The sequence below is a fragment of the Triticum urartu genome, chromosome 7 (assembly GCF_003073215.2).
Source record: "Triticum urartu cultivar G1812 chromosome 7, Tu2.1, whole genome shotgun sequence".
Taxonomy (NCBI): Eukaryota; Viridiplantae; Streptophyta; class Magnoliopsida; order Poales; family Poaceae; genus Triticum; species Triticum urartu.
Window position 1 is genome coordinate 713,138,906 of NC_053028.1, and position 72,089 is coordinate 713,210,994.

Here is a 72,089-nt window from a genome sequence, read left to right on the forward strand (position 1 = left end):
TAAGTGGTTAAATTACCTTTTTCTGATAGGTAAGTAAGGGGAAAGCTGTTGGAAATATGCCCTAGAGGCAATAATAAATTGATTATTATTATATTTCCTTGTTCATGATAATTGTTTATTATCCATGCTAGAATTGTATTGATAGGAAACTCAGATACATGTGTGGATACATAGACAACGCCATGTCCCTAGTAAGCCTCTAGTTGACTAGCTCGTTGATCAATAGATGGTTACGGTTTCCTGACCATGGACATTGGATGTCGTTGATAACGGGATCACATCATTAGGAGAATGATGTGATGGACAAGACCCAATCCTAAGCATAGCACTAGATCGTGTAATTCGTATGCTAAAGCTTTTCTAATGTCAAGTATCATTTCCTTAGACCATGAGATTGTGCAACTCCCGGATACCGTAGGAATTCTTTGGTTGTGCCAAACATCACAACGTAACTGGGTGGCTATAAAGGTACACTACAGGTATCTCCAAAAGTGTCTGTTGGGTTGGCACAAATCGAGACTGGGATTTGTCACTCCGTGTGACGGAGAGGTATCTCTGGGCCCACTCGGTAGGACATCATCATAATGTGCACAATGTGATCAAGGAGTTGATCACGGGATGATGTGTTATGGAATGAGTGAAGAGACTTGCCGGTAACGAGATTGAACAAGGTATCGGGATACCGACGATCGAATCTCAGGCAAGTATCATACCGATAGACAAGGGAATTGTATACGGGATTGATTAAGTCCATGACATCGTGGTTCATCCGATGAGATCAGCGTGGAACATGTGGGAGCCAACATGGGTATCCCGATCCCGCTGTTGGTTATTGACCGGAGAACGTCTCGGTCATGTCTGCATGTCTCCCGAACCCGTAGGGTCTACACACTTAAGGTTCGATGACGCTAGGGTTATAAAGGAAGTTTGTATGTGTTTACCGAATGTTGTTCGGAGTCCCGGATGAGATCCCGGACGTCACGAGGAGTTACGGAATGGTCCGGAGGTAAAGATTTATATATGGGAAGTCCTGTTTTGGTCACCGGACAAGTTTCGGGGTCACCGGTATTGTACCAGGACCACCGGAAGGGTCCCGGGGGTCCACCGGGTGGGGCCACCTACCCCGGGGGGCCACATGGGCTGTAGGGGTGTGCGCCTTGGCCTATATGGGCCAAGGGCACCAGCCCCAAGAGGCCCATGCGCCAAGAGATAAGGAAAGGAAGAGTCCTAAAAGGGGAAGGCACCTCCTAGGTGCCTTAGGGAGGAGGGACTCCTCCCTGGCCGCACCCTTCCTTGGAGGAAGGGGCAAGGCTGCGCCCCCCTCTCTCCCTTGCCCCTATATATATTTGGGGGGTGGGAGGGCAGCCATACCAATGTTCTGGTGCAGCCCTCCCCTTCTCCCAAGTACTTCTCCTCTACCGTGGTGCTTGGCGAAGCCCTGCAGGATTGCCACGCTCCTCCACCACCACCACGCCATTGTGCTGCTGCCGGATGGAGTCTTCCTCAACCTCTCCCTCTCTCCTTTCTGGATCAAGGCGTGGGAGACATCGTCGGGCTGTACGTGTGTTGAACGCGGAGGTGCCGTCCGTTCGGCACTAGGATCTCCGGTGATTTGGATCACGACGAGTACGACTCCATCAACCCCGTTCTCTTGAACGCTTCCGCTTAGCGATCTACAAGGGTATGTAGATGCACTCTCCTTCCTCTCGTTGCTGGTCTCTCCATAGATAGATCGTGGTGACACGTAGGAAAATTTTGAATTTATGCTACGTTCCCCAACAGTGGTATCAGAGCTAGGTCTATTGCGTAGTTTCTATGCACGAGTAGAACACAAAGTAGTTGTGGGCGTTGATTTTGTTCAATATGCTTACCGTTACTAGTCCAATCTTGATTCGGCGGCATCGTGGGATGAAGCGGCCCGGACCGACCTTACACGTACTCTTACATGAGACTGGTTCCACCGACTGACATGCACTAGTTGCATAAGTTGGCTAGCGGGTGCCTGTCTCTCCCACTTTAGTCGAATCGGATTCGATGAACAGGGTCCTTATGAAGGGTAAATAGCAATTGGCATATCACGTTGTGGTTTTGCGTAGGTAAGAAACGTTCTTGCTAGAAACCCATAGCAGCCACGTAAAACATGCAAACAACAATTAGAGGACGTCTAACTTGTTTTTGCAGGGTATGCTATGTGATGTGATATGGCCAAGAAGAATGTGATGAATGATATGTGATGTATGAGATTGATCATGTTCTTGTAATAGGAACCACGACTTGCATGTCGATGAGTATGCCAATCGGCAGGAGCCATAGGAGTTGTCTTAATTTATTTATGACCTGCGTGTCAACATAAACGTCATGTAATTACTTTACTTTATTGCTAACCGTTAGCTGTAGTAGTAGAAGTAATAGTTGGCGAGGCAACTTCATGGAGACACGATGATGGAGATCATGGTGTTATGCTGGTGACGATGATGATCATGGAGCCCCGAAGATGGAGATCAAGAGGAGCAAAGTGATGATGGCCATATCATGTCACTATTTGATTGCATGTGATGTTTATCATGTTTATGCATCTTGTTTACTTAGAACAACGGTAGTAAATAAGATTATCCCTCACTAAAATTTCAAGAAGGTGTTCCCCCTAACTGTGCACCGTTGCGACAGATCGTTGTTTCGAAGCACCACGTGATGATCGGGTGTTAGATTCTAACGTTCACATACAATGGGTGTAAGACAGATTTACACACGCGAAACACTTAGGTTGACTTGACGAGCCTAGCATGTGTACAGACATGGCCTCGGAACACAGAAGACCGAAAGGTCGAGCATGAGTCGTATGGTAGATACGATCAACATGAAGATGTTCACCGATGTTGACTAGTCCTTCTCACGTGATGATCGGACACGGCCTAGTTGACTCGGATCATGTAATCACTTAGATGACTAGAGGGATGTCTATCTGAGTGGGAGTTCATAAGGTGGACTTAATTATCCTGTACATAGTCAAAAGATCTTTGCAAATTATGTCGTAGCTCGCGCTTCAGTTCTACTGTTTAGATATGTTCCTAGAGAAAATTTAGTTGAAAGTTGTTAGTAGAAATTATGCGGACTAGGTCTGTAAACCGAGGATTGTCCTCATTGCTTCATAGAAGGCTTATTTCCTTAATGCACCGCTCAGTGTGCTGAACCTCGAACGTTGTCTGTGGATGTTGCGAACATCTGACATACACATTTTGATAACTACGTGATAGTTCAGTTAAACGGTTTAGAGTTGAGGCACCGAAGACGGTTTTTGAAACATCGCGAAACATATGAGATGTTTCGAGGGCTGAAATTGGAATTTCAGGCTCGTGCCCACGTCAAGAGGTATAAGACCTCCGACGATTTTCTTAGCCTGCAAACTAAGGGAGAAAAGCTCAATTGTTGAGCTTGTGCTCAGATTGTCTGAGTACATCAATCATTTGAATCGAGTGGGAGTTGATCTTCCAGATGAGACAGTGATGTTTCTCCAAAGTCATTGCCACCAAGCTGCTAGAGCTTCGTGATGAACTATAATATATCAGGGACATATATAATGATCCTTGAGATATTCGCGATGTTTGACACCACGAAAGTAGAAATCAAGAAGGAGCATCAATTGTTGATGGTTGGTGAAACCACTAGTTTCAAGAAGGGCAAGGGCAAGAAAGGGATACTTCATGGAATAACAAATCAGTTGCTGTTCTAGTGAAGAAACCCAAAGTTGAACCCAAACCCGAAACTAAGTGCTTCTGTAATAAGGGGAACAGCCACTGGAGCAGAATTACCCTAGATACTTGGTAGATGAGAAGGCTGGCAAGGTCGATAGAAGTATATTGGATATACATTGTGTTGATGTGTACTTTACTAGTACTCCTAGTAGCACCAGGGTATTAGATACCGTTCGGTTGCTAAGTGTTAGTAACTCGAAATAAAAGCTACGGAATAAACGGATACTAGCTAAAGGTGAGCTGACGATATGTGTTGGAAGTGTTTCCAATGTTGATAAGCATCGCACGCTCCCTCTACCATCGAGATTGGTGTTTGCGTTGAGCATAGACATGATTGGATTATGTCTATCGCAATACGATTATTCATTTAACGAAAATATGGGTTACTCTGTTTATTTGAATAATACCTTCAATAGTCTTGCACCTAAAATGAATGGTTCATTGAATCTCGATCATAGTGATACACATGTTCATGCCAAAAGATAGTAATGATAGTACCACCTACTTGTGGCACTGCCACGTAAGTCATATCGGTATAAAACGCATGAAGAAGCTCCATGTTGATGGATCTTTGGGCTCACTCGTTTTTGAAAAGTTTGAGACATGCGAACCATTTCTATTGGTGTATATGCATGAAGAAACTCCATGCAAATGGACCGTTTGAACTCACTTGATCTTGAATCACTTGAGACATGCAAATCATACCACATGGGCAAGATGACTGAAATCCTCGGTTTCAGTAAAATGGAACTAGAAAGCAACTTGTTGGAAGAAATACATTTTGATGTGTGCAGTCCAATGAGTGCTGAGGTGTGTAGTGGATATCGTTATGTTCTTACTTCACAGATGATTTGAGTAGATGTTGAGTACATTTACTTGATAAATCACGAGTCTGAATTATTGAAAGGTTCAAGTAATTTCAGGGTGAAGTTGAAAGATCGTCGTGACAAGAGGATAAAATATCTATGATATGATCATAGAGATGAATATCTGAATTACGAGTTTGGCACAGAATTAAGACATTGTGGAAATTGTTTCACAACTAATACAGCCTGGAACACCATAGTGTGATGGTGTGTCCGAACATCATAACTGCACCCTATTGGATATGATGCATACCATGATGTCTCTTATCGAATTACCACGATAGTTTATGGGTTAGGCATTAGAGACAACCACATTCACTTTAAATAGGGTACCACGTAATTCCGATGAGATGACACCATATGAACTATGGTTTAGAGAAACCTAAGCTGTCATTTCTTAAAAGTTTGGGGCTGCGACGCTTATGTGGAAAAGTTTCAGGCCGATAAGCTCAAACCCAAAGTGGATAATTACATCTTCATAGGACACCCAAAACAGTTGGGTATACCTCCTGTCTCTGATCCGAAAGCAATAAGGGATTGTTTCTGGAATCGGGTCCTTTCTCGAGGAAAAGTTTCTCTCAAAAGAATTGAGTGGGAGGATGGAGGAGACTTGATGAAGTTATTGAACCGGCTCTTCAACTAGTGTGTGACAGAGCACAGGGAGTTATTCCTGTGGCACCTACACCAATTGAAGTGGAAGCTTATGATAGTGATCATGAAACTTCAGATCAAGTCACTACCAAACCTCGTGGGATGACAAGGATGCGTACTACTTCAGAGTGGTACGTAATCCTGTCTTGGATGTCATGTTGCTAGACAACAATGAACCTACGAGCTATGGAGAAGCGATGGTGGGCCTGGATTCCGAGAAATGGCTCGAGGCCATAAAAATCCGAGAGAGGATCCATGTATGAAAAACAAAGTGTAGACTTTGGCAGAACGGCTTGATGGTCGTAAGGCTGTTGAGTACAGATGGATTTTAAAAGGAAGACAGACAATGATGGTAAGTATCACCATTAAGAAATCTCGACTTGTCATTAAGATGTTTTCCGACAAGTTCAAGGAGTTGACTACGATGAGACTTTCTCACTCGTAGCGATGCTAAGAGTCTGTTGGAATTATATTAGCAATTACTGCATCATTTATGAAATCTTGCAGATAGGATATCAAAACATTGTTTCCTCGACTATTTTTGAGGAAAGGTTGTATGTGATACAACCGGAAGGTTTTGTCAATCCTGAAATATGCTAATAAGTATGCAAAGCTCCAGCAATCCTTCTGAGGACTGGAGTAAGCATCTCGGAGTTGGAATGTATGCTTTGATGAGATGATCAAAGATTTTGGGTGTATACAAAGTTTATGAGAAACTTGTATTTCCAAAGAAGTGAGTGGGAGCACTATAGAATTTCTGATGAGTATATGTTGTTGACATATTGTTGATCAGAAATGACGTAGAATTTCTGGAAAGCATATAGGGTTATTTGGAAAGTGTTTTTCAATGGAAAGCCTGGATTAAGCTACTTTAACATTGAGCATCAAGATCTATAAGGATAGATCAAAACGCTTAATAGTACTTTCAAATGAGCACATACCTTGACATGATCTTGAAGGTGTTCAAGATGGATCAGTCAAAGAAGGAGTTCTTGCCTGAGTTGTAAGGTATGAAGTTAAGACTTAAAGCTCGACCACGGCAAAATAGAGAGAAGGGACGAAGGTCGTCCCCTATGCTTAAGACGTAGGCTCTACAGTATACTATGCTGTGTACCGCACCTGAAGTGTGCCTTGCCATGAGTCAGTCAAGGGGTACAAGAGTGATCCAAGAATGGATCACAGGACAGCGGTCAAAGTTATCCTTAGTAACTAGTGGACTAAGGAATTTTTCTCGATTATGGAGGTGGTAAAAGAGTTCGTCGTAAAGGGTTACGTCGATGCAAGCTTAACACCTATCCGGATAGCTCTGAGTAGAGATACCGGATACGTATAATGGAGCAACAATTTAGAATAGCTCCAAGTAGAACAGTTATTTCGAATGGCTCCAAATGTAGCGTAGTAGTTGCATCTACAAGATGACATAGAAATTTGCGAAGTACATACGGATCTGAATGTTGCAGACCCGTTTACTAAAACCTCTCTCACAAGCAACATGATCAAACCTAGAACTCATTGAGTGTTAATCACATAGTGATGTGAACTAGACTACTGACTCTAGTAAACTCTTGGGTGTTAGTCACATGGCGATGTGACCTGTGAGTGTTAATCACATGGCGATGTGAACTGGATTATTTACTCTAGTGCAAGTGGGAGACTGTTGGAAATATGCCCTAGAGGCAATAATAAATTGATTATTATTATATTTCCTTGTTCATGATAATCGTTTATTATCCATGCTAGAATTGTATTGATAGGAAACTCAGATACATGTGTGGATACATAGACAACACCATGTCCCTAGTAAGCCTCTAGTTGACTAGCTCGTTGATCAATAGATGGTTACGGTTTCCTGACCATGGACATTGGATGTCGTTGATAACGGGATCACATCATTAGGAGAATGATGTGATGGACAAGACCCAATCCTAAGCATAGCACTAGATCGTGTAATTCGTATGCTAAAGCTTTTCTAATGTCAAGTATCATTTCCTTAGACCATGAGATTGTGCAACTCCCGGATACCGTAGGAATGCTTTGGGTGTGCCAAACGTCACAACGTAACTAGGTGGCTATAAAGGTACACTACAGCTATCTCCGAAAGTGTCTGTTGGGTTGGCATGAATCGAGACTGGGATTTGTCACTCCGTGTGACGGAGAGGTATCTCTGGGCCCACTCGGTAGGACGTCATCATAATGTGCACAATGTGATCAAGGAGTTGATCACGGGATGATGTGTTATGGAACGAGTAAAGAGACTTGCCGGTAACGAGATTGAACAAGGTATCGGGATACCGACGATCGAATCTCGGGCAAGTATCATACTGATAGACAAGGGAATTGTATACGGGATTGATTAAGTCCTTGACATCGTGATTCATCCGATGAGATCATCGTGGAACATGTGGGAGCCAACATGGGTATCCAGATCCCGCTGTTGGTTATTGACCGGAGAACGTCTCGGTCATGTCTGCATGTCTCCCGAACCCGTAGGGTCTACACACTTAAGGTTCGATGACGCTAGGGTTATAAAGGAAGTTTGTATGTGGTTACCAAATGTTGTTCGGAGTCCCGGATGAGATCCCGGACGTCACGAGGAGTTCCGGAATGGTCCAGAGGTAAAGATTTATATATGGGAAGTCCTGTTTTGGTCACCGGACAAGTTTCGGGGTCACCGGTATTGTACCGGGACCACCGGAAGGGTCCCGGGGGTCCACCGGGTGGGGCCACCTGCCCCGGGGGGCCACATGGGCTGTAGGGGTGTGCGCCTTGGCCTATATGGGCCAAGGGCACCAGCCCCAAGAGGCCCATGCGCCAAGAGATAAGGAAAGGAAGAGTCCTAAAAGGGGAAGGCACCTCCTAGGTGCCTTGGGGAGGAGGGACTCCTCCCTGGCCGCACCCTTCCTTGGAGGAAGGGCCAAGGCTGCGCCCCCCTCTCTCCGTTGCCCCTATATATATTTGGGGGGTGGGAGGGCAGCCATACCAATGTTCTGGTGCAGCCCTCCCCTTCTCCCAAGTACTTCTCCTCTCCCGTGGTGCTTGGCGAAGCCTTGCAGGATTGCCACGCTCCTCCACCACCACCACGCGTTGTGCTACTGCTGGATGGAGTCTTCCTCAACCTCTCCCTCTCTCCTTGCTGGATCAAGGCGTGGGAGACATCGTCGGGCTGTACGTGTGTTGAACGCGGAGGTGCCGTCCGTTCGGCACTAGGATCTCCGGTGATTTGGATCACGACGAGTACGACTCCATCAACCCCGTTCTCTTGAACGCTTCCGCTTAGCGATCTACAAGGGTATGTAGATGCACTCTCCTTCCTCTCATTGCTGGTCTCTCCATAGATAGATCTTGTTGACACGTAGGAAAATTTTGAATTTATGCTACGTTCCCCAACAAAAGCTTTCTTTATGTTGTAGATCTACTTTTTTCTCCCTCCAACAACGTGCACATGCACTTTTTATGGCCTAGCTAGATCTACGTATGTTTGTGGTGCTGCATATGTTTGTGGTGTTGCATATATGTTTGTGTTTGCAGGTACCGGTATTTGAAATGTGAAAGTTGCCAATATTTTGTTGGAATGTTGATTCATTTCCGTTTCGGCGAGAATTTGGCACTACGCATTCTTTTTTATCCTATTTTTAGGCAAAGTCATGCCAAACTTTTTCTTGGTTCTAAAATATCATTTTGCTCTACCCTGCAGGCGACCATGGTCCGCATGATGACTGAAGGCATCGCGAATAGGTTTTTGAGCTCCGTGAAGGCCGAGATGCTTCAAAAGAACGAGACGGAGATAAGATGTCCGTGTCAAAGATGCAAGCTGAAGAGCCTTATTGCGGACCCGGATTCCGGGCAGGTGCGGGACCACCTGTTCTTGCGTGGTTTCATGGATGGCTGTCGGTGGCAATGTGATGAAGATGACTATGAAGTCGTCCATGGGGGTCAGGCAAGAAATGAGGAAGGGTAGTAAGACAACCACCGCGGTGAGGGCGGGCGAGAAGACAAAGAATCTCCAGGACATGATCACGACGGTGATGCTGTACATAGTCATCATGTAGAAGATGTCGGACATGATGATGAGGAAGATTAAGACGAAGGGCATGATCATCAAGATGAATATGCCGGAGCGGACGACGATGGACCATCGATGGGCTGGGTGCAGGACCCTCATATTCAAGAGCTGCTTCTCAAGTAGACGGATAACGCAAGAGCTGCCGCCCGAGAGAAAGCCAAGCTGGATCAACTGGAGATAGACGCGGTTACTCCATTGTATGAAGGATATAGGCCTCAGGATACCCACCTGAAAGTAACGCTCATGGCTCTGGAGATGAAGGTAAAACACAAAATGACCGACGAATGCTTCGACGAGAACATGACATTCTGGCACAAACGTCTTCCCAAGGGGACCAAGTGCCCGACCAGTTTCAAGGAGGAAAAGAAAATCATGTGTCCTCTGGATTTACCGCATGTGAAATACCATGTGTGCATGAACAATTGCATCATTTATCGGGACGAGCACGCGGAGTCTACCATATGTCCGGTGTGCGGCGTCACTCGATACAAGAAGAGGAAAAAAGCTCCTCGAAAAGTGGTGTGGTACTTTCCGATCACTCCTCGTCTGCAGTGGTATTTCGCGGACCCTAAGCTAGCAAAGCTCCTGCGTTGGCACGCAGATAGGGAGGAGAAGAAGCGAGAAGATGACGGAAATGATCCGGGGATAAATAAAAAAGATAAGATGCTGAGTCACCCTAAGGATGCGAGCCAGTGGCAAGCGTTGAACTTCGAACACTCAGAATTTAGGGACGATCCAAGGAACATCGTGCTGGGCGCGAGCACCAATGGAGTCAATCCGTTTGGCAGCCAGAGAAGCACACATAGCACCTGGCCTGTGTTTGTGTGGATGTATAACCTTCCCCCTTGGTTGTGCATGAAGAGGAAGTACATTCACATGAGTATGCTAATTGAAGGGCCGAAACAACCAGGGAACGACATCAATCTGTATCTGGGGCTGCTGAAAGAGGAGCTAGACACGCTGTGGAAAACGCCAGCCAATACATGGGACGCCGCAGAGAAAGAATATTTCCCTATGAGAGTCGCACTGCTCATGACGGTGCACGACTATCTCGGTTACGGATATCTCGCGGGGCAGGTGGTCCAAGGATTTTCTGGATGCGTCAGGTGCATGGATGACACAACATATCACCAGCTAGATAGAGATCCCGGATCTTCGAAAACCGTGTTCATGGGACATCGAAGGTGGCTTCGCGACGATGACCCATGGAGAAAACGCAAGGATCTGGTCGATGGTGAAACCGAACCCCGAAGACGCCCACGTACGACGAGCGGCGAGGAAATAGACGAGCTGTTGAAAAATTGGAAAGATTGCCCACTGTCGGGAAAGAAGCAAAAGGCGCCAGAGCTGGGAAAGAAGCGAAAGGCGCCAGAGCCGCTGCTGAAGGTATGGAAAATGAGATCTGTTTTCTGGGACTTGCCGTACTGGAAGATCCACAGTGTCTCACAGCCTTGATGTCATGCATATCACGAAGAACGTGTGCGAGAGTCTGCTTGGTACACTTCTCAACATGCCAGGGAGGACCAAAGATGGGCCGAAAGCAAGGGCAGACTTGAAATCAGTGGGTATCAGGGAGGAGCTTCACGCTAAATGATGATGATGATGATGATGATGATGATGATGATGAGGCGAAGCAGGACACGGAAAGTCGTCGCAAAGGCAAAAAGGCCAAGAAGACCGGAAATGACTACCCTCCCGCGTGCTTCACTCTAAGTCAGGAGGAGATCGAGCAATTTTTCACATGCCTCGTAGGAGTAAAACTTCCTTACGGTTACGCGGGGAAGATAAGAAGATACCTAGACTCAGTGAAGCAGAAGTTCAGCGGGATGAAGTCTCACGACTGTCACGTGCTGATGACGCACATACTTCCAGTTGCAAACCATGGGATTATGGACGCGCACATCCGTGAAACGCTATTTGGCCTATGCAACTTTTTCGACGTCATCTCTCGGAAGTCGGTTGGCGTGAGGCAACTCAGAAGGCTATAGGAAGAGATCGTGGTGATACTATGCGAGCTTGAGATGTACTTCCCGCCCGCATTCCTCGATGTTATGGTGCATCTGCTGGTCCATATCATGGAGGATATCATCCAACTCGGGCCGACGTTCCTGCACAGCATGATGCCGTTCGAAAGGATGAATGGTGTCATCAAAGGATTCGTTTGCAACATGTCACGTCTAGAGGGAAGCATAGCCAGGGGCTTTCTGACCGAAGAGTGCATCTCCTACTGTACGAATTATCTAGGCATCGAGAACCCCGTTGGTCTGCCCGTCAACAGGCACCTCGGCTGGCTCGCTGGATGGGGTCACCGTGATGGTCGCCGCAGAATTCATGTCGACTTCGAGGGTCAACTCGCCGACTTTGAAAGAGCAAATCTAGTCGCGCTACAACACATAGACGTGGTCGATCTTTGGGTGGTAGAGCACAAAACATTTATTGAGAAGACGTACAATGACCAAGGCCAACAGAGGACGGACGGAGATATAATCAAAGAGCACAACTCATGTTTCACGCGTTGCTTCAAGGAGAAGCTTTTGTCGTACCCTTTACATGAGGATTCTTCCGTGGAAGAAAAACTCATATTCGCCTTGTCACAGGGCGCCGAGCACAACCTGATGACCTATGAGGCGTACGAGATCAACGGCTACACATTCTACACCGAGGACAAGGACATGAAGAGCGATGGTTATCAGAACTCCGGGGTAACGATGGGATCCTACACCGGTAACGACAAGGACAGATACTACGGAAGGATCGAGGAGATCTGGGAGCTGAGCTACGCTGGAGAGAAGGTCCCGATGTTCCATGTAAGATGGGCCAAGAGCGTCATAAAAGAAGACCGGTATTTCACCACCATGGTTATACCCGAAGCCAAATCCAAGACCGCGGGCGCAAACGTCACCGCGAAAAATGAGCCATGAGTACTGGCTTCCTAAGTGGACCAATGCTTCTTCATTACTGACCCGTCAAAGCCCAGTCGTGTTGTCGTGAGGAGAGGCAAAAGGAAGATCATCGGAATGGATGGAGTCGCCAATGAGCAAGACTTCGACAAGTACGGCGACCTGAAGATGGAACATGACGACGACGATAAAGTGTCATACACCACAAGAAGAAGCATGACCACCCTACCTAAAGGACATCCGTTCAACATAAGAACTCCATTTGCGAAAAAGAAGGGCAAGAAGATTGTGAAAAGATAGCTAGCTAAGATCGATTGTATTTAAATCATAGTCTTCATTTCTCGATTGTATTTCGACATTTTGAAATTATATTTCTTCTGTTCTAGTCCTCATGAATATTGAATTTGTTAATATTTTTTGAACTCATGAATATTTTTAAATTTCATGAGCACTTTTTGAATTCTTGAATATTTTTTCAAATTTGATGATATTTTTTCATATTCATAAATGTTTTACCAATTCACAAATGAATGCAACTAAAAATCCAAAAAAAATATTGATGATATTTTTAAATAACAAATTTGATGATATTTTTAAATAAAAAATTTGATGATATTTTCAATTAAAAATAAAAAACAAATTTGATGATATTTTAAAAAAACAAATTTGATGATATTTGATGATATGTTCTGTTCTAGTCCTCATGAAAATAACAAATTTGATAAAAAACAAATAATTAGATGCAATAAAAAATAATTAAAAAAGTTACTAATGGCGCACCAGAGGAGGGTGTGCCATTGCTATCAGAAAAAAAGTTACTAATGGCGCACCAGAGGAGGGTGCACCATTGCTATCAGAAAAAAAAGTTACTAATGGCGCACCAGAGGAGGGTGCACCATTGCTATCAGTGTTTTTATGGCGCACCCTTAGATGGTGCGCCATTACTAACATTCCCCCTCTAGCTAGATACCCCTTCGCCCGATCCCCCTTCCCTCTCCCTCGCCAGATCCCCTTCCCTCCCTCTCCACACCCGCTCCAACGACCCCCGCGCCCGCTCCACACCCGCTCTAACGACCCTCGTGCCCGCTCCGACGATCGCCGCGCCCGCTCCGACGACCGCCACGCCCGCTCCGACGAGGTGCTCTGACCGAACAGGTGAACAACCCTCCTTCGCTCAGCTCGAACTCGAGCAGGGCCAGCGCTAGGGTTTCAGCGCCGCCGCCGGCCCTGCCTCGCCGCCAACCTCGTCCACCTCGCTCTCCGGCGCACCTCCCTCGAGCCAGCAGAAGCTCTCTACTTTCCCCCGTCGGCAGGAGCAACCATACCCACCTTCGCCACCCAGCAAAGGTGATAATCTTTTTGAGACAAGGAAAGGAACATGTTGAGATTAGATGCATGTTACACATGCCCTGCTTTGCATTTCGGCCAGCAACGTTGCTTCTATGCCTTCTTTACAACCACAATTCTGATGTATATGCCTTCCCAAGGTCATTAACTTGTCAATCACAGACATATCTTATCCCAAATATGAGTAGTGTTGTATTCAGCTCTGAATTTCAGACAGTAGAGCACACGCACATGACACATGTATCATGTATCAGTAGAGTAATTTGTACAGTCACACCAACTGTTTGTAAAATTGCAGTATTGAAGATGTGTATTTTCCATTTTGAAGCTGGAAATAAACTGCCAAAACTGAAAGAAATTGGAGTGTTGAAGATCTGCTAGTGCTGAATTTTAGGAGTAGACTAAAATAAATTTTAGAATGGCTGAATGTATGCAGCCTGCAGTAGTGGAGCTGTACCAAAATCACATCTGCCCTAATGTATGCAGTCATGTTTTTATGCCATTCTGACTTGTACACTGGGACTTCTCTCCTGTGATGTCTGTTTTGGTTCTGCAAAAACCCATTCAGTAGTGTGGGACTGTGGATCATCAGCAAGGAAACCATGCTTTAGTTCAGACTTCAGAGATATTTGCCTTTGCTTCAATAGGTAGTTTGCTCACAGTCAACATATAATAGCATAATTTGTTGTCCTTCATTGGAATACATCACACTAATACTGTATACGAATTAGGGTCCTTACGTTATGTTCTATTCCATGCAGCAAAGGCAATTTTCATCTAAGTTGAGCTGATTTTGATTTCCGTATGTTATGGGGAGACAACACATATTGCTATATGTTTATTCTTGAGGGTACAGACTTGCTTAACTATTGATGATTTTTTGTTGGGTAACCTATTAGATCTAGAATGGAAGCTCACATAAGTTGAGCTGATTTTTGTCCATATGAAAGCAGAGGACCATATGGTCTGTGGCCTTTTCATCCATATGAAAGTAGAGGCACATTGTGGTGCTAGTTTGCTGGGTTTTGTCTCCGACCATCGTGTCGTGATGATTTTGCAGGTACCCCGAGAGGCCCTTGAGTTTTCCGGAATGTCGATTAACTTCCGTTCCAACAAATTCGGGTACTCCATATGTCCTATTTTCAGCAAAGATCATGCTGAAATTTTCCGTGAATTTTAGCATGACTTTGCTAAAAATAGTTCATATGGGGTACTTGCGACTAATGCATGGGCCGGGGTATCTTAGTACTTAATTAAGTAGGATCAACTGCCTCTTGTGTTATACATATAGAAGTGTGATATCAACTCATAGTTATTACTCTATCTGTCACCATATGTGTATCCAACCTTGTGAACTTGTTTCATTTTGTAGTCTATGTTAACTCAAGTATGTGTGATATATATACATATGTGTGTGCCTGTGATATAATACTCTGTTTGGGATAGTTTAACCTGCAAGTTGCCTTCTCTGTTTCTCTGGCTGTGAGGGGGTAGCATGATCGGAATCACCAGCGCTCTTTTCCTAGGCACTCGAGTAGGCGGTGTTGTCGATGCGATCTGCCATTTAGACTACCCATATATATCAGTCAACCTAGGGTGCCTTGGCATCGATAAACCCTAAATGATGAAAACTTAACTTAGGATTTAGGGTGACTCAGCATCGACAAACCCTAAATGATAAAACCTTGGCTTTTAGTGTGCCTCGGTGTCGATAAAAACCTAAATGATGAAAGCTTAGGCTTTTAGGGTGCCTCGGTGTCGACAAACCCTAAATGATAAAAGCTTAGCTTTTAGGATGCCTCCGTGTCGACAAACCCTAAATGATGAGACCATAATCTTGTTCCTTGACAATAACCAACTTTTTGACCAATTTTTTTCCTATTTAGAGCGAAACATGGCCCACAACAATGAGGTCGGCGGTTCGGGCAAGGCATTCTGGGAGCTGTCCCAGGAGATGGAGGAAGAACCTCACCTCTATGAGGATGCCGCGGAAGACATCGATCCCGACTACACAACCCCTAGTGGCGTCGGGGATGACACCACTGATGGTGCCGCCGAGGATGCCACCACTGATGATGACGACGCACGCACAAATGTCAGCCAACCAAAGAGGCAACGGAAGGACCGGCGCCCGAACGTGCTCGGCACCGTCAAGGAGGAATTTACTGAAGTGTCCTCCGAGGGGCATCCAACGGCGCCCAAAGAAATAGTCAAGGGGTACGCGGGACAACTCGGGTGCATTCTCCGGAGCACCGTCTCGATCAACACCGAGAACCTAAGGCATCATGACCGAGGGAATTTGCGCAACCTCCTCTTCACGAAGCCGCACGAACGATACAAGTTCCCCGGTGACTTCGCAAACACACGCCTCTCAGGGAATAAAGTGAACAGTGCCGCCCTCACGAAGATGAGCAAGGCCCTGGCTACTTGGAGAGGCGCGGTGAAGAGCATGATTGAAAAAGGTGATAGTTATGAGAAGATCAAGGAGAAAAATCCTTCGATCAGCGAAGATGACTACCGGGAGTTCAAGATCAAGTGCGAGAGCAACGCATCCGAGGAATCAAGTTAGTGAGGAAAAGATATGCGGGACTTGAATTTAGGGGTCCACAAACTCGGTCCCAACGGTTACAGAGTGGCGGAACCTATATGGGACAAGGAGGACGCGGATCGTGCCGAGCAAGGCCTACCGCCCCGCTTCGAGAAATATCGTGACAAGCAGACAAGGAACTATGTCAGGGCCCGGTACAACATTGGCCCGGTAACCAAGGAGCTTACCACGGATCCGATGACCAAGGCGCTTGAGCGTGTTCTGGTAAGGAATACACCCCCGTGTAATTAGCTCCATATATGGTCGCATTCTAGTTAATGAAGCCAAATTTCTAAATGGTTCACGTTCCTTCCGTAGGACACTGAAAGCAGTAGCACGGGGTCGTCTCAGAGCTCCCCTTTCGACACCCCTTTAAATAGGGCGTTGAACATAATGAAAAACAAGGATAAGCTCACTAAGCCGTCGTCAGCTGGTCGTGTGGCCGGCAAAGGATTGTCCACGAAATGGTCGGAATACTATACCGCTGGGCGAAAGGAGAGAAAGACCAGCTCGGAAAGCCAACAGCGCGAGGTTGGACAACTCAAGGCACAAGTGGCGCGGATTGCGGAGATGGTCGAAGAGCAAGTGCGAGACCAACTGGGAGCGACGATCACCGCCATTATACCTACCTTGGTTTCTGGGCTGCAGGCGTGGGTGGCGGGCGGCCAATAGGGGCCACCCCCGATTCCCAGCTTCACGGGCAGCAACTCGCGCAATACGCCGACGGCGCCATTGGTGTCTCCGGCGGAGGCGGCGTTGGTGTCTCCCACGGCGGCGCCATTGGTGTCTCCGGCGGAGGCAACATTGGTGTCTCCCGCGGCGGCGCCGGCATTGCAGCTTAATGCACCCGGGTGTGGGAAGAATACGCCGGCCGGCACCTCAGCAGCAAGCGGCCCCTCCGTCAATTGCACGCCCGCCGTTGGCGGTGCCTCGACATTAGCCGAGCTCGACGCCATCACGGTAACTAATTAAGCCTCTTGGCCGATGACTTCATCTCCTTGTCTTTAACTGGGCATCCCTGACGCCCTACATGTGTTTGCAGGGCGCCGCCGACGTTCCGTGCACTCTCCTGCACTTCGTGAATGACGAGTTGGTTGATGTCGCCAAGGGCAGAATCGTTCAACCGGGCAGCCGCGTATTCCACGGTAAACCGATGCCACACACTGTTTATAGGGTTCAACTGGTTCGGGTGCTGCCAGGCTTCGACGACATGTTACCTCTGTATCGACCCCATGGGGCCGACGAAGATGATGTGATGACCCTCAGTGCCTGCATAAGCTGGCCCATGCTTTGGCCGAAGAGCCAGATTCGTTTGGGGGCGGGGGACACCACCCCACAGACAACACCGCCAGTCGTGTCGGCGCCAAGCCGTGGCAAGACCCCCGCAACGCTACCGGACATGCCGGACATGCATATGGCACAGGATCCGTACATGCATATGGCACAGGATCCGGACGACGACGACGACGATGGTACATTTACCAACGTCGATAAGTACATCAACAAACATGGGTACGGTGACGAATTCTTGGGGCCTCCTTCTCAAGAACCCAACCCTGCAAAAGACGATCTAGCTGGTACTGCGGAGAAACCCAATTGCAATAGGCGTCGTCTGGCGTTCAGTTCTCAGGAGACGCCTCCAGCTGCCGGCTTCACCGAACCTCAGATAGCTGAGGTGCGAAATATTATCATCCCCAACACACTCACGAAGGCGGTCTCTGAGCAGAACTCGATCCCATTACAGCAGAAGAAGAAGGGACGGAAAAGAAAGACTAACAAGGGTGCGAGCCAGCCGGCACCGAGTACGATCCATGCTCAGGACGGTCCACCTTCACCTAAGGATATCTCGAGGAGGGTGCATGTGGCGGGTATGCCGATGCTACTGACTAATCTGCTCAATGCTGCAACCGGTGCTATGCGGAGTCTGCATGCTAGTGTTCTTTCTTTGGAGAAGCGGTGTCTCTCCGAGAATGATGTGGCATATCCGGTTTTCATGGCCAGGGTGCAAAAGGGCAAGGGCTTTGTGGATAACGCCATCGGGTGTACGATCATCGTGCGGTTTGATGACATCTTCGCTATGTTTAACCTTCATCCGCTGCACTACACCTTCGTTGTTCGTGATGTATCTAGACGAGCTAGTGTTGTTTGCTATTTCTGTCCGTGACTCTGTTGACCTTCAAGAAGTATGGTGTTCTAATCTGTAGGCCAAACCTCTGAAATTCGTGATGTATAACAGTTGTGCTTATTCAGACTTGCATCATATATACACAATTATAAAAAAAAACAGCTAGTAGCTTTCTTGAGATGGGGTTTGAGCATCACGGCACTAACGCAAGGACCCTGTGAACGTCTCTGTAATTTAGTTTATCTCACTACATCTATTGGTCAGGGATGCAGTTCCCATTGCTTTACTGTCTCAGTCAGACACGAGAGTGTATCCTGGCGTCTTTCGTGATTATGGCCGCGATCGTGTTCTGGTTATTGGACAATCTTTTGTTCCTCTTTGATTTTGTGCTGGCAGGCAGGACAGGACATTCAGCTACCTATGGTATTCTCAACATTCTGAATATGTGGCAGAGCTCTGAATTTTGCGTCGTAGATATAGTAGTAAATAAACAAGAGTGTGCTGCACTGCACGTAAAATAATTAGCTGTCATAGGGATGTTCTAACTTCAGGAAATCACAATAATCATGAACTAGCATATCGTGACCCGCAATGCGCACAGCATAGATTACTGTGCAAGCCAAACGACAATAATCCAAATTATTCAGAGACAGTACAGATTACATTGTCGTCTTGAAGCACCACCGTACAGGCCGGTAGGAGGAGATAAGTGCTTCATATTCTTATTGTTACATTGGATTCAGGCAAATACATAGTGCATACTTGATAAAATGAGATACATTCAGGGAGGATATATAGGTGTGGAAACTAGCACACACCAATCGGTCCATCCTGGTTCGGGATATCCGTTCCTCTCTTGCAGAACGAGAAGGGGGCGGTACCTCCGAATTTGGAACAGCGATAATACGAGGACATGTTTGCTGCTCGATCATATATAGTCACCCCAGATGCACCTTCAAATAAGTGTACACGTAAATAGCTGGAGTTACAAACCAACAATAGAGGTAGTGCGTAGTAAAAATTAATCAGAAGATGGGAGGATGGCAAGAGGTGTAGTGCTACCTGGCACCCTTTCTGTTGCAGCCCCTGCACTGTGCTGTCATCTCCAGTGATCAAGGGCATGTGGTTCATCTTCACGTACTTTAGGGAGGGAAGGCGTAACAACCCCTCGGGGAGCCTGCTCATCCGTTTGAAATTATCAAGTTCAAGGTAAGAGAGCTTTGGTATTGTTCTTCCTCCAAGCTCCACACGGTGGAAAACCTACGAAGTACTAGCTCTCGCAATCGAGGAAATCCTTTGGCACTACAGGACATGGTTTGTAGTTCATAACAGTCTAGCTTCAACACCAAAAGACAGGGAAGCTTCTCAAGGATGGGCATCAGGTTTTCTCTAATGATACTTGGACGGCGAGACTCACTAACATCTTGGAAACCTCCGATGGAAAGGTCAACTAGATGAGGCATATTTGTGAATATATAACCAATCCTCCTAACGTCCCAGGCCAGTAAGAAGGATAAGGTTGTTAGTTTAGTCATTTCGCTCATGAACTTAACATGGCGGTTAAAGCAATACCCTGTTCTTAAGGTCTGGAGATCGTTTTGTTGAACGCTCCTCCCAGGTGAAATTTCAGAAATGTAAACATGCTTTAGAGTAGGGATTTGCCAGAAGGATTTTGGCATACATTTTTTCTTGTGTATGTGTGTGCCTATCAGATCAATAGTCTGTAAATACAAGAGTTTTGTAATTGAAGAAGTGAGCTTCATCTCGGAACACCGTCTCAACCTAAGGTATCTTAGGTTAGTGCACCCATCGATTACCCTACCAATACCTGTTAGGTTTGAATTTTCAATGTGAAGAACTCTTAGAAGACTCATCTTGGGTATTGATGAAAGTTGAAAGCCAACGAGAGATCGAAGATCAAGTGTTGTTTGTAAAAACAGATCACTAGAGTTTTGAAGGGAGGAACGATGGAATTTCAGGGTATCAGATGATGATGCATTAGCTTGGCCTGCACATTTATAGAATGCATGCATATATCAGCCATAAGACACATATCACGAAAAACTGAGATATTGAAACAGAAACTAGAGTTATGTAAAAAGAGAAGAGGGGAAGTTTGACCTGTAGTTTCATTGTTGACATCAAGAAAACCATCTTTTCTTGATTCTTCTATGCACCACTCACGTAAGATATCATGAACCCTTATTTTTTCAATCCACCCATGTCCCTTGCTTCTGTGAACAACTTGGACAAGACTTCTTTGAGCCAAATCAGTTACATACATGTGTGCCGTTTCTTCCGGTTTATGATTTGGTATATCTGGAATAAGGCTTTCTGCTATCCATAATTGAATAAGGTGGAACACTGATATTTCAAGGTCCTCGGGAAAAGCAGCGAGATAGAGAAAACAAGATTTTAAATAATGACTTGACAGATCTTTGTAACTGCGAGCCAGTATGTCTCGCATCATCTGTGTATCCTTGGTTGAAGGCCAACCCGATAGTACATATGACCATGCTTGTGTATTTAGATTCTTTGACAGATGACCCCCCAATACTGCAAGTGCAAGAGGCAACCCATCACATTTCTTTGCAAGCTTTCTGCCAGGTTTTTCAAACTCATCCACATCATCTATAACAGACCTTTTATATGATGGTAGTGCTTTGCTACTAAAAAGTTCCCAACTCCTCTCTTCATCTAACTTTTTCAAAGGATGAACATGGGTTGGCATCTGAACATGATTTGCAACATCTTCTTTTCGTGTAGTTAACAATACTGCTTTAACTGTTGTATTCAACTGTTCCCATGTGTAAGTTTCCCACACATCATCGAGAACTACCAGGTACCTTTTTTGCAGGAGGAAGTCATGGATCATCTTTCCCACCTGGTACTCATCCATTTTGTCAATTTCTCTACAGCCATCTTTGTCCTCTATTATTTGTTTCATAATATCCTTTAGTAACTCAATGCCCTTGAATGTCTGAGATACGGTCACCCAAGCAACTGTGTTGAAGTGCTCTTTAACTTTGGATGAAGTGTATACTTTTCTTGCGAGTGTAGTTTTCCCTGCTCCACCCATGGCAAGGATAGACACAGCTCTAAGCATTTTCTCATTGCCAACTAATTTTTCCACTATTTCATTGTGCTCATCCTGGAATCCAACCATGACAACATCATCTTCAGAGTTTTGGTGCACCAGACCGAAATCCCGTGGAAGCTCATCGTCCACTACAACAGTGTCACCCAAATCAATTTTCAAATTATCTACACTTGCAAAAATCTCATCAAGCTTTCTTCTAACGCACTGAATTTGAACATCAATCTTACGAAGGGTGGCCAGGTCACTCGGCAGGCGAGCAAACCTTGAGATGGCACCCATGAATCCCCTCTTGAGCCTGTTTCTCTTTTCCATGTAATCTGCAGCTTCGATGACATTCTGAGCCTCATACGCCACATCTCTGATCTGGCTCACCAAGACAGCAACTCTTACATTTCCTGACCTCCATTTTCTGTCAGCGTCTTTGAGGTAGGCCTGCAACCTCACCAGCTCAGCTCTCAAGAGCCCCACTTCAAGGGTGACTGCACACAAGAATGTGGTCTCCTGGATCACAATGTTGCTCAAGTTTCCGAGCACCGCAGTAACAGCAGCCTCGGCCATTGATTGCTAGCTCCTTTAGAGACGGAAATATATGTGTGCTTGGTCAGAGACAGCAGCCTCTTGTGCAGTCACTCCACTTGGCTACCACTAGCTAACTACTCCCTCCGTTCCTAAATATAAGTCTTTGTAGAGATTTTACTATGGACCACATACAGATGTATCTAGATTTTTTTTTCCGAAAAGGGGGGACTCCCCGGTCTCTGCATCAGAATGATGCATACGGCCATCTTATTAAACAAATAAATAGGTTTCAACAAGGTCTTAAAGACTCTAAATGAAAATAAAAAAGAGCTCACACAGAGCCAAAAGGGCTAAAAGACAAACTAGCCAAATAAAGGACGCCACAACCGGCTGGCAAAAGAGAGATAGGTAAACTAATTGCATATCCTATTACATGACCGCCATCCAAACCGGTTGAAGATATCCCGTGGTACCATCTCCCAGCGGATAGATCCAGTAACCAAACGCTCCTTGGCCTCCGTCGGAGTGAGTAGCGACCACAAATGGATCAACGCCGTGGCTCGGAAAATAACCTGCAAAAAATGAATGTGTGTTGTCCTGTTAAAAACCAAATCATTTCTGCAATTCCAGAGTGCCCACAATAAGGCACAGACTCCTACGCGAATATGTCTCGCTATTTCGGGCTCTATCCCGTTAAGCCACGTTCTAAATAACGTGTTGACAGAACTCGGTGGAGTAATATTAAAAGCATTATGAACTGTCTGCCATAAAACTTTGGCTAGCAGGCAATCAAGAAAAAGGTGTTTGGTCGTTTCATCCCGATCACAGAAACTACACCTAGTAGGTCCTGTCCAATTACGCTTTGTCAAATTGTCCTTGGTTAAAATAACTTGTTTATGGACAAACCACATAAACACTTTAATTTTCAAACGGACTTTGACAGCCCAAACGTGTTTGGAACTAGGAATCGAGCTTGAATTGATAACATCAACATACATTGGTTTAACTGTAAATACTCCAGACCTAGTAAGCTTCCAGTGTAATTTATCGGGTTGTTAAGAAAGCTGAACCTTCATCAGTCTACTTACTAAATGGAGCCATTCTTCCCAACGATTGCCCACTAGCGTCCTTCTGAACTAGCTATTAAGGGGGATAGGGTGAAGTACCGTTGCAACAAACACCTCACGTCGTTGAACAATACGATACAAAGACGGGTACTGAATGGCTAAGGGTGTCTCTCCGAGCCAAGTATCCTCCCAGAATCACGTACTAGCACCATTACCAATAATAAACTTTGTCCTATTAAACAAGGATAGCTTGACTTTCATAAGCCCTTTCCAAAAAGGTGAGTTAGTCGGCCTTACTGTCACCTGAGACAAAGTTTTGGTTTGAAGATACTTGCTACGGAAGATTTGCGCCCAAGTGGCATCAGTCTCACTCGATAACTTCCACAGCCACTGATGTCTACTACACAACCTTCTTCTTGTAGACGTTGTTGGGCCTCCAAGTGCAGAGGTTTGTAAGACAGTAGCAAATTTCCCTTAAGTAGATGACCTAAGGTTTATCAATCCGTAGGAGGCGTAGGATCAAGATGGTCTCTCTCAAGCAACCCTGCAACCAAATAACAAAGAGTCTCTTGTGTCCCCAACACACCCAATACAATGATAAATTGTATAGGTGCACTAGTTCGGCGAAGAGATGGTGATACAAGTGGTATATGGATAGTAGATAATAGTATTTGTAATCTGAAAATATAAAAACAGTAAGGTAACTAATGATAAAAGTGAGCGGAAACGGTATTGCAATGATAGGAAATAAGGCCTAGGGTTCATACTTTCACTAGTGTAAGTCCTCTCAACAATACTAACATAATTGGATCATAAAACTATCCCTCAACATGCAACAAAGAGTCAGTCCAAAGTCACTAATAGCGGAGAACGAATGAAGAGATTATGGTAGGGTACGAAACCACCTCAAAGTTATTCTTTCCAATCAATCCGTTGGGCTATTCCTATAAGTGTCACAAACAGCCCTAGAGTTCGTACTAGAATAACACCTTAAGACACACATCAACCAAAACCCTAATGTCACTTAGATACTCCAATGTCACCTCAAGTATCCGTGGGTATGATTATACGATATGCGTCACATAATCTCAGATTCATCTATTCAACCAACACAAAGGACCTCAAAGAGTGCCCCAAAGTTCTACTGGAGAATCACGACAAAAACGTGTGCCAACCCCTATGCATAGGTTCATGGTTGGAACCCGCAAGTTGATCACCAAAACATACATCAACTGAATCACGTGATATCCCATTGTCATCACAAATATCCACAGCAAGACATACATCAAGTGTTCTCAAATCTTTAAAGACTCAATCCGATAAGAAAACTTCAAAAGGGAAACTCAATTCATTACGAGAGTAGAGGGGGGGGGGGAAGAAACATCATAGGATCCAAATATATATAATAGCAAAGCTCGCGATACATCAAGATCGTATCACCTCAAGAACACGAGAGAGAGAGAGATCAAACACATAGCTACTGGTACATACCCTCAGCCTCGAGGGAGAACTACTCCCTCCTCGTCATGGAGAGCACCGGGATGATGAAGATGGCCACGGGAGAAGGATTGCCCCCTCTGGCAGGGTGCCAGGACGGGTCTAGATTGGTTTTCGGTGGCTACGGAGGCTTCTGGCGGCGGAACTCCCGATCTATTTTGCTCCCTGATGTTTTTAGGGTATATGGAGATATATAGGCGGAAGAAGCACGTCGGTGGAGCTCCGAGGGGCCCACGAGGCAGGGGGCGCGCCCAGGGGGGGCGCCCTCCACCCTCGTGACCTCCCCGGAAACTTCTTGGAGTAGGGTCCAAGTCTCCTGGATCACGTTCGGTGAGAAGATCACGTTCCCGAAGGTTTCATTCCGTTTGGACTCCGTTTGATATTCTGTTTCCTCGAAATAATGAAATAGGCAAAAAACAGCAATTCTGTGCTGGGCCTCCGGTTAATAGGTTAGTCCCAAAAATAATATAAAAGTGGAAAATAAAGCCCAATATAGTTTAAAACAGTAGATAAAGTAGCATGGAGCAATCAAAAATTATAGATACGTTGGAGACGTATCAGCCACTTGCTGAGAAGACATCTGTTCTTTACTTCAAGATTCTCAATACCAAGACCCCCTTGGTCTTTCGGTCTATAGATGATATCCCATTTGGCTAGACGGTATTTTCTTTTTAGTTCATCACCCTGCCAAAAGAATCATGATCGATAAAAGTCCAGTCTTTTCCTAACTCCAACTAGGACTTCGAAGAACGACAAAAGAAACATAGGCATACTCGTGAGAACCGAGTTTATCAGAATTAATCGGCCTCTGTATGACATGAGCTTGCCCTTCCAGCAACTCAGTTTCTTTTCAAATCGGTCCTTGATGCACTTCCATTCTCTGTTTGTTAGCTTACGATTGTGGATTGGTATTCCTAAGTATGTGAAAGGTAAAGCCCCCAAATCGCATCCAAACAATTGTCTATATGCCTCTTGTTCGTCATTGGCTCTACCAAAGCAGAACAACTCGCTTTTGTGAAAGTTAATCTTTAACCAGCTCAATTGTTTAAATAAGCATAACACCAGCTTCATATTTCTCGCTTTGGCCAAGTCATGCTCCATAAAGATGATTGTATCATGGGCGTACTGAAGGATGGACACACCTCCGTCGTACTAGGCCATTCACTTGACCAGCCTCCTTAGCCCTTCCTGTCATAATTGCCAACATATCAACTACAATGTTGAACAGGGTAGGTGACATCGGATCCCCTTGTCTCAGGCCCTTATCTGTCTGAAAATAATGACATATTTTGTCATTCACTTTAATTCCAACACTCCCTTTTTGCATATATGATTCAACCTGGCGGCGCCAGGCTTCATCAAAACCTTTCATACGCAATGCCTGTTGAAGGAATGGCCATTTGACTTTATCGTATGCTTTCTCGAAATCCACCTTAAAAACAACTCCATCTAATTTTTTCGAGTGAATTTCATGGAGCGTTTCATGAAGGACCATCACCCCTTCTAGGATGTTTCTGTCCGGCATGAAAGCAGTTTGGGAATGTTGTATCACAGAATGCGCAATCTGTGTGAGCCGATTAGTCCCAACCTTGGTGAAAATTTTGAAACTAACATTGAGAAGACAGATCGGCCTGAACTGCTCGATTCTCACACCACCCATTTTCTTAGGAAGCAGTGTTATTGTTCCAAAATTTAAGTGAAATAACTGAAGCTGTCCAGAGAATAGATCATGGAACATTGGTAACAAATCCCTAGATGCATTTTAGAGTATAGATTCACTCATTTTGTTCCGTATGTGGTCCATAGTGGAATCTCTCCAAAGACTTATATTTAGGAACGGAGAGAGTAGCTAGCATGGCGGGCAGAGATGCACCTGAGGGGAGCGAGAGCACGCACGAGAGGTGAGCATGCATGTATGAGTTTGCGCTGAGATAGTGAGGAGCACAAGGGAGAGACTGGGCGACTCACCGGCACCAGCTGGCAGCAGGAGGGTCTTCTCCTTCAGCTCGATTGCCGCCACCTTGCTCAGATCTCCTTCAGCAGGAGAAATTTTCTTCTCTTGTGTGACTCGAATTAAGCCACCTTTAGTGTAAGGACGATGCCATCGACCAGCTGAGGGGAGAGAGCGCAAGAAGTGATGAGCATTTGCGCCGGGGGGGAGAGGAGCAAGAAGGGATGATAGAGGGTTACTCACCGTCACCGTCGCCCACTAGTAGAAAAGGGGGCTTTGGTTCAGGCCGGGTAAGCCCATTAGTCCCGGTTCAATCCAGAACCGGGACCAATGGGTGCATTGGACCCGGTTCGTGAGCCCAGGGGCCGCCCGGGCCACGTGGGCCATTGGTCCTGGTTCGTCTGGACCTTTTGGTCCCGGTTGGTGGGACGAACCGGGACCAATGGGCCTCGCTCCTGGCCCACCACCATTAGTCCCGGTTGGTGACATGAACCGGGACCAAAGGCCCCCCTTTAGTCTCGGTTCATGCCACCAACCGGGGCCAATGGTGGTGCCTATATATACCCCCTCGCGCAAGAGCAGAGCACACTGCTCTGTTTTTTCTTGCCGAGGGGGAGAGGGCTTGGTGGTGCTCTAGCTCACCTCCTATGCACGCAAGGTGTTCGATGGAATGCCCGAGCCACACTACTTAAGCTTTCTCCTCTCCAAGCTCGACCTCCAAGCTCCATTTTCCTCAATATTTGTCTAGGTTTAGCGGTCCGTCACGCCCCACCCCCGTCTTCACCGCCGTCGATCACCCGCGCCGATCTCATCACCGGCACCATCGTGGTGAGCCTCTTGTTTTTATCTTCTTTCTGAAAGGAAAAACATTCTTACTTGTATGTTTAGATAGATACTTGTATCATTTTCTTACTTTTATTATTGCATCACGGAGGCTCAAAATTGCCACCTTATGACGCAATGGATTAATATGAAAGTCAAGACGGCTGTTGGCTTTGTTTTTCCTAATGAACCCGGCGCAACTTTTCACTGCCGGCCGATTCCAGAAGGATATGCTAAGGTGATGGTGGATGAAATAACGGAGGGATTTGAGGACCTCCCGCTTGACCACCCTACCGGAGAACACTACACCATGACAAAAATTTAAGGGCAATTAACTGCCCGGAATGATCAAGAATTGGGGTCAATTAACTGCCTCCAAAGCTCTATATGCCGGGCAAGATTATGTAGGTCAACATAACTTCCGGGAATTGTGGAGTCACACGGGCAGACAATCTGCCGGCATCTTCAGGGTCGGCCCAATTGCCCTAAATTCCATTTCAGGGCGAAATCACAGCCGGTAACCAAGTTAGCGCGGCGCGCACATGAAAGTATTGAGGCCCAAAAAGGTGTGCGAGGCTCAGTCGCGGGAGAATGAAAAATTAGAAGGCCCTCGAAGCCCATCACGTCCACACGGCCTTATCCACGCTGCATCCACACTGCATCTGGCTGCCATCGTTCTCCCGCATCAGCTGCCGCACTGCATCTCGCCGTCGACTCCGCCAACCCTAGCGCCGTCAGATGACTCACCCCCTCCTTGCCGTCCCGCCCCGCCCAGCGCCACCGCCACCGCCTTCATCCCCTCCATCACCCAGCCGGCCTCCTGAAACCCCCGCCTCGACCCAGCCCCGCCGTCTCTGAATCACATACTCACGCTGCCACCATCGGCAACTCACCACACCCGCACCTTTGACGCACGCCGCCGCCCATCCACATCCACGTCGCACCCGCATCCCCGCCCAGAGCCGCCACCGCATCCGGTCAAAATCGAGCAGCAGGGCAGCCGGCAGCAAGATCCACCATGCCCAAGTCATGGAGCTCATCCACAAGGTCGCTCCCCTCTTCTCCTCCCCATGCCTCTCCCTCTCTCTTTCTGATTTGATGCAATTACAGTTCGCAGACATGGTTCCTGTCTTCGTCAAGTTCGTCCTACTACCGCAGAAGAATTCAGCAGAACCATCATAGTTTCACACCTTCAAGTTCGACCACATCCACGGTGCCCAGAGGGACCTGACGGAGGAGCGGGAGAAGGACCATCGGGAGGTCTTCATGGCACGTTTCATGGCTCAGATCCTTGCCCACAACCGGCACTGCTCCACCCTAGTATATGGGATAAGGTCTGCCCCCCTCTCTTGATTTGCTCTCCTTTCCTTCCTTCATTTCTTCTCTGACGGATGGGTTAGTCACAGGAGGACCCCTGACATGTTCAATAAGTTCATGGAGGAGAAGGAGCCCTCCCCACGTCATGGCGCGCTGCATCAACACCACGACCAAGCCAGCCCTCAAGCAAAGGTACAATTTCATGCCCACCAAATCTCAACATGTACTGTAATTTTTGTTTCTTCATCATCCAGCCGGGGGACATGCAATTGTACTACCCACCAAATCTCAACCTGTACTGTAGTGTGTGTGTGTGTGTGTGTGTGTGTGTGTGTGTGTGTGTGTGGTTAGACTAAAACTAAAGCATCCTTCCCTTTTGGATCTTCAATTCTGCTATGAATGAATATGCAGCAGCAACCCATCTAAGAAAAATGACACATATCCATGCAAATCACTAGCACCAAGTCGAGTGCACATTCCAGTACAATCTTATCAGTTAATGTTCTTGACAAAACTTCTATAGTCCTGAAAACGGCGGAATACAGTATTTTGTTGAGAAAAAAGTGCTATCTTGTTTTTCTGTAGAGGGATTTCACTCTTTGCTATGTGACAGATTGACAGTTGTGCTTACTATCTCCAATGTTGACATGGAAACTGCAGAATCATATTTGCGCACTGTGGAAAAAGCTGGGATTGTGATTGATATGCAGGTTAGATAATAAGGTATAAGGCTCTTATACGCTGCTGTATAAGGTTGCGATGAATGTCCTTTTGGGGGCTCTCATAGAAGAAAGTTATAATTTTCTCATACCCTGTTATATAAGGCTCTATACACTGCAGGATCTTTTGATTTTAGTTTGAATACCTTGTAATTTGTTTCTATCGTTGCATGTTATCGTTTGACTCAATTTCGAATACCTCAAAGATTGCTTTTTCTAGTACTTATGCTTTCAAGGCCTTATTTAGTTTTGTAAAAAATAATGATTTGTGTTGGCTTGCGATATTTAGGCGAGGATTGAAATTTAGTAGTACAAACAAACCGTGATGCAGTGACACGACATAGTAGGTAGTTCTAATACTATGGATGCAGATCGAGGTTGTTTGTAAAGTTATGCAGAAGCAACCATGACAGCCGGTAGCAGTCCTCACATCTAGAAGGTATTACATCTTCTTAGAATTCTTGAATATTACACTAATGAAAAGATATTTATGTTTCCATTATTAAATAGGCAAGGCGTATAATGAACTAGCCCTTGCAAAAATTAGACCTTACCATGGATCCCTTTATACCCATTTGGAATTACAAATTTAGTTCTGATCCCAAGGGCTATTCTATTGAAAAGCAATCATAGCTCGCCATCTTGTCTGAAAAGCAATCATAGCAAGCATCGACACTCTGGGAGCTAACATGAAATTTTCTCCTCTCACATGCTGAAGACTAATTATTTTTCTGAGTCAAGCATGTGTTTGAAAGTAGGAGCCTACAAGTTTCTTATTTTCTCCTGAGCAACTAGTACTTTTTTTGGTTTTCCTGGAAGATTAAAATTGTGCCTACTTTCAAACACATGCTTAAGTACTTTTATTCTGAATCAACCAGCAGCTCTGTTTCTTAAACAATTCTATAGCTACTACTGAAACTTTGCACACAATTTGGACAAACATCATGGATTAATAAGAGGGACCACACAACTATATGTTCAGCAAACCAACATTCTTTTATTTTGAGCAACCTATATTCATTTCAGCAAATGATTTATGTGCCTGCAAACTCTTCTTTTTGTTGAATCAACATTTTTATGAAACCCATGTAGCAGATTTAATCAGAGGGCTGTTCAGTTGGTATACATTCTCATAATTATTCTCATAATTATTGATTCTCACTGTCTAGCACTAGTACACACTACACACAGAACAAACATGTACAAAAAAAGACATCCTGCATTGCTACTGGATTGCCAGTAATTAATCCTTACCTACAGTTTTTGAATGTTTTATTAACTTGACAGCAATCAAAAGAAATTAATATACCAAAAGAAGGTGACTATTGGTAAATATTTATAGTGATAGGTTAAATTGGTCTTTCTGATGATCCATACATAGTGCATAATCTGTTCTTATGAGTACATACAGGGTGACACACATGTGTATTTTTCATTTGGATGATTTGATTTTCTTTTTCAGCCATGCAACTTCTATGTTTGGAACATGGGTTCTTCCAAGCTGATCTATTTGGCCATTTCCTTTTTTTACAGGTCACCAGTATAATGCCCCTTTGCATCCACAAGTTTCTAGAGGTGTGTTTGGTGAGCTAAAAAGGATCTTCTGCTGGGATATGTTTCTACCTAAAACCAGATCTTATATTTTGCATTTTGTCTTTTATGTAATACTTTGACTTACGAACCTACAAATCTATGCATGTGTACATGTAGACCTGATGGATGTTCTGTTACTGGACTTGTATGCCTATGTGTGCACGTAGGCACACATGATGGAATTTTGTGCTTTTGGCTGTCCTGGACTTATGAACCTATGTATGGATGATAGATTGCTTATATATATACACGCACACATTATCTATTAAGTGATGCAATCTTAATTACTGGATGCATGTGTGTTGTTATATATAGATGACACAAAATAGACTGAAGATAAATGCTAGTTGTTGAAATACATGTATACAATATACAGGAGATCTGTTTGTTCGCAGTGGACACAAATACAGGCAGTTTACCTGCCGGGGAACTCTTCTGTCCGCCCTGAATTGTAAGCCTGCCGGGAAAAAGCTGTATGCCGGGAATAGTTCTAACTGCCGGCGAAGGTGTGAATATGAAGGGCAGAGAATCTGCCGGGGTTTATACTGACTGCCGGGAATTGTTTTCCCCGACGGGACTTTCAAGGGCAGTTCCTAATTGCCTGCAAAAAGCATTCCCGGCAGTTAGTCTGCCTCCAATGGCTACTTTTCCCGGCAGATGTGGTGACTCCTAAATTTTGGTCATGGTGTAGTGGAAGGGGAGACTCGGCTGGGTTCTTCTCTGAAGACTCCATGCCTATGGCGGAAGGAGCTCATCAACCTTCCGAACTGTACGCCTCCGCCTCCTCCTCCTCCTCCGGCGAGTCAGGACACTCCGCCTCCTCCACCGCCTCCTCCTCCGGCGAGTGACGATCAGGGCCCTCGGCCGGCTCCTTCTCCGGTGCGTGGCGGCACTCCGCCTCCTTCTCCGCCTGCGCCGGCGCGCCCGAGCAGCCAGCCTCCTCCTTCTCCGCCTCGTCAGCAAGGGCGGAAGAGACCCGCCGCCGCTCCGGCAGCTGCTCCGGCGCGTCGTAGTCCTTCTCCTCCGCCTCGTAAGCAAGTAAAGAAGACAGCCGCTCCGTCTGTTCGGCCGGCGTCTAGCAGTACAGCCAGAGGCGGGAGGACATACAGATTCGGTCCTTCTCTGAAGACTCCAGAGAAGTTACCATACGAGAGGACCCCGGAGGAGAATGCGAAGATCGCGCGAACCGAAGTGGATGACTGGTTTCAAGGGTTGAAAGCAAAGAGACATCCACCTCCGGAGGAGAAGGTAGATCCGGTGAAAGTGAAGCGAACTCTGGCTGCCCTTGCAAAACCACCCAAGTCTCCGCCGAAAGGCAACTATGAGCGCATTATTGGAAAGACATGGGCCGAAGCGGAGCGGTCGGGAAGTACAGTCAGTGATCAAAGGATGAAAGAACGACGAGCAGCTGGGAAACAAATTGCCCAGCTCGGCAAACAAGGGAATCAATCGTGCCCCCCGCTCAAGGTGCCTAGCGACATCGTCGATCCGAGGATGGTGCCTGGTTATAGCAATCTTGAAGATTACCTGCCCGACGATGTACATTATGATCCCATGGACGTGCAGATACACAGATACGAGTACGGGAAGCCTCTCGTTAAAGATGAAAAATCTCTAACAACGATGATGCGAAGATTGCATGATTGGTACTTGAAAATCTGCAGAGAGTCTGGGGGAGGAGTACTTTGTATGTGAGAGTTAAACCGGAGCATGACCTCGTTGGAATTGATCTGTTGCCTATTCCATTTGAGTAGTTCTATCAGTTTTTCAATCAATTGGCCCTCGATAAAGCAACGGTCACCTGCTACTGTCTGTAAGTACTACTACTTCTGTCATTAAGTCTCTCTATATAACTCAGCTCTTTCATTGCATGTATTTATAATTATCCTCACTATATTAATTATGCAGATTGAAGATCACCGAATTGAAGAAAAGACAAGTCGGTGATATTGGGTTCATTAACACATATCTCATAGATGCAACTCAGGTTAAATTTTGTGCTGCAGAAACCGAGGCCAGCTTGCTACGATCATTCAAAATAAATGAACACAAAGATATAATACTCTTTCCTTACAACTTCAAGTGAGTGTTACTGTCTTGTGCATATTCGGTTTCCCTTATATATTAGTCCAGGTTATAGTAGTGTAATTGATGAGTTATGCATGCGTGCGCAGGTACCACTATATTCTCCTAGAGATTAGGCTTGAGCAGGGAGTAGTAACTGTCTTGGACTCTAGACGAAAAGATCCCTAGGAGTATGCGGACATGACTGAAATCCTCGAGAAGTAAGTTAAATCGATCATTATCCACCATATCAGCAACTTTGTTCATTTCCTGATATCAAGTAATTGTTTTCTTTTGTTTGGCAGGGTTTGGAGAAAATTCACCAAAAAATCTCCGGGACTGCCGAAGATGCTGCAATTTAGATACCCGAAAGTAAGTACTATAGTAGCATATTCCGCGCGTCTCCTAGCTATTGATTCAAATGCTAGTTTCATCAATACCATTTGGCATTCTTGCTTATCAGTTTGATTAACCTCTATTTCTTGTAAAGTGGTTGTGGCAGGAACAAGGGAATGATTTCTGTGCATACTACGTCTGCGAGTCCATCCGCCACACGACCTGTGAGCGGGGCTACTCTGACGAACAATATGAAGTGCGTAAATAACAATATTCACAATTTTATTTTATTACCATCATTTGTGTTGAGTTTCATTCATTCATATATATATGTATTGATCCCCTTCTTCAAATTAGATGTTTCGGATGCGGAATGAACTCCTAGCACCAGATCGCATGCGAGCAATTCAAGAGGAATTGGCGGCATTCTTTCTTGACCACGTGATCGCTGAAGACGGAGAATACTATGTGGACCATGCGTTTGTAATTTAGGAGATTATATTTGTAAGAGATAATTATTGTATATATGTAGCCGGTAGTGTCGGATAGATATACGAGAACTTGTTGTTCGACCAATCTCTCGGAGAAGGAGAGGTGATCGATATCACTTCTCTCTGTATGCATATATGTTCATGACGATCTTCTGTTTCCTTCGTTTCCTTACTAGCTAGCTAGCGTGTCTAGTCCTCTCTATACATATGTATAGTACGTAGCGTCGACCAAGCACGGACATAAGAGAGGACACTTCTCTTAATTAATTAGCTATCTAACACAATATATGAAATACCTAAATTAATTCCCCAAAACCCCCAAACCCCCCCCCCCCCCCAAAAAAACAAAAACCCCACCACGCAGACCACGTGGAGGCCCATCTGTCCCGGTTCTGGTTAGAACCGGGATTAAAGGGTCAGGGCATTAGTAATGACCCTTTAATCCCAGTTCAGGAACCGAGACAAAAGGCCCTTACGAATCGGGACAATAGGCCCGTTTTCTACTAGTGACCGGCCGGAGCCTGGAGGGTCTTCGATCTGCTTCAGCTGGATCCCCGCGTCTCGGGTCGTCGTCGAGCGGTGGCCGGAGCTTGTAGAGTAGCTAGCTAACTGGGTGGGCGAGTGTGTATGCTAGGTATCGTCTGATTGAGGAGCTTGGCACGCCTCTACCTGCTACAGCTGCATCGAATACTGGTTGATTCCCTCTTGCTTGTCTCTAGCGTACGTACTTGGGTGATGATATACTATCCTAGTACCAGCAGGCAGCCATACAGCACGTCTTACAGAGAATACTATGATAATTCGTTCTCGAGATCTATAATGGAGGTTTTTGTAAGTGCAAATGGGTGCATCTTTCTATGAGCCGAACTGCATGCGATGCGAAGATGCCGACAATGGGTCGCTGATCACCAATCGACGTCGTGTTGGCGCGTGAGCTCAACAACGTTGGGCTCCTTAATTTATTTTGCAATTGCATTGACGCACCCGAGGGTGGACAGGACAAAGGATCATCAAGCGTCCACACCGTCTTCTTGGGGTTTGGACTATTAAACATAAGCACAAATGTCTGTGTGTAGCAACAGAAGATAAACATAGGACAACACTACAACATAACGAGCATACGTCTCGATGGGCATAGACATAGACATTGGCGTCTCATTCATGATGCCATCATCACATAAGCAGTGGGTTGTATATCTCCACTTCTTGACGAGATCAGACAACACTAGTGTGGTTGCATAGTGCGACGAACGCCGGCACCATTTCTTTTCCAAAAAATATATCGAACACCCTTACACTGAAGTACCCTCTCCATCGGTCCACGTCCTCAATTTCCAAATGGAATCCCACATTGGCACCACTTATCCTCCATCTCACCATTGCCAATGTAGGCTATGGATCTGTAAATAACAACTCTGCTAAATTATTTAGAGGCCTATATTTATAACCCATCGCACATAAAAATGATATAAGAAGATATAAAGAAACATCCCATGGAAAATATGTCTAGATTATTATGATGTTTAGAATTATTTTTATAGAGTTTAAAATGAGTAAATTTGAATTAGCAAGTTGGAAGGAAACTTTACACTTTATTTCAAGTCCAACGGTCCAATTTAGACGGTTCCATCAAATATATATATAGTGTCCAAACAAATTATACACCATAATTTCTAGTATAGATTAGACGGATCCATCAAATATATTGTAAATCTAAGGTCTTTATTGTTCTCTTTTTAAGACATCCATAAATATTCAGTCATAGAGAAGGCATTTTTAGTTCCATAGCCCAAAATCAATTGTCAATCACGAACCCTAAGAAACGGGGGCAAGGAGTCAATATTGAACTTCAAATCGAAAAATGATACATTATGGTACATACATGTAGTTGTGGGGAACCTCTGTACCTCTTGGTAGCGCACTGTAGCATAACATGAAGCCACCTAGCAGCCAACAAACCAGATTGACCTGTCAAAAGTAGATGTTTTTTTCTTTTTTGAAAAGGAGGTTTAAACTCCCGACCTTTAAATCCCTAGCATGACCTGTAAATCAAACCGGGAGCTTCTTCCACAGATTGTAGATGTCAGTATGTCACATCACCGCAAGAACACACTCCACAATGTTAGTAGCGGAATCCCGTGCTTCCATATTTTGTGGAGGCGGCGAGGCAGTCATCCATGGCTAGCCATTGATGGCGTCCACTGCGTGACTGCGTTCACGACAAGTCGTCTCGACGACCACGACACCAACACCCGTTTCTCCTTCCCTGACTTCTCTTGGGCATCATCATCAGCGGACGGCCAAAAGGACCAACATATTCATGATCTAGCTGCACAACTTGAAGCCATGGCCGAAAGTGCTTGCAGGGAACCGGCAGAGCGCGCATATTCGCAACCACGCCAGAGAGGAAGTTGTACGATATGACACTATGAAGACCAACGCCACACGGTGTCGTCCACATGGAGCAGCCTGTGTGTAGCACCGCTCACCGGAGTGGGACCCGTTATTTGAATCCTGCCGACCGTGACAACACAGGTTGATGCCATGAGTGACCCGCTCGGTCTTGGTCCGCTCGGTCCTTGCCTGATGAGAAAACTGGTCGGTCCGGTCATGAAAATTAGGCCTGACAAACTCTCGTTCTGATTCGGTTTTTGACCGAGTATGACAGACAAAATGCAGTCACCGCGGTTGTCGGCAACCCCCTGAGTGATACACCACATCTCCGAGCACCGCCTCATTGCCATCTTCCTGCCTGCGTGATGATTGGTCCAGAACGCTGCCTACACGACCCACGCATCCTCTCTTCCCTGACCACGGCCGTCGTCTGCCGCCATCAAATGTGTCGCAGTCGTCATGTCACTACAAGAAATGTGTTAATACATGACGGATGCAAACTGTCACAGGTGTGCGCAAAACCGTCAAGGTAGCTCAGCCATGACGGATCCAAAATTCATCATGTATATCGGGTCATAATTTGACCACCATGAAGTCCATGACGGAGCGCCAGAACCGTCATGGATCCATGACGGTTCTTGACCGTCACAGCTTACTATCAAATAACGGCGTTAACCATGCATTCCACATCATCATCTGACGTGGCGACCAACGTGGAAGCCCATCTAGTAGTTTGCCCAATTAGAATTTTGGCCCACTTAATTTCCACTCTATCCAAGACCATCGGCCCATGTGTTTCATCAACCCATAAGAATATCGGCCCATTAAATTTCAGGACGGTCCAAGGCCCACTAATTTTGGTCGAGACATTAGCTCGTCACTTTGTTTCTCTTGGTCCATGTAAACTTTGATGTAATAAGAATTTTTCTAATTATATATGCTCATTGCCTTGTAAATAAATATGGAAATTGCATAAACAAACCAAATAAATAACATTTTTTTCAATCAAAAGGAAGAAATACACAACAAAAAACTTGAAATTACGGATGTGTTTCCAGATCTGGCCTACTACTCTCCCTAAAGCTATACAATCTGCAGTCACCATATCAAGCGTCGGCCAGCGCTCGCGGGACGTCAAGAGGAGTTCATCTCCATGGCTTTTCTGGCCACAGATCTGGCCGTGTCCGCTGGTGTCATCGAAGGGAAACACCATGTCCACCACCGTCTCGCGTCGACCCATGTTCCTGTCCAGCAACAGGGAGGGGAGAATCTGAATCGACAAATGACTCAACCTGCAAAACTCGACGGACAAGCTAACGGCGAGGCCGGCAAAGGCCATGAACGTAGGCCCGCACTGACGAATGGGCTGCAGCGGCCCAGCATGGAGCAGCCCCCGGCGGTGGCACGGCGCAGCCACCCGGCCATCGCAGCACAACATAACCGCCGCCAAGCCAGGGGACGGGGACGTGCGGCCAAAGCCACCACCGCCAAGCACTCACAGGGGCCCAGCATGGCAACCCCAGAAGGTGTGGAAGCAGCCTGAATGTCACGGTGGCGATGATTTCCTCTGTGTGGCCTCCAAGCGCCTCGACCTGCACTCAAATCGGGAGAACGGGAGGCTGAGATGAGAGTTAGCATCGAAGAAGGAAGAAGGAAATAAAGTCCGAGCGGCGTCCGAGCGCATCAACCTCAACATCCATCGCCTGCTCATAGAGATGGAAGGAGGCAGATCTGGACGGAGGAAGAGGAACGACAGGTGAAGTCATTGCTCGGTGGAAGAGAAGACGGCGGCGTGTGGGGTCTAGGATAAAGGAGTAGAGACAGAGAGACCGTGTGCTCGCCGTCGGATCTGCGAGAACGGGCGGCTAGGATGCACGATCCGCATGATGCTCGGATCAACCAATCAGGATAGAGCATTTGTATCACGCCGGATCCACGCCTCCTCGGCTGGGAAACCCAAGTGGGCCGGCCAGGAATTCTGAACATTTTTAGTTTTGTGTTTTCTTTTTCCCTTTTTCCTTATTTTCTACACTCCCTTTTTCTTACTGAATCAATAACTCCTCAAAGTCAGATTTTGAGAATCTCGCCCTGAACGCCTTATCACCACTGGTCCAGGCGCATGCAACTTGGCGCAAGAATATCAGAGATGTCACACATTTTTCGTTCGGAAAAGAAACGATACATCAAGAACACACACGTATCCCCTTTGCCCACCACACACTCCCCCTCCCCCCTCGCTTCGTATTTTTCTCTCCGGTGTCCACGACGACGTGTACCGTCTCGGAGCATGGGACGGAGGCCAAAGCCCAGAGGACAAGAAGGCGGAGGACACCTCCCCCCCCCCTAGTTGTGCTCCGAAGGATCTTGGGTAGTGAGCTCAAGCACGAGCGTGGGGGACCTGGCAGTTTCACGGCGGTGGTGGCTGAGAGGAGATGCGGTGAAGGGACTGCACAACACCGGAGCTTTGCGAGGTCCTACGTTGCCACTGGTGGTGGTGGTGGCAGGGTATGTGGTTTGTTTGGAGCTCATGTCAAGTTAAAAATAAAAATGGGCCCCCCCCCCCCATGGCAAATTTGTTTGCAGTGATGGCAAGTTCACATGGAGCCATACTACAAATTTTCCATATTTTTTATTGAGGAAGAACAATATATTGCCATGGAAAATTCATACATGTTTTCTTGACATGTGTGGTAGATGTGCTGGCAAGTTTTAAACCAATATTTGCCATGGTTAATTCAGTATGTAGTTTTTGATTTGGCGGTAGAGATGTCAAGGCAATTTTGCCTCCTCTAGTATGCGGCGATCGTCGCCCAATTTTGGATGTAAGAACTCTCGAGGCCCAATTTTCCAGCAATTTTTATCAGCTTCGCAACGTGGCTCTCATTACACGCACGAGCTTTGCAACGTGGCCCGTGAAGTGGAGGTTGCTTTTGCAACACATGTGGTGTTGCATACCAATCCCACGACTATGCAGCACGTGCCCGCGCCCTGGCTCGTTGCCTTGTCACTGTGTCACGTTGGGACCCTCCCCAGCCACCACGCATCATCCATCGCAACCTTGTCGCCGTCCGCCGCATTGATTCGGCTGGGGACGGAGAGATCTACCGGCCCAGCCTATCCACTGCCACGGTCATCGGTGCCCCACCAATGACATGTGAACAACCACAACAATCCCGGAGTCAACGACGACCACGTTTCTACACCACCATCTCCGTTGAAATTTTTTCTACAACATCATCTGTGTTGGAATCGAGCCGGCTAACCTGCACTGACCCGCACGACGTCATCGAGCTGTACCACTACATCACGCCTAGAAAAATCTTGGTCAAGTACATCTACAAGAAGCGACAACAACATGCATCATCCATGTGCCAGGCATGTGTGGAAAGATATGCAATTCTTCATCTGCTTCTTTGGCATGACACGGCACCGACACTTCGTCGCCGCGAGAAACGCCTTCAAGCGACACATTATCATCGACACACTGCTGCGACGTCATTGCTGACACTTCATCGCCAAGGTCTTCATCAACGTTTCCTTCATCACCATCATCGTCAACACACTGCCGCCACCTATTCCACAAGATGGACACCTAGCGTCCTCTGGCAGGCTTTTCGGCAAGACATTACCTCTGCGACGGCAATGACCGCGTCATAGCGACGGCATCGACTGCATCATCCACGATAGCACCACTGCATCGGCGTCACTGTAGTGACGACCCCTACAAAGCCACACGGTTCTGGCAAAACCGGTGTGTGCTCGATGGGCTTCCTCCGGTCTTGGGAAAACCGTTGGACTCATCGCCGACGGCACCCTCTGACATCCGTAAGGTGCATCATCCATGTCTCCAGCTCTGTCATAGTGTATTTTTTTGTGCCTCTGGCTTTGCGCGGCATCACCATCCACGACGATTACACCATCGACCACGACTACATCACCATGATCGGCTGCCTTGACATCGATATTAATGGCTACATCTACAGCAACTCATCGGCAAAAACTTCAGTCAACAGCCTCCGTGTCGTCATTAGCGTCCACGCCACTATGTGATTCGGGAGGTAACGGAGGAGAGACGAGGAAGCCAGCATAAGGGGATGCTGTCACCGCCCTAGGTGCCGACCCATCAGCCATTAGAGACGCAGTTGATGATGGCGCAACAGAAGCGCACGACTTTATTTCAGTCGCAATCGTCCACTTCACTCCCGCTACGACTGAGGCGGAATGTTAGAATATAATTTGGGTTTAAAAATAGAGATAAGGAGTAGAGATCGAATAGGTTTATACCATGTATTACTTGTCTTGTACCAAGCCTCTACCACTCATTTATTCTGTATATACCCCATATGAGGGTCACAACAACTAAACAACAATTTCACCATACTACAATTTCCACATGGAGAACTATATATGTAACATGGTACAACACGAAAAGAAGAACTACACTTGCACGTCTAGTGTTCCTTGAGAGAGAGAAGAGTCTTGAAGATGCCCACAAGAACACCAATGATAGACAACACTGTGACGATGGTTTTGAAGTTTTTGTAGATGAACTGGTGCACCTTGATCCACATCCACCTATTGAGCTTGTAGGACTCAACCTCTTCCATGATATGAACATAGAGGGCCCCGCCGCTTATGTGCTTGACAAGCATCTTGAAGAAGTCAAGCGTCTCCTTGTTGGTCAGTTCTCCCTGCACGAGACGCTTTGAACGCAGCTCGTGCACGTCCTCCTCCCTATCCATTAGCATCGCCAGGAAGGAGAGATAGGAGCAGACAACTGTCTTACTTGTATTAGTTTCATTCCCCGCACATGTGGCCATGCCCGCGCATACCTCGTAAGCCACCATGTTGACGAGCCAGCATGACCTTACGTCGTCGAGCAACAGCGGTGCCAGGAAGATCTCGCCAGAGAGGAATCCTTTCTTCATGCCCATGTCCATAAACTTTGTTGTCTTGCCGGGTGTTAGCTCGATGCCGATCTCTGCAAGCTCGATGGCACTAATACTTTTGGACATAGATCTAGAACCATTTGGATCAGACAGAGGCGCACTATCATTTGTGATTCCCACTATGTGGAACATGAGGGTGCCAAGAAGATGTGGTGTCTTGTACATCCTATTCAGGACAACAGGCCTCCTATCGATGTCCCCTCGTATTTGGAGCGTACGCCCCATCTTACCAATGAAATCCTCCACGGGCACATGCTTGAACCTCCTCAGTGTCTCGACCACCAGCCAAGGAAGCTGATTCTCCAGCAACATTATGTCATTGCTAATGCAAGCTTGGTTGGACTCAAAGCAAGACAACAATGATGGAGGCAGCTTGCCAGGGTCAGTACAAATGAACATATACTGCAGCAAGAAGCAACCATCAATGAACATGATAGCTGCAAATTCAGCATCACCAACATCGACCTTGGCATGCTTTGTGTCATAGAAGCTACGGGCAACACCTATGATGGAGAAGATTGTGGAATGCATCTCCTCAAATGAGTGGCCTGAGTCCTTGATGAAGTGATGTGTAGCCACACGCTTTACCTTCTCCATATCATGCAGGTTACTTGATCCATGGTGGTAAAGGCCGATGCTCACGACCATTGGGACGATGTACCGCCGGCTGAGACCTCGTAGGCTTGGAGGGAACCTATGGATCTTCATTACCATCTCAGCAAAATCAGTCTCAAACTGCTCTGCTTCTTTCTTCCACTCCTCGACCTGAACCTGTCTATCATGGAAATTAACAATAGGTAATAGTCCTCCAGTCTTGATCTCGCCGGAATCATTCTGAGACTTTTGTGCAGCTAGTTCTTTCTTAAACTTTGCCCGGTTCAAAAAAGGTTCTTTCTTAAACTCCTCGGAGTTTTCCGACCGAGAGCCAGGTTCACCACTGGCATCTGTTGGATCCTGTAGAAGGTCATGGTAGGGATCCTAGAGACGTGTCAGCAAAATTTAAACAGAAAAAAGCTAGTAAGAAGAAAACAAAACAAGAGTCACCATCTTGAACACCCACCTCGGATTTGGAGGACGGGCGTAAGTAACCAGTCGGAGTCCGTTGTGCAGGTATTTTTTTATTCAACTCCGCAACGGGCTTCGAGTTTTCCAACCGAGACGAAGGTTCACCCTTGGCATCTGTTGGATCCTGTAGAAGATCGAAGCTATTTGAACAGAAAAAAACTTGTAGAATACAAAACCGGTGACACAATCTTGCAAAGCCACCTCGGATTCAGAGGACGGGCTTAAGTAACCAGTCGGTGACAGTTGTGCTGGTAGTTGTGTGTTCAACTCAATAGGCTTGGACTTTTTGGGGTGAGAGGTAGGTTTGTCCCTGGCATCTGTCGGAGCTCCTCTCCTCAACCATAGCCACAGATTATCCTGTACCAAATTTCACAGTTATACCATTTTTGGAAGACAAACCAAAACCAGAGTCACCATCTTCCACACGCACTCTGACGGACGGATGCAATAGTTCTTCCCCCATCTCCAGATCACCGACTCCTTCAACTAAGTAGTCCGTCTGAGGCCGTCCTGCATCTTGGTTCCACAGCCATTGGCGCCATTTTCTAATGGCATCTCTTGAAGCCTATACAAAAATATATAGTTAGATAATATTTTGCAGGACAAGCTAAAACCAGAGTCTTCAATGTTACCACCAAGGAGCTAACCTCTCGCACCCTGCTGGTGGAAGAGAATCTTGTCACCATCTGCAAATAGCTGTGCCGTGTTGCTGCTGCCGATGCGCTACCGCTATCTATATACTAGTTGCCGCCCTCCACATCCTCTCAGCGACTTGCTTGCTGCGGTGAAACGTAAATGAGAGCAGAGATGCAACACATGCTCCAGCTTGTAGATATTGCTAGATCAGAGCAGTGCCATAACTTTGTAAAAAGTTAAAAAAGTTATGCTTGACATGGACGGGGAAGAGCAAAAGCATATATGGGTGATGCAAAGCGCATGTGACTCGTCACGCATATATGCTTTGCTCTGCTTGTAAGCAACAAACATCGAAAAGGAGAGATACGAAACCCAAGCACCACAGGAAACCATGTAATTCCTATGTCAGTTGATATGTTATAGTTTTTTAACAGAATCTACCTTTACTCCAACATCATCCTAAGTGTATTATACTAAGAAGCATATTAAAGCAAGTAAGCTCCCCTTCACTCCACCGGAATACCTTGCTTCTCTTTGATTTATGGTCGTGATCCTGATGTTGTTACTGGAAAAGAATTTATTCTTTAGCTCTGCACTGACATGACATTCAGCAATTTATGGTATTGTCAGTATACTGAATCTGTAGCAAAGCTCTGAAAACTGGTACCGCAGAACATTTGTGCTGACTCAGACTCCAAGGAAATGGTTAAGGGTAATTGTCTCTGGTCGTGATCACGAAACTGCTTTTTTTTATTTAATTACATAATTATCACACAGGGTAATTGTGCTATCAGATTCAGAAAAGCATAACATATAAGACAGTAATCATGGCAGTATTCTGCTGGTTCCGAGAAGCAAATTCAGCATATTTCAATCGCTTGATGTGATCTTTGTACGAGCGAAAAGAGAAATCAAAATCCTGGGTCATTACAAATTTACGCCACACTTGACTACTCAAGCAAACACAGACAAGAAAAATAACTCGGACATCCCTCATATTTTCAAGCTTGGATAGATAACATTGTACTAGATGCCTCACTTTAAAACACGTGATTAGAATCTTGATCAACACACATTACGGCTTAAATTTTTTTGACAGTAACAAAATATTTTAGTGATTAGTTTACATGGCATTACCCTAAAAGGCTTTACGATATGGTTTATAAATAAAGCAATTACCAGAGTGACAACAAGTAACCACCAAAGTTCCACCATGACAGAAAAGAAAAAAAAGGAGCAAAGAAAAAGTACGAAGGCACGGACAAGAGGTGCAAAGGTACTGCTGAGGACACAACTCAACAAGACCTACAAAGAAAAAAATGCAAAGACCGGAAGGGGCTGTGCCGCGAGCCTAAAGGTTGGTCGTGCACCTAGTCTGGCTCATGCAGTGGAGGAGGTAGCAGCGGCGCCAAGCAAAACGTCAGCGAGCGAAGAACTGCAATGAGAGTGACGATGTCAGCGCGCCCCGTTCCCTGGCTAAGCGGCTTCCATAGCTGCAGAAAACCACACATTTTGAAGGTGGCATCAGAAGATCTCCTAAGCGAGGAGTGTTCAATCACAAGTTTGTTGCGGATAGTCCATGACGTCCACACAAGGACCCTAACGCCAAGCCACCTAATGCACCAAGGGCTGATGGGGCAGGCCTGTAACTCATCAAAGAGATCCGGAAAGTTTGAGTGGCACCACCTGCCTCCCACGCCTTCCCTGAAACAACCCCAAAGGAATTGGGCCGTCAGGCAAATGAAGAACGTGTGGTTGGAGCTTTCTTCAACATTGGACAGCGGGCAAATGCCATCCACGGGCCATTATGTTTGAGTTCCTCTACCCCCGAAGGTGAAGGAAATATGCCCTAAAGGCAATAATAAAGTTTTTATTTATATTTCCTTATATCATGACAAATGTTTATTATTCATGCTAGAAATGTATTAACCGGAAACTTAGTACATGTGTGAATACATAGAAAAACAGAGTGTCGCTAGTATGCCTCCACTTGACTAGCTCGTTAATCAAAGATGGTTATGTTTTCTAACCATAGACATGAGTTGTCATTTGATGAACGGGATCACATCATTAGAAAATGATGTGATTGACTTGACCCATGCGTTAGCTTATCACTATGATCGTTTAGTTTCTTGCTATTGCTTTCTTCATAACTTATACATGTTCCTATGACTATGAGATTATGCAACTCCCGAATACCGGAGGAACACTTAGTGTGCTATCAAACTTCACGACGTAACTGGGTGACTATAAAGATGCTCTCCAGGTGTCTCCGATGGTGTTTGTTGAGTTGACATAGATCGAGATTAGGATTTGTCACCCCGTGTATCGGAGAGGTATCTCTGGGCCCTATCGGTAATGCACATCACTATAAGCCTTGCAAGCAATGTGACTAATGAGTTAGTTGCGGGATGTCACATTACGGAATGAGTAAAGAGACTTGCCGGTAACAAGATTGAACTAGGTATGATGATACCGACGATCGAATCTCGGGCAAGTAACATACCGATGACAAAGGGAACAACGTATGTTGTTATGCGGTTTGACCGATAAAGATCTTCGTAGAATATGTGGGAGCCAATATGAGCATCCAGGTTCTGCTGTTGGTTATTGACCGGAGATGAGTCTCAGTCATGTCTACATAGTTCTCGAACCCGTAGGGTCCGCATGTTTAACGTTCGATGACGATCAATATTATGAGTTTTATGTGTTTTGATGTACCAAAGATAGTTCGGAGTCCCGGATGTGATCACGGACATGACGAGGAGTCTCAAAATGGTCGGGACATAAGATTGATATATTGGACGATGTTATTCGGACACCGGATGAGTTTCGGGGGTCACCGGATAAATATCGGAGTGCCGGGGGGGGGGGGGGGGGGGGGGGGGGGGGGGGTTACCGGAACCCCCGGGGAATGGGCCAACATGGGCCTTGTGAGAGAGGGAGAGGAGAGGGCCCTAGGGGCTGGCCGCGCACCCCCCCTTGAGGAGTCCGAATTGGACTAAGAGGGGGCGGCACCCCCTCTCTATCCTTCTCCCTCTCTCCCTCTCCTTCCTTCCCCCTCTCTTCCCTTGTTGGAAACCTACTAGGATTCCTATTCCTAGTAGGAATCCTACTTGGGCGTGCCCCATGAGGGCTGGTCGGCCTTTCCCCTTGCTCCTTTATATACGGGGCAGGGGGCACCCTAGTACAGAGAAGTTGACAGTTGTCTTAGCCGTGTGCGGTGACCCCTCCACAGACTTCCACCTCGGTCATATCGTTGTAGTGCTTAGGCGAAGCCCTGCATCGGTAACTTCATCATCACCGTCATCACGCCGTCGTGCTGATGAAACTCTCCCTCGGCCTCAACTGGATCAAGAGTATGAGGGACGTCATCCGAGCTGAACGTGTGCAGATCACGGAGGTGCCGTGCGTTTAGTACTTGATCGGTTGGATTGCGAAGAGCTCGACTACATCAACCACGTTACTTAACGCTTCCGCTTTCGATCTATGAGGGTACCTGGACACACTCTCCCCTCTCGTTGTCATGCATCTTCTAGATAGAGATCTTGCGTGATTGTAGGAATTTTTTTGAAATACTGCGTTCCCCAATAGTGGCATCAGAGCCAGGTCTATGCGTAGGTGTTATATGCACGAGTAGAACACAAAGAGTTGTGGGCGATAATAGTCATACTTCTTACCAGCATGTCATACTTTGATTCGGTGGTATTGCTCGATGAAGCGACTCAGACCGACATTACGCGTACACTTACGCGAGACTGGTTCTACCGACGTGCTTCGCACACAGGTGACTAGTGGGTGTCTGTTTCTCCAACTTTAGTTGAATCAAGTGTGACTACGACCGGTCCTTGTTGAAGTTTAAGACATCACACTTGATGAAAAATCGTTGTGGGTTTTTGATGCGTAGGTAAGAACGGTTCTTGCTAGAAGCCCGTAGCAGCCACGTAAAACTTGCAACAACAAAGTAGAGGATGTCTAACTTGTTTTTACAGGCATGTTATGATGTGATATGGTCAAGACGTGATGAAATATAAATTGTTGTATGAGATGATCATGTTTTATTAAAGTTATCGGCAACTGGCAGGAGCCTTATGGTTGTCTCTTTATTGCATAAGATGCAAGCGCCATATAATTGCTTTACTTTATCGCTATACGATAGCAATAGTTGCAAAAGTAATAGTTGGCGAGACGACCATGTGACAACACATTGATAAAGATCAAGATGATGGAGATCATGGTGTCATGTCGGTGACGATGAAGATCATGACAATACTTTGGAGATGGAGATCAAATGCACAAGATGATAATGGCCATATCATGTCAAATATTTTGATTGCATATGATGTTTATCTTTTATGCATCTTATTTTGCTTAGTACGACCGGTAGCATTATGAAATGATCCCTTACTAAAATTTCAAGGTATAAGTGTTCTCCCTGAGTATGCACCGTTGCGACAGTTCTTCGTGCTGAGACACCACGTGATGATCGGGTGTGATAAGCTCTACGTTCACATACAACGGGTGCAAGCTAGTTTTGCACATGCAGAATACTCGGGTTAAACTTGACGAGCCTAGAATATGAAGATATGGCCTCGGAACACTGAGACTGAAAGGTCGAGTGTGAATCATATAGTAGATATGATCAACATAGTGATGTTCACCATTGAAAACTACTCCATCTCACGTGATGATCGAACATGGTTTAGTTGATGTGGATCACACGATCACTTAGATGATTAGAGGGATGTCTATCTAAGTGAGAGTTCTTAAGTAATATGATTAATTGAACTTAAATTTATCATGAACTTACTCCTGATAGTATTTGCATATCTAGGTTGTAGATCAATTGCTCGCGTATAGCTTCCCCGTTCTATTTATGATATGTTCCAAGAGAAAACTAAGTTGAAAGTTGATAGTAGCAATGATGCGGACTAGGTCCGTGATCTGAAGATTATCCTCATTGCTGCACAGAAGAATTGTGTCCTTGATGTAGCGCTAGGTGACAGAACTATTGCAGGAGCAAATGCAGACATTACAAACGTTTGACAAGCTCGGTATGACGACTACTTGATAGTTTAGTGCACCATGCTTTACGGCTTTGAACCGGGACTTCAAAAATGTTTTGAAATGTCACGGAGCATATGAGATGTTCCAAGAGCTGAAATTGGTATTTCAGACTCATGCCCGAGTCGAGAGGTATGAGACCTCTGACAAGTACTTTGCCTACAAGATGGAGGAGAATAGCTCAACTAGTGAGCGTGTGCTTAGATTTTCTGAGTACTACAGTCGCTTGAATCAAGTGGGAGTTAATCTTCTAGATAAAATTGTGATTGACAGATTTCTCTAGTCACTATCACCAAGTTACTCGATCTTTGTGATGAACTATAATATGCAAGGGATGACAAAAACGATTCCCGAGCTCTTCGTGATGCTGAAATCGACGAAGGTAGAAATCAAGAAAAGCATCAAATGTTGATGGTTGACAAGACCACTAGTTTCAAGTAAAAGGGCAAGGGAAAGAAAGGGAACTTCAAGAAGAATGGCAAGCAAGTTGCCACTCCCATGAGGAAGCCCAAAGCTAGACCCAAGCCTGAAACTCAGTGCCTCTACTACAAAGGAAATGGTCACTGGAAGTGGAACTGCCCTATATACTTGGCGGATAAGAAGGATGGCAAATTGAACAAAGTATATAAGATATACATGTTATTGATGTTTACTTTACTAGTGTTCATAGTAGCCCCTGGGTATTTGATACTGGTTCAATTGCTATGATTAGTAACTTGAAACAGGAGTTACAAAATGAACAGAGACTAGTTGAGGCCAAGGTGACGATGTGTGTTGGAAGTGATTCCAAAGTTGATAAGATCACCATCACACACTCCCTTTACCTTCGGGATTAGTGTTGAACCTAAAATAAATGTTATTTGGTGTTTGCGTTGAGCATAATATGATTGGATCATGTTTATTTCAATACGGTTATTCATTTAAGTCAAAGAATAATTCTTATTCTGTTTACATGAATAAAACCTTCTGTGGTCATACACCCAAGGTGAATGGTTTATTGAATCTCGATCGTAGTGATACACATATTCATACTATTGATGCCAAAAGATGCAAAGTTGATACTGATAGTGCAACATATTTGTGGCACTGCCATTTAGTTCATATTGGTGTAAAGCGCATGAAGAAACTCCATGCTGATGGGCTTTTGGAATCACTTGATGCTTGCGAACCATGCCTCATGGGCAAGATGGCTAAGACTCTGTTCTCCGGAACAATGGAATGAGCAACCGACTTATTGGAAATAATACATACTGATGTATGCGATCCAATGAGTGTTGAGTCTCGCGACAGATATCGTTATTTTTTGACCTTCACGAATGATTTGAGAAGATATGGGTATATCTACTTGATGAAACATAAGTCTGAAACATTTGAAAAGTTCAAAGAATTTCAGAGTGAAGTTGAAAATCATCGTAACAAGAAAATAAAGTTTCTACGATCTGATCGCGGAGACGATTATTTGAGATACGAGTTTGGTCTTAATTTGAAACAATGCGGAATAGTTTCGCAACTCACGCCACCTGGAACTCCATAGCGTAATGGTGTGTCCGAACATCGTAACCGTACTTTATTGGATATGGTGCGTGATACGTCTCCAACGTATCTATAATTTTTGATTGTTCCATGCTATAATATATTATGTTTTGGATGTTTAATGGGCTTTATTATACACTTTTATATTATTTTTGGGACTAACCTATTAACCGAAGGCCCAACCCAGAATTGTTGTTTTTTGCCTATTTCAGAGTATCGCTGAAAAAGAATATCAAACGGAATCCAAACGGAATGAAACCTTCGGGAACGTGATTTTCGGAACGAACGTGATCCAGAGGACTTGGACCCTACGTCAAGAAAGCAACCAGGAGGGCACGAGGTAGGGGGCACGCCTACCCCCTGGATTGGTTATCTTTGCAAGTCTCTTCGACTTATCAGTTTGCTTTGGCCTACTAGATTGATCTTTCTTGCAATGGGAGAAGTGCTTAGCTTTGGGTTCAATCTTGCGGTGTCCTTTCCCAGTGACAGCAGGGGCAGCAAGGCACGTATTGTATTGTGGCCATCGAGGAAACAAGATGGGGTTTATATCATATTTCATGAGTTTATCCCTCTACATCATGTCATCTTACTTAAAGCATTACTCTGTTCTTATGAACATAATACTCTAGATGCATGCTGGATAGCGGTCGATGTGTGGAGTAATAGTAGTAGATGCATGCAGGAGTCGGTCTACTTGTCACGGACGTGATGCCTATATACATGATCATACCTAGATATTCTCATAACTATGCTCAATTCTATCAGTTGCTCAACAGTAATTTGTTCACCCACCGTAATACTTATGCTCTTGAGAGAAGCCACTAGTGAAACCTGTGGCCCCCGGGTCTATTTTCCATCATATTAATCTTCCAACACTTAGCTATTTTCATTTCCTTTTATTTTACTTTTCTTCTTTATTATAAAAATACCAAAAATATTATCTTATCATATCTATCAGATCTCACTTTCGTAAGTGACCGTGAAGGGATTGACAACCTCTTTATTGCGTTGGTTGCGAGGATCTTATTTGTTTGTGTAGGTGTGAGGGACTCGTGCGTGGCCTCCTACTGGATTGATACCTTGGTTCTCAAAAACTGAGGGAAATACATACGCTACTTTGCTGCATCACCCTTTCCTCTTCAAGGGAAAACCAACGCAGTGCTCAAGAGGTAGCAATGCGATCTATGATGTCTCTTACCGATTTGCCACTAACGTTTTGGGGTTATGCATTAGAGACAGCTGCATTCACATTAAATAGGGCACCATCTAAATCCGTTGAGACAACACCGTATGAACTGTGGTTTAGCAAGAACCTAAGCTGTCATTTCTTAAAGTTTGGGGTTTGATGCTTATGTGAAAAAGTTTCAGCCTGATAAGCTCAAACCCAAATCGGAGAAGTGTGTCTTCATAGGATACCCAAAAAGAAACTATTGGGTACACCTTCTCTCACAGATCCAAAGGCAAGATCTTTGTTGCTAAAGAGTGGATCTTTTCTAGAGAAGGAGTTTCTCTTGAAAGAAGTGAGTGGGAGGAAAGTAGAACTTGATGAGGTAATTGTACTTTCTCTCGAATTGGAAAGTAGCTCATGACTGAGATCACTTCGAGTGATTCCTACACCAATTAGTGAGGAAGCTAATGATGATGATCATGAAACTTCAGATCAAGTTACTACCGAACCTCGTAGGTCAATCAGATTACGGTCCGCACCAAAGTGGTACGGTAATCCTGTTCTGGAAGTCATGTTACTAGACCATGAACTATGAGGAAGCGATGATGAGCCCAGATTCCGCAAAATGGCTTGAGGCCATGAAATTTGAGATAGGATCCATGTATGAGAACAAAGTATGGACTTTGATTGACTTGCCCGATGATCGGTGAGCCATTGAGAATAAATGGATCTTCAAGAGGAAGGCGGACACTGATAGTAGTGTTACTATCTACAAAGCTTGAATTGTCGCAAAATGTTTTCGACAAGTTCAAGGTGTTCACTACGATGAGATTTTCTCACTCGTATCGATGCTTAAAAGTCTGTCCAAATCATGTTAGCAATTGCCACATTTATGAAATCTGGCAAATAGATGTCAAAACTGCATTCCTTAATGGATTTCTTAAAAAAGTTGTATATGATGCAACCAGAAGGTTTTGTCAATCCCAAAGGTTCTAACAAAGTGTGCAAGCTCCAGCGATCCATCTATGGACTGGTGCAAGCTTCTCGGAGTTGGAATATATGCTTTGATAGTGTGATCAAAGCATATGGTTTTATACAAACTTTTGGAGGAGCCTGTATTTACAAGAAAGTGAGAGGGAGCTATGTAGCATTTCTGATATTATATGTGGATGGAACATTGTTGATCGGAAATGATACTGAATTTCTGAATAGCATAAAAGGATACTTGAATAAGAATTTTTCAATGAAAGACCTCGGTGAAGCAGCTTACATATTGGGCATCAAGATCTATAGAGATAGATCAAGACGCTTGATAAGATTTTTCAATGAGTACATACCTTGAAAAGATTTTAATGTAGTTAAAAAATGGAACAAAGAAGGAGTTCTTGCCTGTATTGCAAGGTGTATAGTTGAGTAAGACTCAGAACATGACCACGATAGAAAATAGAAAGAGAATGAAAGTCATTCTCTATGCCTCATCCATAGGTTCTATAAAGTATGCTATGCTGTGTACCAAACCTATTGTGTACCTTGCCATGAGTTTGGCAAGGGGGTAGGATACTGATCCAGGAGTGGATCACTGGACATCAGTCAAAATTATCCTTAGTGGAATAAGGACATGTTTCTCGGTTATGCAGGTGATAAAGAGTTCGTCGTAAAGAGCTACGTCAATGCAAGCTTTGACACTGATCCGAATGACTGTAAGTCTCAATCTGGATGCATATTGAAAGTGGCAGCAATTAGCTAGAGTAGCTCCATGCAGAGCATGGTAGGCATAGAAAATTTGCAAAATACATACGGCTCTGAATGTGACAGACCCGCTGACTAAACTTCTCGCACAAGAAAACATGATCACTCTTTGGGTGTTAATTACATAGCGATGTGAACTAGATTATTGACTCTAGTAAACCCTTTGGGTGTTAGTCACATGGAGATGTGAACTAATCACATAAAGATGTGAACTATTGGTGTTAAATCAGATGACGACGTGAACTAGATTATTGACTTGTAGGTTCTGCTATTGTTTATTGACCGGAGATGAGTCTCGGTCATGCATACATAGTTCTCGAACCCGTAGGGTCTGCATGCTTAATGTTCGATGACGATCGGTATTATGAGTTTTATGTGTTTTGATGTACCGAAGATAGTTTGGAGTCCTGGATGTGATCACGGACATGACGAGGAGTCTCGAAATGGTCGAGACACAAAGATTGATATATTGGACGATGTTATTCGGACACCGGATGAGTTCCGGGGGTCACCGGATAAATATTGGAGTGTCGGGGGGTTATCAGAACCCCCGGGGGAACTAATTGGCCAACATGGGCCTTGTGTGAAAGAGAGGAGAGGGCCCTAGGGGCTGGCCGCGCGCCCCTCCTTGAGGAGTCTGAATTGGACTAGGAGGAGGGCGGCGCCCCCCCTCTCTTTCCTTCTCCCTCTCTCCCTCTCCTTCCTTCCCCCTCTCTTCCCTTGTTGGAAACCTAATAGGAATAGGATTCCTTCCTATTCCTAGTAGGAATCCTACTTGGGGCGCGCCCCATGAGGGCCGGCCGGCCTTCCCCCTTGCTCCTTTATATACGGGGGCAGGGCGCACCCTAGTACACAATAGTTGACATTTGTCTTAGCCGTGTGCGGTGCCCCCCTCCACAGATTTCCACCTCGGTCATATGGTTGTAGTGCTGACATCACGCCGTCGTGCTGACAAAACTCTCCCTCGGCCTCAACTGGATCAAGAGTACGAGGGACGTCAGCGAGTTGAACGTGTGCAGATCGCGGAGGTGCCATGCGTTCGGTACTTGATCGGTTGGATCGCGAAGACGTTCGACTACATCAACCACGCTACTTAACGCGTCCGCTTTCGGTCTACGAGGGTACGTGGACACACTCTCTCCTCTCGTTGCTATGCATCTCCTAGATAGACCTTGCGTGATCATAAGAATTTTTTTGAAATACTGCGTTCCCCAACAGAAAACACCTTACCACGGATCGACTGCGGGAGGAAAATCTGAATCTGAAGAGGGAGCCGGATCGTCTAGATATAAGACAGGGGCTCCAGACCATGGACCTCTGATACGTATCCAACCTATCTACTTTTCCAAACACTTTTTCCCTTGTTTTGGACTCTAACTTGCATGATTTGAATTGAACTAACCTGGACTGGCGATGTTTTCAGCAGAATTGCCATGGTGTTATTTTTGTGCAGAAATAAAAGTTCTCGGAATGACCTGAAACTTCACGGAGGATATTTTTGGAATATAAAAAAAATATTGGCGAAATAATCAACTCCAGGGGGCCCACACCTTGTCCACCAGGGTGGCGGGCGCGCCCCCTGCCTCGTGGGCCCCCTGAGGCTCCACCGACGTCAACTCCAACTCTATATATTCACGTTCGGGGAGAAAAAAAATAAGAGAGAAGGATTCATCGCGTTTTACGATACGGAGCCGCCGCCAAGCCCTAATCTCTCTCGGGAGGGCCGATCTGGAGTCCGTTCGGGGCTCCGGAGAGGGGAATCCGTCGCCGTCGTCATCATCAACCTTCCTCCATCACCAATTTCATGATGCTTACTGCCGTGCGTGAGTAATTCCATCGTAGGCTTGCTGGACGGTGATGGGTTGGATGAGATTTATCATGTAATCGAGTTAGTTTTGTTAGGGTTTGATCCCTAGTATCCATTATGTTCTGAGATTGATGTTGCTATGACTTTGCTATGCTTAATGCTTGTCACTAGGGCCCGATTGCCATGATTTCAGATCTGAACCTATTATGTTTTCATGAATATATGTGAGTTCTTGATCCTATTTTGCAAGTCATTAGTCACCTACTATGTGTTATGATCTGGTAACCCCGAAGTGACAATAATCGGGAGCACTCCCGATGATGACCGTGGTTTGAGGAGTTCATGTATTCACTAAGTGTTAATGCTTTGGTCCGGTACTCTATTAAAAGGAGGCCTTAATATCCCTTAGTTTCCAATAGGACCCCGCTGCCACGGGAGGGTAGGACAAAAGATGTCATGCAAGTTCTTTTCCATAAGCACGGATGACTATATTCGGAATACATGCCTACATTATGTTGATGAACTGGAGCTAGTTCTGTGTCACCCTATGTTATAACTGTTGCATGAGGAATCACATCCAACATAATTATCCATCACTGATCCAATGCCTAAGAGCTTTTCACATATTGATCTTTGCTTAGTTACTTTACCATTGCCACTGTTACAATTACTACAAAACTGCTACTGTTACTTTTGCCACCGTTACCGTTACTTCCATACTACTTTGCTACTAAATACTTTGCTGCAGATATTAAGGCTATGTTCGATAGCGAAGTATTGAAAAACTAAAGTATTGGAAAACTACAGTAATTTAACAAGCAGGTACAAAATACCACAGTTTTGACATTACGGCAAATTTTGAAGTATTAAGAATACTGTGGACCTGTTTGGCAAAAGCTTTAGACGCTGCAGTTACAAACACGCTCATTGCTAGCTAGCTAGAAGTTCCAAGATGATGTACGGCCATGCACAAACTAGTACGACCATGCACTAGCCGAACAACCAATATGAACACACCATACACAAGCTCCATGTTACACTGATAAAATGGAGTTGGTTGTCGATTACCACACATGCCATCACGTGCAGCAAGGACATGATCAGTCCATCTCGACCTGGCAAGTCCAGCATACATAGCAAAAACAAAATCAAATCCCCACACACCTTCGCTAGATGAGGATCTGGAAATGTAGGGAACACATATTGGGATGAGATGACTTCAGTAGGGAAAATCGGAAGCATCGGCAATCGGAAGTAGCAAGCAATGAAGGACAGTGTACTAATCATTTTCCTCCCCTTTGTTAATTTTTTGATTTGTCCATGACCGCTGACCAAGAGGACAGGCGGTGATGATGGGTTGGGAGTGAGTTGAAGATAACGCTCGTTCTTTCATCTTCTCTGTTTTTTAAAAAGAGGTCGGAGGTTCTTTTTATATGCAGAGAAAATACCATGGTATTGGAAAAACTATGGTATTAATACTACAATTTTTTGTTCTCACCAAATAGCTCATAGTAATTAAAACCATGGTATTCCTAAAAATTGTAGTATTCTCAAAATACATAGAAAATACTTTGCTATCAAACGGGCCTAAGTCTTCTAGGTGTGGTTGAATTGACAACTCAACCGCTAATACTTGAGAATATTCTTTGGCTCCCCTTGTGTCGAATCAATAAATTTGGCTTGAATACTCTACCCTCGAAAACTATTGCGATCCCCTATACTTGTGGGTTATCAAGACTATTTTCTTGCGCCGTTGCCGGGGAGCATAGCTCTATTCTTTAAGTCACTTGGGATTTATATTTGTTGATCACTATGAGGAACTTGAAAGATGAAAGAACCAAGATTTAACCCTCAACTATGAGGGGAGGTAAGGAACTGCGATCTAGCTCTGCACTTGATTCTCCTTCTATTTTGCGTAAATTTTTGACACCTACTCCTGCTATTGATTCTGATATGTCGCATGTTATTGATGATGCCATTTCTGCTTTGCACGATACTTATGATGAAACTACTTCTATGCTTGATAATACTATGCCATTAGGTGAATTTCTTGATGAACAACTTGCTAGGGTTAGAGAGAATTAAATTATTGAAAATGGTAATATTGATGAAAGTGATGATGAAGATTCTCCCCCTAGATATGAATTGCTCGATGTTCTTGAGGGTTATGTTATGGATGAAGAAACTGCTAGAGATCTTTTTGCTTGCAAAGATAGTTATGATCTTAAGAAACTGTTAGCCAAACTGAAAGAAAAATCTCTGAATGCTAGAATGACGTATGACCTTGCTTTTGCTACTTCACCTATTTGTAATTCTGATAAGGATTATCATTTCTCTGTCGATCCTGAGTTAATTACTCTGGTTGAATCTAATCCTTTTTATGGCTATGAATCTGAAACTGTTGTGGCACATCTTACTAAACTGAATGATATAGCCACCCTATTCACTCATGAGGAAAAAAATTCGTTACTACTATATCCTTAAGCTATTTCCGTTCTCATTAAAGGCTGATGCTAAAACATGGTTTGATTCTCTTACTCCTCATTGTGTGCGTAGTCCCCAGGATATGATTTATTACTTCTCTGCTAAATATTTCCCTCCTCATAAGAAACAATCTGCCTTAAGGGAAATATATAATTTTGTGCAAATTGAAGAAGAGAGTCTCCCACAAGCTTGGGAAGGCTTCTCCGATTACTTAATGCTTTGCCTGATAATCCTCTCAAGAAAAATGAAATACTTGATATCGTTTATAATGGACTAACTGATGCTTCTAGAGACAACCTGGATAGTTGTGCTGGTTGTGTTTTCAGGGAAAGAACTGCTGAGCAAGCTGAATTGCTATTGAATAATATATTGAGTAATGATAATGATTGGACACTTCCTGAACCAACTCCTAAGCAAACTCCAAAGAAAATGGGTATTCTATTTCTCAGTCCCAAAGATATGCAAGAGGCAAAGAAATACATGAAAAAAAATGGTATTAAAGCTGAAGATGTTAACAATTTACCACCTATTGAAGAAATACATGGTCTTGATAACCCGACACAGGTAGTAGAGGTAAATTATCTCTATAGATTTGATAAGGGTGAAATCCCATCTACTAAGTTTGCTAGCCAATGCTTCGATGAGTTTGATAATTTTATTGTTAAACAAGAAAACTTCAATGCTTATGTTGGTAGACAATTGAAACGTAATTCGTATATGATTGAACACTTGAGTGATTATATGTCTAGAGTTAAGGGTGAATTTAAACTTATTAGTAAACATGCCTCTATGGTTACCACTCAAGTAGAACAAGTGCTTAAAGCTCAAAATGACTTGCTCAATGAATTAAATAATAAGAAAAATGATAATGCTGTTAGAGTTATGACTAGAGGGGGTAAAATGACTCAGGAACCTTTGTATCCTAAGGGCCACCCTAAGAGAGTTGAGCAAGATTCTCAGAGAACTAATGTTGATACACCTAGTCCTTCTAAGAGGAAGAAAAAGAAAAATGATAGGACTTTGCAAGCTCCTAGTGAAGCTGTTGTTGACACACCTGAGAATCCCAATGATATTTCTATTTCTGATGCTGAAACACAATCTGGTAATGAACATGAACCTAATGACAATATTAACGATGATGTTCATGTTGATGCTCAACCTAGCAATAACAATGATGTAGAGATTGAACCTGCTGTTGATCTTGATAACCAACAATCAAAGAATCAATGTTATGATGAAAGAGACTTCGTTGCTAGGAAGCATGGTAAAGAAAGAAAACCATGGGTTCAGAAACCCATGCCTTTTCCTCCCAAACCATCCAAGAAAAAGGATGATGAGGATTTTGAGCGCTTTGCTGAAATGATTAGACCTATCTTTTTGCGTATACGTTTGACTGATATGCTTAAAATGAATCCTTATGCTAAGTATATGAAAGAAATTGTTACAAATAAAAGAAAGATACCGGAAGCTTAAATTTCCACCATGCTTGCTAATTATACTTTTAAGAGTGGAATACCAAAGAAACTTGGAGATCCGGGAGTACCAACTATACCATGCTCCATTAAAAGAAACTATGTTAAAACTGCTTTATGTGATCTTGGAGCCGGTGTTAGTGTTATGCCTCTCTATTTATATCGTAGACTTGATTTGAATATGTTGACACCTACTGAAATATATCTTTGCAAATGGCCGATAAATCAACTGCTATACCTATCAGTATTTGTGAGGATGTGCCTGTTGTGGTTGCAAATGTTACTATTTTAACAGACTTTGTTATTCTTGATATTCCCGAGGACGATAGTATGTAGATTATCCTTGGTAGACCCTTTTTGAATACTGCAGGGGCTGTTATTGATTGTAACAAAGGCAATGTCACTTTTCATGTTAATGGCAATGAGCATACGGTACACTTTTCGAGGAAACAACCTCAAGTCCATAGTATAAATTCTATTGGAAAAACCTCAACAATTACTATTGGAGGTTTTGAATTTCCTCTTCCTACTGTCAAGAAGAAATATGATATTCTTATTGTTGGGGACATACATATCCCGTTGAGATAACCTAGTGCTATTCGAAAATTCTCCGGTTTCATGCAATTCGGAAAGAGTTTGTTAAAAAGACTTGATCAACCTTGTTAGTGGATTCCTTTTGATGAGCATGAGATGGATGAAGCTAGAAAGAGAAACTCTCTGTACCCTGCTTTTACTTTCTGTTATTTAGATTAAATAAAGCAAAAATAGTATTTTCTGTCTGTTTTCTGAATTATCCTTGCAATAAAAAATACCCCAAAAAATAAAAGTTCTCCAAATGTCCTGAAAATAAAATATGATTTTTTGTAGAATATTTAAAAATATCTGGCACTGAGAACACACCAGGGGAACCCACCATGTGACCACGAGGGTGGAGGGTGCGCCCACCCCCTGGGCGCCCCCCTGCGTTGTGGGTCCCACGTGGCCCCCCTCCACTTATTCCTGCACCCACACACTTCTTCTTCCTCCAGAAAAAAAATCCTCCCATAGCTCAAACCCGTGTTCTAGCTTATCTAGCTACCATTTTCGATCTCCTTGCTCAAAACTCCATTCACCAAACTGTTTTGGGGGCTTGTTCTTTGGTATGTTACTCCTCCAATGGTCCAATTAGTTTTTGTTCTAGTGCTTTCTTTATTGCAAATTTTTGCTGCTTAGGTGACCCTGTTCTTGAGCTTGCATGTCAAATTTATTTGGTCTAAAGTAGTTTTAATGCATGATATAGCCTCTAGGAACTTGTGGGAGTAGTTTCTATCAATCTTGTTGAGTTTGGTTCACTTTTATTTTGAGTCACTAAAAATTTCAGAAATTTTTGAGAGAAAGAAAATGATGAAGAGATTGTTAAGGGGCTCTTCGAGCCGAGGCTCGAAGGATAAGAAAAGTGAAGAAGACAAGAAGCCCAAATATAATCTTCCTCGCACTGCGGAGGTTCGGCCGTGTGAATGGCCTTGTGATGAGTTCTTGAGAGCCGTCGAAATTTACGATGATTTTTATCACTTGGCTAAGAATGCAGGCCTCACCGACTTCCTCCACGACCAGCGCAAAATAGTATCTCCTACTCACTAATATTTTCATGCAATTTTTTTACTTTCATGCTAAGAAATCACCACCTTCAGTGGAATTTCACTTATATGATGAGGTTAAGGAGATGTCACTATATGATTTTTGTCGGATCTGCAAGATACCCTTTGTGGGCAGCATAGAGGAACCACACCGTAATGATGTGGATTGATTTATTGTTGAAATTGTTGTAGGGGAAACGAGGAAAGTTTCCAATGCAATAATTACTAGCATACATTTTCCTGTTCTACGTTACTTTGCAATATTTGCTAGTTGATGCTTAATTTGTCGCGAACAGTGGAAATCTCAGTGCCCTTGATATTGTTATTTTGCGCCATGCTTTGTTTCGTGATACAACTTTTAGCTTAGGCGCTATTATTGCTAAACGATTAAGTCTGAACCGTACAAAAGGCCTCATCTTCAGAGGCATCTTTGCTTTGCGCCTTGCTGCACACTTCGAAATGCCTATTAGGCATTATGAGAAAGAAGAAAAGTTGCGGCCCCTGTTTTTCTAGATTACTAGATGATGCCCCGCGCGTTGCTGCGGAACTTTTTGTCTTCTACATTTTAAGTGAAAATTTGATATTTATGTTGAAAGAATAAATTTTGGTAAAAACTTAGAAAGGTTTAGCACTGTCTTGCATTCATGTTCTCACTTCTCAGTATTCAAATTAGCTTGTAAAATAATTGAAATAGTTATAGTACACATGGTTGGTTTACAGGGATTTTAAAAGAGGCATTTATTCAACTGTATGAAAATGTTAACATTCATATATCGAAGTCATGACAATTGGAAAGAAAATATGAGATATGTTCATATCATAAGAGGCAACATATGATACACGAGCTGAAACCTAGACATCGAGTCACCAAGCAAAAAGGGAACGGTTATTAAAGAAAAAATGTAATAAATGCGTAGCTAACTGATATCTGAAGTTTTTCGGTGTCCTAAGATTCCTTCTATTTCTAGTCAAATTTAATCAGGTAATTCCAGCCGTCCATGTACCGTAAGTATCTACGCTTAGTTGTTCTGAAATTGGAAAACATATAATTTAACACAACTTGACTTAGAAGACCAACGAATAAACATGCATTGTCAGATAGACAGATACACAAATAATACGAACATCATTTCATCCTAGAAGACCAATGAATAGACATGCATTGTCAGATACACAAATAATACAAACATCCCATGAACATAATTACAGAAGGTATGGTAGAAGGTAGTAAACAATTAACATTGTATGATAATCTCAGGGTGAAGCAAAATGGTTGAGGAGGATTTGGAAATGAGCGAATCAGGAATACCTAATGTGGCTAAATCCCAACATGTTAACCTAATGTTGTGAGGTCGGTGCAGTAGGAAAAGGGGACTCCAAATTCGTCCAGTCTAGCACCACTTGTATGAACAGAAACTGACCATGCAGGAATTAAAACCAAATGACACGGTGCGGTTAATCAATCGGGAGATTTAATTGTGGATTAAAACGTTAGCTGCCTGCTCACAGGCTAAGTCCTCGGCACCGTTGAAGCTGATGGGATTACCGTGACTTAGACAATGGGTGTTCTAGCAAATTCAGTATGAACCTGCACAGTTACATGAAGGAAGAAGAATAAGTCATGCCCATCCACTATTTAATTAACGGGATTCATGGTGCTTAATAAGGCCACGGTCCCACACCGTGAGGGGATGATCTGGTAAGTACTACTATGAACAACAAAGGCCTGATTAACTGAGTCAGGGGAGAGGGGATTGAACCGGTCACATCAGGTACACCGGGGATGGCCGCATCAGGTGCATCCTATGTCGTCGGCACGATGAGAGCACAACAACGGCATGAGGGAGTTCCTCTGGCTCTTCAAGGCCTTAATGGCGGCGGCGAGGAGACTGGCGATGGCCGGCGAGCTTCTCCTTCCCGATCCCTTTGGAACTGGGCCCGCGCCGGAGATGGCCTTGTCCGATCCATCCAAGGCCGTTGGCGCGAGGACGGTCCGGAGCAGAGCAAGGAAATGAGGTAGCTCCTCCGGCTTTGACCACGGGAATGGTCAGGCCGCCGGTGCGAGGACAGCTCGAAGTATAGCAGCGTCAGGAGGGGGCTCATGTGGCTATGACCGCCGGCGAGGGAGACGATTGGGGGGCAGATGGATCCAGGAAAGGCTGATCGGAGGGGGTCCGTCGCGAGGGGGCTCCTTTTATGGGAGAAATAAGTCCGTCGGTTCAGATTTTTTTGTGACAACCGTCGGTTCAGATCTGAGAGAGAACCCATGAGGTGCGTGGGCCGAATAGAGTGAGAGAGACGTCCGTCTGTACCGCTAGTGAGCTTGTGGTTTGCCATGTAACTGAAAGTTGGCGTGTCCGTTCTCTATGCTCGTCTAACGCCTGGCAGGTCACTCTTGTAAGCCGCTATTAAAACGATTATGTGGCTGCCTTGCTGATGTGGATAGACTGCATGTCAAGAGAAATATATAAGATAGTGGGGAAGAACTATTTAGATATTATAGATAAGAGAATGCTAGCACATGACTTTATCTATTATATATACTTAAGACAGAAGTAAAAGAAGTCATCACATTGATCCACATAGATTAAATTATCCAAGCCATTATTTTCTTATTATCTGCTTGCATATGCGTACGTGCATAGGGCTCTGAAAACAAAGACTAAAGAGAGTTGGATACAACGTTACATACAAATATTGTTGTAAACAAACAATTAGGCTGTCACGTACACATGTTTTTGACAACATATAAAAACTAACTTGGAAGGAGCGGTTCAGATTGGACAAGAAAGAAAAAGTAATTTTGAAGGAGTAAACCAGAGATAAATCTGCTTGCATATGCGTACGTGCATAGGGCTCTGAAAACAAAGACTAAGGACAGTTGGATACAACGTGAGAAAAACTAGACGGGAAGCACTAGGAATTCGTATTAGATACGGCCAGCCAGCGAAAAAAAGATATGGCCAGCCATGTGAGGTAACAAATCTAAAGCAATCCGCGAACCAACCTGTGGTTGGATGGTTAGAGGGACTGTGGTATCCCCATCCCACCAGGGTTCAAGATGATATACCGGCTTAGTCTTTCAAAGGTGCTAGGGGTAGGGTGTGCGTGTATGCGTTCATAGGGGTGAGTGTATGCGCGTGTATATGAGCGCTTGTGTCTGTACTGATGTTTATCGTTACTAGAGAAGCCCATGCATGGGTGTATGTTTACTTCATAATTTCTACCTAAAGCCCAGACGATGCAAACAATATTTCTACCCAAAGCCCAGACGATGCAAACAATATACCCCTTCTTACCAGCTTGACAAGCCAGACATGGTTGTGTGAATGAAATTGTCACTCAGTGGACGCTACCATGCCTCATTATAAGTAACTAATGATTTTAGGTCATATTTGTTGCGTTTTTTGTCTTAAGGAAATGCACTACCAAACAAAACTTGCTTACCGAGGACCTAAAAAAAATCATATTTTAGTATGGACCAGCTCAAGAGGTCATCCAGAAATTTTAATAATTTTAAATCCCAATAATTGATTCTTCATTGTACCAGCTACTACCTAGAATCATATTTGCTAGGGTATGACTGAGTTTTTGTTTTTGGTTTTAGGGCTCCATGGAAATCGATTTTTTTGAAAATTCCAGCAACGATCGTTTAAGTTTACAAAATACTTAAATTAAATATATATAAGTACATGTAAAATGTTCATTAGAAAATATGTTTCGATAAGATCTATATAAAAAAATCCTGTACTTTTATAGTGAATACATGATTTTGCTATCTTTACGTGATCGAGTATAATTACATGATTTTGTTATCTTTACATGATCGCATATAATTTTTTTCACCATGGACCTTTACAAACAAGTAGTATACATCCACAGATATGTGTGTGTTATTAAAAAAGTTGAAACCTAAACTTTTGATTTTTGAAGTTTTCAAATTTCAAGCTGCATGGCGATCAAGCTTCATTAGCTACTTTCATTCGGCTTCACATAAGGGCGTGCATGCGTCTGTGAGATATATTATTTTTTGTGGGGTATATGCATATTTTTAATATTCCAGATGGAATACATATCATGCATGTGTGTAAGATCACTTGGTTATGAAGTAAATACGTATTTTTTGTTATAAAATCCATTTGATTAAGAATGAATGGTTATATTGTGTTTGGATAGAATTTAGAACATCCAATGGCTATAATAAAGGTCTACAAAATCATTTCCTCATTTTTTGACTTTTTGTTATATTTTCTAGCACATTTTTATTTTCACTGTCCGGGCGATACCAATAGTTAGTGTTGTCAAATATACAACGATAGTTACTTAGAATTAGGTGGTCAGGCTACAAAAATAATTAAAGTGAGAGGACATTTTCACGAGCATTTAGAAGCATGAATGGAAGGTCGATATCCATGATATTGTGTTATCTAGAAAACAAATTGAACTTTGAACTATGGTGAGGCATATAGAGGAGGATAACATAATATTTAGGTATTTCATTATTGATGAAATGGCTTGGTGTGGTAGGAAGCTAATATCAATTCCAGCAGTCACTTTTTGTCACACACACACGTCGATGACTTTAACAACAATAGTACATTTACAAAAAATATTTCACCTGTAATTTGATCATGTTTTCTCAGGACACACATTCCAACTATAATTTTTTTGTATTTTAAATGATCTATCAAGTGCTGATTTTTTTATCACATACTAGTTCAAAAATAATGCAGTTAACAACAGAATTCCCAAATATTATCTCTTTCCCGGAGATGCACATTTTGGCTTTTAATATAGCTTAACTACCAATGGAGAAATACTGGTGGAAATCTTTTTTAGTAATATAACAATTAGTGAATGGCATGATGAGAAGATGTGGAAGCATATATATGGATATGTGGACATATGACATTGTGCTAATAGATAGTGGTGGAACAGATAATAATGTATGGTTGCAAGTCATCAATGTTCTCATTCCCTCGGTAAAAATTCTAAAAGAATATTGGGAGCAAAGGTAAATGAATACGGATGAAAAGGTAAAACCATGAAATCTAGAGATTAGTACGAAAGCCAATAGTTTGGCACGGTGGGATACATGCCTTTGTAGGGCAACCATATCATTAGCAACAACTTTATAGAAAATGTAGCAAAGTTTAATCATGCTTTATAATAGTATACATTTGAGCTATATTTTTTATATAAATACATATATAGGAATAGGTGAAATGAACGAACATACGTACGGCAAAACATGCAAAATGAATAAAGTTGTAAATGAAGTCTAGCCGCGCAAATACGCGGTTCACCCAGCTAGTTGTTAAAAATAAGAAGAAATTGCTTAAGTATAATTTGATATTTGGTAAAACACACTATGAGATTATTACCTTGCCTGCGCCCTTTTTGTTTAACATATTTTCAGGCACGTACCTCATCTTGCCGGAGGCCGTTTATGCATACTGGAGCCTGATACAAGCTCCAGAGCCTGGGCCGGAGCCACCACTTGACCCTTATCGACAGTCTGTTTATTAGTGAGATCCGGAGGAGATCGACAACTAGTGGCACCCAGAGGACACTCCTCCGTACACCGGAGAGGGCAGCTTTGACCCGTGGTCATAGACCAACTTAGGCCAAAAGCCTAAGCCTGCGGGAGTACGTATTTCTCACTGACATTACATTCATGTTCACACACTCATGCCAGTTGTCGGTGCTCATACTTTTTCATTGTACTATCCATGCTAGTTTATTTCCCTTTTTAAGTCTTCTTCTTGTGTGTTTGAAAAACCTTAAGAAAAACAAAAAAAAATTAGTTGTAGATTTTAGCTAGTTTACTTTCCACGTCTGTAATAGTAGTAATTAAAAGAAAACCCAAAAAGATTTCTCGTTCTTCTTTTGCTTATTGGAAGCTTTCCTGTGTAAATAGTTTTATTTCCTTTTATTTCTTTGGGGGTCGAGAGGAGAAGACCATGATGAAAATGTTGAGTGGCTCTTATATGCATTATTGTTGATTTAACAAAGAGCCCATATTACCTTGTGTTCTCCCGTGTATTAAATGCCTGCAGATTCCAGTTTAGTCCAATGGACGTGCACTATTATTATTATCCACATCATTCGGTCGTGCAAGTGAGGCCATAATGACGATATATGATGAACTGATTGAGATGAGAGAAGCTGCTTTGAACGCGACCTATCTTGTTTTTGTAAATATGATTAGTTCATCGTTCCTGATTCAGCCTATTATGAATGAAACATATTTGCAATGCCAATTAGAGATTATAGTTGCTCATGCCATGCTTAATTGGCTAGGAGTTTATAATGGTTTACCTTGCGTGCCAACATGTTATTAAAATGGTTGTGATGTGGTATGATAGGGTGGTGTCCTCCTTTGAACAATTCGAGTGGCTTGACTTGGCACATGTTCACAAATGTAGTTGAAACAAATCAACATAGCCTCCACGATATTTATGTTCATGGTGAATTATCCTACTCATGCTTGCACTCAGTGTTGATTAATTTTAATGCATGTTCATGACTGTTGTCGCTCTCTAGTTGGTCGCTTCCCAATCTTTTGCTAGCATTCACTTGTACTAAGTGGGAATACTGCTTGTGCATCCACTTCCATAAACTCCAAAGTTATTCCATATGAGTCCACCATACCTTCCTATATGCGGTATCTACCTGCCATTTCAAGTAAATCTTTATGTGCCAAACTCTAAACCTTCACGTGAAATTCTCTTTTGTATGCTCGAATAGCTCATGTATCAACTAGGGCTGTCTGTATCTTCCATGCTAGGTGGGTTATTCTCACGATGACTGGACTCCGCTCATCACTCACGAGAAAATGGTCGATAACCGGGATGCCCAGTCCCATGCTCAAACCAAATCAAAATAATTGCAAACAGAACTCCCCCAGGATTGTTGTTAGTTGGAGGCACCGGTTGTTTCGGGCAAGCCATGCATTGATGCTTGTTGGTCGTGGGGGGGGGGTATAAACTTTACCATTCTGCTTAGGAACCGCCTATAATGTGTGTAGCATGGAAGATATTGAGATATCTCAGTTGTTATGTTGATAATCAAGTATGCCACTCAAAATATTATTTATCTCTATTTCAAAACTCGAGCTCTGGCACCTCTACAAATCTCTGCTTCCATCTACGAAGGGCTTATCTATTTACTTTTATGTTGAGTCATCATCCTCTTATTAAAAAGCACCAGTTGGAGAGCACGGATGTCATTTGCATGCATTACTATAAGTTTACATTGAGTATGACTGTGACTGGATCTCTTTTACCATGAATTACAATGTCTAGTTAGTCCTTGATCTTCAGAGGTGCTCTGCATTTATGTTTTGTGGTATCAGAAAGGGCTAGCGTGATACCATCTTGTTATATCAGATCATGATTATTTTGAGAAAGTGTTGTCATCCGAGATTTATTATTATTGCTCGCTAGTGGATTATGCCATTGATATGAGTAAACATGAGACCTAACTGTTATTGTGAATATGGTTCATTCATAATCTTTGATGAAAACTTGAATGCTGGCTTTACATATTTACAACAACAAGAGGAAACAGAGTTTGTAAAAGTTTTTCTTTATCACTTTCAGTTTGTCAACTGAATTGCTTGAGGACAAGCAGAGGTTTAAGCTTGGGGGAGTTGATACATCTCCAACGAATCTACTTTTCCAAACACTTTTGCCCTTGTTTTGGACTCTAACTTGCATGATTTGAATGGGACTAACCTGGACTGACGCTGTTTTCAGCAGAATTGCCATGGTGTTATTTATTTTTGTTCAGAAATAAAAGTTCTCGGAATGACCTGAAACTTCACGAAGAATATTTTTGGAATATATAAAAAATACTAGCGAAAGAATCAACTCCAGGGGGCGCACACCCTGTCCACGAGGGTGGGGGGCCCGCCCACCCCCTGCGGCACCCCCTGCCTCGTGGTCCCCCTGAGGCTCCAATGACGTCAACTCCAACTCTATATATTCACATTCAGGGAGAAAAAAAGAGAGAAGGATTCATCGCGTTTTACGATACAGAGCCGCCGCCAAGCCCTAATCTCTCTCGGGAGGGCCGATCTAGAGTCCGTTCGGGGCTCCGGAGAGGGGAATCCATCACCGTCGTCATCATCAACCTTCCTCCATCACCAATTTCATGATGCTCACCGCCGTGCATGAGTAATTCCATCATAGGCTTGCTGGACGGTGATGGGTTGGATGAGATTTATCATGTAATCGAGTTAGTTTTGTTAGGGTTTGATCCCTAGTATCCATTATGTTTTGAGATTGATGTTGCTATGACTTTGCTATGCTTAATGCTTGCCACTAGGGCCCGAGTGCCATGATTTCAGATCTGAACCTATTATGTTTTCATGAATATATGTGAGTTCTTAATCCTATTTTGCAAGTCATTAGTCACCTACTATGTGTTATCATCCGGTAACCCCGAAGTGACAATAATCGGGAGCACTCCCGGTGATGACCGTGGTTTGAGGAGTTCATGTATTCACTAAGTGTTAATGCTTTGGTCCGGTACTCTTTTAAAAGGAGGCCTTAATATCCCTTAGTTTCCAATACGACCCTGCTGCCACAGGAGGGTAGGAGAAAAGATGTCATGCAAGTTCTTTTCATAAGTACGTATGACTATATTCAGAATACATGCCTACATTATGTTGATGAACTGGAGCTAGTTCTGTGTCACCCTATGTTATAACTGTTGCATGAGGAATCGCATCCGACATAATTATCCATCACTGATCGATTGCCTACGAGCTTTTCACATATTGATCTTTGCTTAGTTACTTTACCGTTGCCACTGTTACAATTACTACAAAATTGCTACTGTTACTTTTGCCACCGTTACCATTACTTGCATACTACTTTGCTACTAAATACTTTGCTGCATATAAGTCTTCCAGGTGTGGTTCAATTGACAACTCAACTGCTAATTGATACGTCTCCGTCGTATCTACTTTTCCAAACACTTTTGCCCTTATTTTGGACTCTAACTTGCATGATTTGAATGGAACTAACCCGGACTGACGCTGTTTTCAGCAGAATTGCCATGATGTTGTTTTATGTGCAGAAAACAAAAGTTCTCGGAATGACCTGAAACTCCACGAAACATCTAGTTAAAAATAATAAAAAATCCTTGCCAAAGATGAAGACCAGGGGGCCCACACCCTGTCCACGAGGGTGGCCCCCCCCTAGGGCGCACTCCCAAGCTCGTTGGCCCCCTGGAGCTCCTCCGACGCCAACTCCAACTCTATATATTTGCTTTTGGGGAGAAAAAAAATCAAAGAGAAGAAATCATCGCGTTTTACGATACGGAGCCGCCGCCAAGCCCTAAAACCTCTCGGCAGGGCTGATATGGAGTCCGTTCAGGGCTCTGGAGAGGGGGATTCGTCGCGGTCGTCATCATCAACCATCCTCCATCACCAATTTTATGATGCTCACCACCGTGCGTGAGTAATTCCATCGTAGGCTTGCTGGATGGTGATGGCTTGGATGAGATCTATCATGTAATCGAGTTAGTTTTGTTAGGGTTTGATCCCTAGTATCCACTATGTTCTGAGATTGATGTTGTTATGACATTGCTATGCTTAATGCTTGTCACTAGGGCCCGAGTGCCATGATTTCAGATATGAACCTATTATGTTTTCATGAATATATGTGTGTTCTTGATCCTATCTTGCAAGTCTATAGTCACCTACTATGTGTTATGATCCGGCAACCCCGAAGTGACAATAATCGGGACCACTCCCGGTGATGACCATAGTTTGAGGAGTTCATGTATTCACTATGTGCCAATGCTTTGTTCCGGTTCTCTATTAAAAGGAGGCCTTAATATCCCTTAGTTTCCATTAGGACCCCGCTGCCACGGGAGGGTAGGACAAAAGATGTCATGCAAGTTCTTTTCCATAAGCACGTATGACTATATTCGGAATACATGCCTACATTACATTGACGAATTGGAGCTAGTTCTGTGTCACCCTATGTTATGACTGTTACATGATGAACCGCATCCGGCATAATTATCCATCATCGATCCAATGCCTATGAGATTTCCATATACTAGTTTACGCTTATTTACTTTCCCGTTGCTATTGTTACAATCACTACAAAAAACCAAAAATATTACTTTTGCTTCCTTTACTTTTGTTACCGTTACCACTACTATCATATTACTTTGCTACTAAACACTTTGCTGCAGATATTAAGTTTCTAGGTGTGGTTGAATTGACAACTCAGCTGCTGATACTTTAGAATATTCTTTGGCTCCCCTTGTGCCGAATCAATAAATTTAGGTTGAATACTCTACCCTCGAAAGCTGTTGCGATCCCCTACACTTGTGGGTTATCAAGACTAATTTCTGGCGCCGTTTCCGAGGAGCATAGGTCTATTCTTTGAATCACTTGGGATTTATATGAGCTGGACACTATGAAGAACTTGAAAGACGCTAAGACAACAATTTATCCCTCAACTACGAGGGGAGGTAAGGAACTGCCATCTAGCTCTGCACATGATTCACCTTCTGTTTTGAGTAAGCTTGCGACATCTATACCTGCTTCTGCTATTCGTTCTGATATGTCGCATGTTATTGATGATGCCACTTCTGCTATGCATGATACTTATGATGAAACTACTTCTATGCTTGATACTACTGTGCCCCTTAGTGAATTTCTTGATGAACAAATTGCTAGGGATAGAGAGAAAGAAATTATTGAAACTAATTATAATGATGAAAGTGATGATGAAGATAGGCCTGTTATTTCTGAGGGTTATGTTTTTGATATAGAAGCTTCTGCAGCTATTTTAGCTTGCAAAGATAGCCGTGAACTCAAGAGGCTATTAATTAAATGGAGCAAGGAATCTCTTAGAGATAGGATGAGGCCTGACCCTGCTTTCGCTAGTTCACCTATTTGTGTTCCCGATAATGATTATGAATTCTCTGTTGATCTTGATATAATTACTTTGGTTGAATCTGATCCTGTTCATGGATATGAATCTGAAACTGCTGTGGCACATCTTACTAAATTAAATGATATAGCCACCCTGTTCACTAATGATGAGAGATCTCGCTACTTTTATGTCCTTAAAATATTTCCGTTCTCATTAAAGGGTGATGCTAAGATATGGTTTAATTCTATTGATCCTGGTTGTGTGCGTAGTCCCCAGGATATGATTTATTACTTCTCTGCTAAATATTTCCCTGCTCATCAGAAACAAGCTGCTTTAAAGGAATATACAATTTTGTGCAAATTGAAGAAGAGAGTCTCCCACAAGCTTGGGGGAGGCTTCTCAAGTTACTTAATGCTTTGCCTGATCATCCTCTTAAGAAAAATGAAATACTTGATATCTTTTATAATGGACTAACCGATGCTTCCAGAGATTACCTGGATTGTTGTGCTGGTTCTCTTTTCAGGGAAAGAACACCGGATGAAGCTGAAATTTTATTGAATAATATGTTGACAAATGAAAATAATTGGGCACCTCCTGAGCCAGCTCCTGAGCCAGCTCCTGAGCCAGCTCCTGCTCCAATTACTGAGCCTATTCCTAAACCAACTCCGAAGAAGAGAGGTGTTCTATTTCTCAGTCCTGAAGATATGCAAGAGGCAAAGAAATCTATGAAAGAAAAAGGTATTAAAGCTGAAGATGTTAAGAATTTGCCTCCTATTGAAGAAATACATGGTCTTAATTTACCGCCTGTTGAAGAAACATATGATCTTAATCCATTACCTATTGAAGAACCTCCTGATCCTGATAACCCGACACAGGTAGTAAAGGTAAACTCTCTCTATAGATATGATAAAGCTGAAGTCCCTCCTGCTAAAATTGCTAGTCAGTGCTTGGATGAGTTTGATAACTTTATGTTTAAACAAGAAGACTTCAATGCTTATTTTGGTAGACAATTAAAACAAAATGCTTATATGATTAAACACTTGGGTGATTATATGGCTAATATTAGAGGTGAACTTAAACTTGTTAGCAAACATGCTTCTATGGTTACCACTCAAGTAGAACAAGTACTTAAGGCTGAAAAAGAATTGCTCGATGAAATGAATAGTAAGAAAAATGATTATGCTGTTAGAGTGGCTACTAGAACTGGTAGAATGATTCAGGAACCTTTGTATCCTGAAGGCCACCCTAAGAAAATTCAGCAAGATTCTCAGAGAAATAATATTGATGTACCTAGTTCTTCTAAAAGGAAGAAAAAGAAAAATGAGAGGACTTTGCAAACTTCTAGTGAACCTATTGCTGAACCACCTCATAATCCAGATGATATCTCTATGTCTGATGCTGAAACACAATCTGGTAATGAACATGAACCTAGTGAAAATGTTAATGATGATGTTCATGATGATGCTCAACATAGTAGTGAT

General features: G+C 43.9%; 1 protein-coding gene, 1 long non-coding RNA gene and 1 pseudogene across 3 annotated transcripts; 1 reads left to right on the forward strand and 2 right to left on the reverse strand.

Moving 5' to 3' along the window:
• Positions 1 to 19,229: 19,229 nt before the first annotated feature.
• LOC125519604 lies at positions 19,230 to 21,949 on the reverse strand (annotated as a pseudogene).
• Positions 21,950 to 28,762: 6,813 nt separating this feature from the next.
• LOC125521887 lies at positions 28,763 to 31,250 on the forward strand. Its single transcript, XR_007289482.1, has 3 exons — positions 28,763 to 29,287; positions 29,655 to 29,722; positions 30,817 to 31,250. It is a non-coding gene; the product is annotated as an uncharacterized LOC125521887 (long non-coding RNA).
• Positions 31,251 to 40,521: 9,271 nt separating this feature from the next.
• Positions 40,522 to 42,969, reverse strand: LOC125525086. Of its 2 annotated transcripts, none has more exons than XM_048690113.1 (5): positions 42,823 to 42,969; positions 42,606 to 42,740; positions 42,377 to 42,532; positions 42,171 to 42,299; positions 40,522 to 42,064 (listed from the first exon to the last, which is right to left on the reverse strand). In XM_048690113.1, the coding sequence occupies exons 1-5, from the start codon at positions 42,859 to 42,861 to the stop codon at positions 40,613 to 40,615; spliced, it is 1,911 nt and encodes a 636-aa protein (XP_048546070.1). In that variant the 5' UTR covers positions 42,862 to 42,969; the 3' UTR covers positions 40,522 to 40,612. The 2 variants fall into 2 exon arrangements, with proteins under 2 accessions (XP_048546070.1, XP_048546069.1); XM_048690112.1 differs by having other exon boundaries at positions 40,522 to 42,088.
• Positions 42,970 to 72,089: the final 29,120 nt, after the last annotated feature.

What these genes read in the sequence shown, in the direction of transcription:
- LOC125525086 (XM_048690112.1), bottom strand. Translation starts at nt 42,861, where the DNA reads ATGGTGACAAGATTCTCTTCCACCAGCAGGGTGCGAGAG. An exon ending in GCCCGTCCTCTGAATCCGAG is followed by an intron (nt 42,300 to 42,376) that starts GTGGCTTTGCAA and finishes GATCTTCTACAG; the next exon opens with GATCCAACAGATGCCAAGGG. An exon ending in GCCCGTCCTCCAAATCCGAG is followed by an intron (nt 42,089 to 42,170) that starts GTGGGTGTTCAA and finishes ACACGTCTCTAG; the next exon opens with GATCCCTACCATGACCTTCT.